General features: G+C 33.6%; 6 protein-coding genes across 9 annotated transcripts; 3 read left to right on the top strand and 3 right to left on the bottom strand.

The window, feature by feature from the left end:
- The first annotated feature begins 8,243 nt into the window (after positions 1-8,243).
- On the top strand, positions 8,244-9,376 carry LOC118046986 (thaumatin-like protein 1). Its single transcript, XM_035056107.2, has 2 exons — positions 8,244-8,358; positions 8,560-9,376. Exons 1-2 carry the CDS (start codon positions 8,301-8,303, stop codon positions 9,252-9,254), a joined length of 753 nt encoding a protein of 250 aa, XP_034911998.1. The 5' UTR covers positions 8,244-8,300; the 3' UTR covers positions 9,255-9,376.
- Positions 9,377-28,067: 18,691 nt separating this feature from the next.
- LOC118046979 (protein CIA1) lies at positions 28,068-31,525 on the top strand. The gene is made up of 9 exons (XM_035056096.2): positions 28,068-28,499; positions 28,598-28,816; positions 28,956-29,017; positions 29,174-29,239; positions 29,386-29,457; positions 30,083-30,145; positions 30,370-30,439; positions 30,557-30,640; positions 31,155-31,525. Exons 1-9 carry the CDS (start codon positions 28,155-28,157, stop codon positions 31,224-31,226), a joined length of 1,053 nt encoding a protein of 350 aa, XP_034911987.1. The 5' UTR covers positions 28,068-28,154; the 3' UTR covers positions 31,227-31,525.
- A 1,184-nt stretch (positions 31,526-32,709) lies between these two features.
- On the top strand, positions 32,710-33,843 carry LOC118046983 (thaumatin-like protein 1b). The gene is made up of 2 exons (XM_035056104.2): positions 32,710-32,895; positions 32,992-33,843. The coding sequence occupies exons 1-2, from the start codon at positions 32,847-32,849 to the stop codon at positions 33,684-33,686; spliced, it is 744 nt and encodes a 247-aa protein (XP_034911995.1). The 5' UTR covers positions 32,710-32,846; the 3' UTR covers positions 33,687-33,843.
- A 964-nt stretch (positions 33,844-34,807) lies between these two features.
- LOC118046980 (SNF1-related protein kinase regulatory subunit beta-1) lies at positions 34,808-37,422 on the bottom strand. The gene is made up of 4 exons (XM_035056097.2): positions 36,934-37,422; positions 35,891-36,075; positions 35,626-35,788; positions 34,808-35,216 (listed from the first exon to the last, which is right to left on the bottom strand). Exons 1-4 carry the CDS (start codon positions 37,153-37,155, stop codon positions 34,914-34,916), a joined length of 873 nt encoding a protein of 290 aa, XP_034911988.1. The 5' UTR covers positions 37,156-37,422; the 3' UTR covers positions 34,808-34,913.
- An 8,377-nt stretch (positions 37,423-45,799) lies between these two features.
- On the bottom strand, positions 45,800-49,413 carry LOC118046982 (ABSCISIC ACID-INSENSITIVE 5-like protein 2). Of its 4 annotated transcripts, none has more exons than XM_035056103.2 (4): positions 49,313-49,413; positions 48,113-48,795; positions 47,940-48,011; positions 45,800-45,996 (listed from the first exon to the last, which is right to left on the bottom strand). In XM_035056103.2, the coding sequence occupies exons 2-4, from the start codon at positions 48,767-48,769 to the stop codon at positions 45,931-45,933; spliced, it is 795 nt and encodes a 264-aa protein (XP_034911994.1). In that variant the 5' UTR covers positions 48,770-48,795; positions 49,313-49,413; the 3' UTR covers positions 45,800-45,930. The 4 variants fall into 4 exon arrangements, with proteins under 4 accessions (XP_034911994.1, XP_034911990.1, XP_034911992.1 ...); XM_035056099.2 differs by lacking the exon at positions 45,800-45,996 and adding an exon at positions 46,092-46,500; XM_035056101.2 differs by lacking the exon at positions 45,800-45,996 and adding an exon at positions 46,092-46,500 and having other exon boundaries at positions 49,291-49,407.
- Positions 49,414-53,725: 4,312 nt separating this feature from the next.
- On the bottom strand, positions 53,726-56,872 carry LOC118046978 (uncharacterized). Its single transcript, XM_035056095.2, has 2 exons — positions 55,381-56,872; positions 53,726-54,101 (listed from the first exon to the last, which is right to left on the bottom strand). The coding sequence occupies exon 1, from the start codon at positions 56,788-56,790 to the stop codon at positions 55,381-55,383; it is 1,410 nt and encodes a 469-aa protein (XP_034911986.1). The 5' UTR covers positions 56,791-56,872; the 3' UTR covers positions 53,726-54,101.
- Positions 56,873-71,893: the final 15,021 nt, after the last annotated feature.

Genomic DNA, 71,893 nt, shown 5'->3' with positions numbered 1-71,893 from the left:
GAGGAAAAATTATACATGATGGTGCACTTGTTCTTGTTGGATTCATATGATCTCTAAGTGTTCTAACATGATTATTCTCATTATGAATTGACTGGTTATCTTCTTCGGCCAAGTTATTTGAACAAGCCAAAAATTTGAGAAAATCTTTTTCGGCCATAAAGCAAGAATCAAAGAGTTTCAAGACAAGAAAATATTGAGTAAAACATTCAATGTTGGTCAAAAAGTCTTGCTTTATAATTCTTGATTCAATTTATTTCCTAGAAAACTAAGATCAAGATGGAGCGGTCCTTTTATTGTGAAACATGTGTATCCATATGGGGCCTGTGATATCGAGAATCCAAAGAATGGTAATGTTTTAAAGGTAAATGGACATTGTTTGAAAGTTTACTTTGACAATCTTTCAATTGAAAATGACTCTATTGAATTGGGTGATTCTGTATATAAAGATTGATTCTTTTTCTCACATTATTTTTGTGTTTCTTTTCATGTGACTTCTATTTTGCTAGTTTCTCTCACCCCGGTCAAATGGCAGATAACGATAATCTGTGACTCTTAAGCCGGTTCTTTCAGTTTCTCATGATATATATATATATATATATATATATGTGTGTGTGTGTGTGTGTGCGTGTGTGTGTGTGTGTGTGTGTAATTATGCAATTCTTTGCTCTTTCTCCTATCTTTGCATCTCATCTCCAATTCTCATTTAAAATGGACACCACTCTTGAAAAATTGAAAAAATGTTTTCCCGTTTTACCTCCAAATGCAATTGAAAAAAATTACCGTGCTAGGTGTAAAAGATTGAGGTTGTAAATGAATCATGGAATTCCTGAAGATATTCACTGGTTGATTGAAACAAAGGTCCGATTATCAGGTGAGTCCTCCAATTCTTTCATTCCATACATGCTTGGAATAGGTAAAAGCACTTTTGCAAAGAAACATCATGCAAAATGACTAAAAGTCTGTCATAGATGTGCCAGATGGACTTGTAATGCAACATGTCATTCTTTAGGAATAGTATTTGTAAACCATGAAGATAAAATACAATTCATTAAGGATGGCCTGAGTAAGGGGTCTTTAGATAATCTTCTATTGACTCTTAAGACGCACCCTAGTGGAGATGTGCATCGTGCAATTCATGATTTATGGCCACAATTCCATAAAGAACATGCTCAACATAGTCTTGGGAATTGACTAAAAAAGACCTTGTTTGCCAGTTTTTAAGAAAACTAGATGGGAAGCTTATCTCTGACCCATAGAGGGCATTTAAGTTGTTCTTGGATGTAAAACTAAGGGAAGATGTAAGCCACAATCACAACTACTTGTACATACACATGCTTTTTCAAAATAAAAATAAAAATCAATAGAGAGAGAGAGAGAGTGAGAGAATGAGACTCCAACTGGTCTACATATAAGTGGTATGATTGCATTTTTAATTTCTCATCTATAAAATCTTCTCTTCCTTCCCTTTATTTCTACTCAACCCATACATTGAACAGATATAGGTGTGTAGAAATGGCAGGTTCCTCAAGTTATCATATAAGAAATATCTATGTTTTCAGTGGATCTAATCCTAGGAAAGAAAATGAGTTTTTAAAATCAGCAAATCATCTTGGTCAGGTACTAGCTGAGAGAAAGATTCATTTAGTGAATGGGGGTATGTCAATAGCTGTATTTTTAGGAGATAATCAAGTTTTGGGGTCATCCCCAAAGCTTTGGCAAAATGGGACATCATTGAAAAAATAATTGGAGAGGAACTACAGGTCTCCACAATGTCTGATCGAATGAATACAATGTGTAACCATGTTGATGCCTTCATTACCTTACTAGGAGGTCTTGGAACATTGAAAGAGATCTTTCATATTTCCTCTTGGGCCCAACTGTACATTCACCATAAACCCATAGGTCTATTAAATGTTAATGGTTTTTATGATAATTTGTTGTCTTTTCTTCATCATGCTATGGAACAAAAATTCCTAACATCTTCGACACAACAAATCATAATCTCTACTGCTACTGCTAAACAATTGATTAACCAATTACAATCTTTAATCCCTATAATTGATCCCTCCATGAGTTGCATAAATTGGTCAACTATGGAAAGCCGTAAAAAGCTTAGATTGGATTTGAGCCTTCGTTTGTGAAACCTTATTTCTTCTGGTTTTATTAATAGCATATTATTTTGTTTTTTTATTTCTTATATTTATTTAAGTGTGTTTCAGGATTGTCAATGTTCGTTGTTTCAGGTAATGTCTTCTATACTCTATCTTTCTACCTTAAGACATTGAGGACAATATCTTGTTTTGGTTCGGGGGGAAGGTTAGTGGTTGATATTAAAAAAAAAAAACTAATTTTGTTTTCTATTTCATAAAACATTTGCAAAACTATTGTTACTAAGATGGTAGAGCAAATGAGTTCTTTTGTTAAAGTGACTCTTGAAACGCATCTTAGTTAACATTCTTAACAACGTATATTAGAATACTTCTAGAAATATTCAGGTTTATAAACTCTCCATTATCATCAATTGATTCTACTCATACACTTATTTAACAAGCATTCTTAAACCTTCATTTTCACACACACACTTTAACATATGATTGTGAGTTGCACATTGGATTATTACACTATTTATGTTCTTTTGTTAAAGGTAGCAACTAAGGGAAAGGGATAGTATATAATTTTCAAAAAAAACAAAAACAAATTGATTATATTGATGATAATAAAAGTAGATAAGTTTGGTTTTGTAGCCTCCCTAACCTAAGCAATTAAGCCTAAAGGGGTTTTAACACATAATACCCTAAAGTCAACTGACTTGGGAGCTTTTGGCCTAATGCTTGTTACATGGGTTAAGAAGAAAAGCTTAAGGGAATCAAACATTACACTATCTACGTATCAGTATCTGCAACCCGAGTTACTAAGCTTATAGGGGTGTCTTAACACCTAATGCCTTAAGACCAACTAGTCCGGGAGTCATTAGTCGAAAGCTCATAACATGGGTTAAAGATGCATTGTGTTTTAAGTTATATGTATATGTATTAAAAAAATAAAAAAAAAAAGATAATAATCCCAACCCAAGGAAGTCAACCTTAAATATTAGAATAGAATATTATTTTCTTCCAATAAGAGCCCCATCATCTATGTTTTCATACATTAAGCACATAAAAAGGAAGGTTTATTAATATTTTATTTAAGAGGTATTCAGTAGATATATATAAATTTAATGAGAATTTATTTATTTGGATAGATTAATGGAAGTTGAATGATGAATGCCTTGCTTTGTGGAACTTGCAAATTGTTTTTCTATTTTAACGCTTTGATTACTAGGAACTAGTAATAAGCTAGTTGGGGGCTGATTAGTACTTAAAAGTGCATTTTTATCAAGGTTTTATATCATCATTTTGCACTTGAAGTATCAATAACTCCTTAACAAAAGCATGTTTTATAATAACAAGTCTGATACTATAAGATATCTTTAATTTATGATAAATATTCATCTTAAATGCAGGCCTATCACATAAATCAAAGGATTGATTGATATGTTTAACTACTGGAGTTTAAAAGACAAATAGAGGGCCAAAGTTAGAAAAGAAATGTGGTTCAGTCCAAACTAGAATACTGTTCGGTCATTTGGTCATATCTGGAGCTATAGTTCTTGGATTTATGCCTGCTTTATATGGATGAAAAGCTAAGACATATGCCTAAAACTTTCATGGGGAGTGCAAGATTCAAAAAGGTCGTTTTCAAGTTCAAATTGTAGCAACAACAGAGAAGTCTGAATCTGTCCTGCAATCAAAACACTATTCCATTTTCAGTCCATATCTCGAGTTCTAGAAGTCCAAATGACCTTAATTGTTTTTTTCTGGAAAGTTGAGACAATTTCCTAGAACTTTCATGTGTTAAATCTGTTCAAATTCTGATGTTATCAATGATGTTTTGTTTAAACTATAAGATAAAGATTGTCACCAAGTCAAGATGTGGCCACCCATTCAATAATTAATCATCAAATCAATAGTTTCAATTTTTGGCCTATAAAAGGAGGCATTTGCCATACATTTAGGCATCTTGGTTGTTCAAATCAAGATCTTGCTCTTGCTCTCTCTCTTTATATTTTTGTAATGCTTAAGTTTTGCTTTCATTAATATCTTGTTTATGATTTTCATTTCCTTTCCTTTACTTAGTTAACTTGTATCTTATTTATATTCTTATCTTTTTTATTTATGTTTCTCTTCTTCATTATGTTTAGCTAAGTTTATTATGTCAAGGTGAAAAGGTTACACTAATGGTGTGAGAATAAGTATAATATAAACTCAATATGAACTTCAATGCTTATATCCTAAACAACTTGTTATTAACATGTCTTATTATTTTTATCTTATTAATTCTTAATACCTTGTTTGTTAAATGGTTAATCTAGATTTATGTTCTAGAACTTGAGATATGAGCTAAACACTGAATAGTGTCTGGGCTGCAGGACAGATTCAGACATCTCTTTTGATGCTAAGAGTTGGACTTAAAAATAAAATATTTGAATCTTGGACTCTTCATGAACGTTTTAGGCCTATGTCTTAGCTTTCCATCAAGATAAACCAAACCTAAATCCAAGTTCTACAACTCTAGGTATGATCCAATAACCGAATGGTATTCCAGTTTGAATTGAACTAGCGTCTCTTCTCTAGGCTTAGTCCTCTCTTTGTGTCTTCACTTTCAATAGTTAATCACATCAATCAATCTTTTGAGTTGTGGGATAAACCTGCATTTAAAATGAGTATTTACCATAAACTAAAGTTATCTTATATTATAAGACTTGTTACTATAAAACATACTTAAGTTACGGAATTTAATAATACTTTAGGTGTAATATGATGATATAAAGCCTTAATGAGAATGCACTAAAGTTTTAAGTACTAATCAACGCGTCATTGCCACTAGCGGCGCATGGATTCATGCGCCACCACGAGGAAGAACAGGAAAACAATGGGATCTAGAACAGCTTACTCCCTTCTTCCTTTCCTCGCCAGCGGTGACCTGCAAAACAAGAAAAACATAAGCAAACTTTCCGATTCTTTCTTCTTTTTTCAGATCTATTATCTTCCTCTTTTTTTTAGATATGCTTCACTACAGATCTGTCCATGGGGCTCTCGTTGTTGTTGTTTGTTAGGCTTGCTTTGTTGTGAAGAATAAAGTGTTGCCCGGGCGCTACCGTGTATAGGCTGTTGGATCTCCAATGAGAACGGCGTTGATGTGGCTGATAATGAAGGGGGTCGTTTGAGACAGGGGAACGACTCTATGGTTCACTAGGAGGATGAGAGAGGTGTAGATCTGTTGACTGAGGGGTGGCAAACTTTAGCTGATGAGAGTTCAGACTAAGAGGCGTTAGTTTTGTTTTCAAATGGAAGGGGTCTGGCTTTGTTTCTCTGGTTTTGTCCAAAAGAGAGGGGGCACCGACTGGTTTTGATAGAGATGGGTTTAGGGTTTTTTATCTTTAGGGTTTTTTGTGTTTGGCTCCCCTTTTTTGAAAATTGCCCCCCTTCTTATGTGTGCTGTGACCTTTATTTATAGGCAAAGTGGCTTGGTCTCCATAACACATTGGTCCCTCAACTTCTTTATTTTTTATAAATTTTTTTTTTCTTTTTTTTTTGTATTTTTTTGATAACGAGCAATATCAATATCGACTCAACAAGGAAAATAAATGATTTTAAAAATGACACGTGGAAACTCGAACGTGTTCGAAAGACCTTTGAAAATCTAAATTATGTTGAGACGAGGCTGAAAATGCTAAAAACGATGCAAATATATTAAAAATATAGTTTTTTTGGATTTTTGTTGTTTTCGCTATTTTTTGGATTTTTTTTCAACATTTTATCAAAAATATGGGTCCAAGATTGGGCAACAACAAAGTGCTCAATTTAAATTTTGATTTTAAAAATTAATTCAATTCCATCTTGATCAAATTCAAATGCCAACCCTGAAGTTGGTTGCCTTTTCACTTTAATCCTTGGTTTTGAATTTGTGCATTATGACCTTCAATTTATCAACAAACTTCCAATTTCTTCAATTTGGTCCCTAACTTGATCAATTTCAACCCCTATATTTATGCGCCTTTTCCAGTTTGATCCTTGGTTTTGGATTTCTTCAATCAAGTCCCTAATTACCTTTTTTTTAAAATGATCCTTGGTTGAAAATTTTGTTAATGCAATCTTTAATTGACCAAAAAACTTTAATTTTTCTATATTCAAAATCCTTCCTCAACCAGCTTTTTCCACGTCGCTTGTCTCCTTGCTATTATTTTTTATTATTTTATTTTTATTTTGAAAAGGAATAAGGTAAAACATTTTGGGGAATAGCCCAAAAATAAGTTTTGACATCAACAAGCATGAAGGATGTCATGAAAAAATCAATGAAGATGTCCAAAATGCAAAACGAGTGAAGACTAAGAATTAATTGTTCATTTTAGTGACTATGTAAATCTTTATATCTTAGATTAACAGTACAATTAAAATGAACTCAAACACGTCACTCTACATGTATATAGGAATAGTATCGATTCTAGATTCGGCAGGTTCAAATTATCAAAATCTAGTATTTAAGTTGATCCGATCGACCATTTGGTAAGACCAAGTGAACTAGTTGTTTGGTTTTGAGCAGACAACCGTTTCTTGCTCTTCTTCTTTCCTCTCCCATTGATTTTCACGTGTGCCCCTTCAAAATTTCAAAGCACACCTTCAATTTGTTATTCCTTTGGATTTGGTGATGTTTTTTTTATCATTGTTTGTTTTGTTTGGAATAATTTATTAAATTGGATTTCTTTGACAATTTCATCCCCTTTCAGTTTTTTAATCTTTCAAATTTTGTCCCTATTATTTTGATTGCTATTTTTTTGTTTGAGATAGTTTTTTAATTTTATTTTTTTGACAATATCATCCTTCATAAGGTTTTTTTTTCCTATCAAATTTAATCCTTATTCTTTTAATTTCTATGTTTTTTTACTTTTACAATTTTTTTAAATTGATTTTTTTCCTATTTTCATTATTTAACATTAGATTAGTTGAGAATTGTGCTTCTTAATCAAGCTTAAGTCTAGGATTTCATGAGTTGTAAGTTTTAGAGACTAACTCAGGTTTAGGAGGTTTTCCCGAGTTTGCTTGGTTTTTTCCCTTTTTTTAAGCTCATGTTTATCTCAGTTTATCCTTTAACATTTATTTAATTGGATATTAGGCTCCATTGATTTTTATTTTTTTTTATTTCTATAGGATTTTTCACTAATTTTGAAAATGACTCAGGATATCTGGAGTGTATTTATTTGTTTTTTTTTAATTTCTTTTTTTATAGACATTTTTTTTCATTTAATTTAATTTAATTAATTAATTTATTATAAGCAAAGGGTGCTCATTTCATAATATTTTAAAATACAAAATAAAAATAAAAATAAATTATATAGGGTAGACATCGTTTTTTTAGCACAGATAATCTTTTGGTTAAATACAAATTTATTCAAATAAAAAAATTATTAAATAGGTATATATTCTATATATTAAATATTTTCATATTTATTAACAATATATTTTCATAAAAAAATCTACCGATATTTATAGACACAGAAATATAGCTTTTACACTTACAAAGTACTATGTCGTATGTCGGGTGTCAATCAATTTTCTTGTGAGTATGGCCCTATTCCTGCATCCAATTGCTTTCATTATACGTGTGAAGCAGGGCGTTCCTCTAATTGGCTGTTTACTAGTCTGCTTTCTCATTAATTGAGATATCTAGTTAGTCACTTATAGTTCAAACCAAGGGCATTTGTATATTTCATTGGGTATTTTTTTGTCGTGGATTTATTTCTGTTAAAAATAATATAAATTATATTTAGAATCTAACTTAATAAATTAAGTTTTTAAGTTGAATTAGTTCTTTAATATAATATTAAAACTTTAATGACCAAACAATTACGAATTTGAATCTCATCAATATAATAATATTAATATGTAGTTTAAAGCTTAAATAATTTTTATTTATAAAAATAAATAAATTATATTACCAACCTCATCTAGCAGTCACCTAACAGCTTTAATTGAATGAGACAGTGCGTGTGGCTGGCAGATGGTTGTTTGGTTTGGCAGTGACAGACTTTTCTTTTTCTTATTCTTGATTTTCACGTGTTACTCTATTTGACTGTTTACTAGACTGTAAATTTAACACTATTTATCAAGTGGCAAACACAGTCTTTTTAAAATATAGTGTTCTTGCTTACCTCAAATCTCTTAAAAGATACTGAAAAAGTGTTAATTCGACGCATCTCGGCAATGGAGAGTCGTATGCCCATTGCTATAATTACCTTCACCCTCATCATCTTCCTCTATGGCAAGTAGTTTTACAATATTACATATATTAGATTCTTGCTTGGAAAACTCTATTATGCATATTATTCACTTTGATTATTCTCCTTGCTCTTACATATATATTTTCTGTTTGCATATGCAATATTGCGCAGCTTGCATATATATTTTCTTTGAATCGACCAAGATTTAATTATTGATATCAACAAAAATAAACCTTGCGCAGCTTGCACGCATGCAGGAGCTCAATCTGTGACTTTCGTCGTCAAAAACAAGTGTCCATACATAGTCTGGCCAGGAACTCTAACGGCTGCTGGCCGTCCGCCTATATCTTCAACTGGCTTCACATTGGCAACAGGTGCTTCATATTCGCTAAGTGTCCCTGCAACATGGTCTGGTCGCTTGTGGGCCAGAACACGATGCTCTACGGATTCCTCAGGAAAGTTTGTTTGTGCTACTGCTGACTGTGCCTCTGGCGTCATAGAATGCAAAGGAGCCGGTGCGATCCCACCAGCATCCTTGGCAGAATTTACTCTAAGAGGTGATGGTGGGAAAGATTTTTACGATATAAGCCTTGTTGATGGCTTTAACATCCCAATCTCGGTAACCCCGCAAGGAGGTTCTACTGGCTGCAGTTCTACAAGCTGTGCAGCTAACGTGAATGCTGTTTGTGATCCTAAGTTAGCAGTGAAAGGTTCAGATGGGACTGTGATTGCCTGCAAGAGCGCGTGTTTGGCATTTAAACAACCGCAGTTCTGCTGCACAGGAGAGTATAATTCAACTGAAAAATGTCCTCCTAGCCAATATTCGAGGACTTTCAAGCAGCAGTGTCCTCAAGCTTACAGTTATGCTTATGATGATAAATCGAGCACGTTTACTTGTCCTAGTGGAGGCAACTATTTGATTACCTTTTGTCCATGATCAAATGTGGTGGTTCACAACCTCTTCTTTTCATAGAAAGAGTTGGAGGACAACACATTTAATAAACGTTCTTATGATAATTAATAATAAAGAAATGGAATAATAGATTTGGGATTGACATATCCCTAAAGGATCGATTATCTCATTATAAATTAATGATATTTTCAGTTCATTGATCAAGGTAGCAATCCTTTAACTTATATGTACTAAGTAGATGTAGTGAAACATTGTTATCACCTTTCTTTCCCGAGTTAACTTGTTATCAGGTGCTAATCTTTCCATGGGATTTTTTACTGGTTTTAAATGCATGCTATGCTTATTTTATAAATAAATTTAGCTTGTTTTTTTTAGTTTGTTTACTTTAGAGTTATCACCATCATATAATCTATAATAACTTAAAATATTTACAAATTTAAAATCCATTGAGAAACTAAAAAATGACTAAGTGATAAAAAAAAAATGCTTGTTTTAGATTGTTAGAATTGAGAGATAGCATTTTGTATAATTATTATAAATGATTGATAAAGCAACTATTTCTTTATATTTATACCTTTAGGGTTGTATATAATAGAGCCCCAAATATCACAATAAATTAATTTAAAAAGTCTAATAAACGAAATTCAACTAATAAAGAATGAAAGTTGAGTTTGCTTTTCAAGTGAACAAACATCACAAGCATTTTTGAACAGGTTAAATAATACCATAAAGCCTAATCTAGAGGAGGACAAATACGTTAGACAATATACCATAAAAGTTGTAGAAAAAGGAGACTTGAGAGTTGGATGGACAGTAAGAAGTGGTTGTTACTACTGCATGTCATTGTTTGTTTGATATCAAAGAAACCAAGTAATAATAAATATCATCTTGTTGTTTATCCAAACCAATCATCATTAAGTTCTGGAAAATACACTAATAGAAATTAAAAAAAATATTGAATAATTCAAATCTTTGGTAAATCTGCCAACAGATATTAAGTCTACCTTAAAAAAAGATGGTACTTCAAATATTTTTTAAAACAATTGCAAAATTCAAAGATAAAGAGTCAATGGAAGTAACAGAGGCTTGTTTTCCACTTGGTATGTGACTGATGGTAAAGCTCCATTGTTGCTGTTGTTGATAAGCAAATTTGGAGAGGAAATAATATGGTGTGTCGCTTCACTATCAATAATCAGCTGGTGGAGCATGGACGTTGTTGGTAACAAACCTGCAGAGGTGTTGGCAGCGTTAGCTTTTGGAGTGGTCATTGTTAAAAAATAATATAAATCATTTATTGAAAATTTACCTAACAGTTAAAACTATTAGGTTGAGATGGTTCTTTAACATGGTATCAGAGCTTTAATGACCAAGCGGTTACAAGTACAAATCTTACCATCCCCATTTATTTGATAAAAATTAAGCACAAGGTAATATGGGCTTGTCCAAGTTTTAAGTCTAAAGAGCTTTCACTTAAGGGGGTGTGTTAGAGAATAATATAAATCATTTCTTGAAAACTTACCTAACAACTTAAGCTATTGGGTTGAGATGATTCTTTGACAGTCATATCATTGTTAGGTTGTATTGTGCCCTTCCCCTGTATGATGGATAGTATTTGCTGAATATGCAAATCTGGAAATCCAGTCATAACTGAAGATGCCCCAATGTATGAACTAACCCTTTTTAACATTGTTAGTAGAAAACTGAGTGCCATTATTGCGCTTGAGCTGAGCCTGCCTGGAGCAAACTTGTTGGATGGATTTTTAGGATATTATGGTGAATATCCATTCAGTTTCCAACAGGTTTGTCGCATATGATGATCACAACCATAGAAAGAGCAATGCAAGGGTTAGCAGATAAAGAACGAGAATGAGCACATTGTCCACGTCTAGCAGCCAGGGCCACTGGTTCTGCCTTCCGCACAGCCATGGCAGAATTATCTATTATTTCACGAAGACTCCTCAGGCTACGCTGCTTCTCTTCCTGCATAACAGAAGCATAGGCCCTAGCAGCGGTGTCACTACTAAACAAGGGACTATTAGCATCTGAGTTTAGCAACGGATAATTCCGTTGCTAAATTTAGTAACGAATTTGCAACGGATTACATATTTATTAATTTTTTAATATTAGCAACGGAAAATCTGTTGCAAAAGAAAACATAACATTTGCAACAGACTCTCCGTTACTGATTAAAAAAATATATATTTAAATCTTAATCTAAAATTAAAATTATACAGACCGTTGATGGAGTATTTAGCTTTGACAATCTCAACCGTTAATTAGCAATCCTAAACTAACACTTATCTCTCCCCTTCAGAAACGTAAACAGAGCAAATAAACAAACAACCGGCCAGAAAATGCTAATTTAATTAACTTGCACTAATCTCTTCATCCCCTTCGTCCCCTGATAACATCCATAACAGTAGAAAAACAATTAACTTAGCACTCTCTCTTCATCGATCTCATTTTCCTCTGTCCCTAACATTTCTCTTCATCTTCTTCTCATTCGTCTCCAACATCAATAACAAATTCGATCTTTCTTTGTAAACCACCAAAAACACAGACCCACGGCGACATCCCACTTTACCCATCAGTATCACCATCAAGCATCCTGATTTACCCACACTCTTTGTATATGGGTTGGGTGTTGCATACTTTTCCTCAATAATTTAGGTAATTAATTTTACGATTTATTTGTTGCTCTGTTGCAATTAAACTTAGGTTAAAAAGTTTTAACCTAACTTTCTCAATATTATAGAATAAGATTCTAATATAGGATGTTGTAATCATTACAGTTACTCATGTATCTATCAGAATAGAATTCTAATATAGGATGTTGTAATCATTACAGTTACTGCAGTGTTCTACTACCTCTATATAAATAGGAAGGTTGGCTAAGGCACAACCCACACATTCTATTATTCTCAACTTGGTATCAGAGCCACAAAACCCTAAAATAAATTAAACCTACTTTTCTCACAACCTCCCAGCCTCCCTTCTTCAATGGAACAGCCGCCACATACATCTTCAAATTCTGCAGCACCAGCAGTCCAGCTTTCTTCTTCTCCGACAGTGCAGCCATCTTCTCTTGCAGCGCCTTCTCTGCTTTCCTCTACTACATCACCGCCTGGATTCTCCTCTGTCATGGCTGGTGAACGCCTCCTCTTGCAGCCCACGTCTGCTGCCTCTACTGTCGCAAACATTATCTCCCTTTCTCACATTCATCAAGTCATCTCCCTCAAATTAACAAACACCAATTATTTATATTGGCGTATGCAAATGCTGTCTTATCTCCTAGGCCAAGGAGTTTTTGGTTTTGTTGATGGCTCCAACATATGTCTATCAACACATGTTCTTGCCCATGATGGTATCTCTCTTCAGGTAAATCTACTTTTTCAAACATGGAAACAACAGGACCAACTCATTCTAAGTGTTCTTCTTTCCTCCCTATCTATGGAAGTTTTGCATCTTGTTGTTGGCTGTCAAAGTTCTTGTTCAGCTTGGGGAACTCTTGAGCGAGCTCTCGCTTCCACCTCCAACTCTCATATTATGCAACTTCATGGCTCTCTTCAGGATCTTCGACAGGGTGATGAATCAGTAACTCAATTTATGCAAAAAGCAAAGGCCTTATTTGATGAATTAACCGCTGCTGGTTGGCCAGTTTCGCTTGAAGATTTCAATTTATATGTGTTTCGTGGTCTTCGGGGAGAGTTTAAAGACTTAGTTACCAGTCTTATTACCAAGGCTGAACCTTTATCATATGCAGATCTTCACAGCCATCTCCTCACACATGAATTTCTTCACAAATCTTCTGTTGCCATACATGCGCCTCTGCTGCCCACACCCAGCATTTCATCTTCTGCTCTTGTTGCGCAGCGCCAGACTTTTGGCAATTATGGTCGCAGCAGGGGCCGCTTCAACGGTGGCTGGCGTTCCAACCAGTCCAACAGCAGAGGCAACCGATTTGCTGGCTCCAGACCTGATCACCATAGCTTCCAAAACTCCTCCTTCGGTGACAATAGGCAGGGCTCTTAGCAGCGCAATAGGGGGCAAAATCCACGCTGCCAACTATGTCAGAATTTCAGCCATACAGCTCCCCATTGCCCTCAATTCTAGGAACAAGGTTTTGGCCAACAACCTACTGCCAACCTGGTGCAGCGCAATCTCTCCTCAACCGGTTCTGTTGATTGGTTTCCAGATACCGGTGACAATCAACACGTCACACCTGATCTTGCCACCTTGACCGCTTCAGAACCGTATTTTGGTAATGATAATTTGCATGTTGATGATGGTAAGGGCCTTCCTATATCTCATCTTGGTCATACAAAAATATATCACCACATTGTTCTTTCACCTTATCTAATGTTCTTCATGTTCCTGCAATCACAAAACCTCTGCTCTCTGTTCAGAAATTTTATCTTCATAATAATGTTTATTTTGAATTTCACCCTCATGTGTTTTATGTCAAGGATTTCAACACCCATGAAGTCCTTCTCTCAGGTCAGAGTAAAGATGGTCTCTATGCCCTGACCAAGTCTTCCGTCACGTCAGTTCCTCAAGCCTATTGGTCTCCCTGCACTTCTGCCTCTGCCGATTTATGGCATTGTCGACTAGGTCATCCTACTTCACGTATCTTTCAATTGTTAATTTTGAAAAATAAGATCATTTGTAACAACAAACATCTTAATTTTCAATGTCAAAGTTGTCCTTTAGAAAAATCATCGCATTTGTCTTTAGGACCTACGGGTCACAAAACTTCTGCTCCACTTGAATTAATTTTTAGTGATGTATGGGGCCCTGCTCCTCTTTTTTCTTCAGATGGCTATCGTTATTTTGTTATCTTTGTTGATGTTTATACTAAATATGTATGGTATTATCCTCTCGTTGCCAAGCCTGATGTTTACTCTGTATTATCCTCTCAGGTGTTCTTATGCCGTGTAGATTTCATCTTGCTCGCCCAGAACTCAAGAACACAGGTAACAAAGTTTTTTTGATCGGTGCTTTGAATAATTGTTTTAGGCCATTCATTCGATAAAATTAGGATTTAGGAACTGTAGTCAGTGCAAATGTATGTGTGAACACAAGTTTCTCTCCCTCTTTTGCACAGAAATACATCATCAAGCATAAATTTAAGGTATAACTAAATTAGGAACCCCCACCCACCGCACTGCCAAAAACATAATAAAGAAAAAATGCACATGGTTAACAGAAAATTGTATCATAAGATTATTCTCACTGGGTGCTTCGTTGTGTATTTAGAACAGTTAATCAATAGGTTTCTTGAATCTTTAACAGAATGAGGAAAAGTTAATTACTGAATTGAGAGCTAAATATGAACCATGAATTCTATTTTTTTCCAGTTCAAATTGTGTTGCTGGTTCATCCATTATGTATATAATCTGAAATGAGGCTTGAAAGATTATGCTTGACTAATATATTTTTAATTTTGTTTGGATTTCTTGTGTTATCATAGATTTTATGTTATTTTTCTTTTATGTTGTAGGCATTTTAATTATGTTTTAGAGTTATTATTGACCAAACATATTGATCTTGCAAGAGAATTAACTTTGTTAGGGAGATTTTTTTTATAATAACTACAAATAAGAAAAATCATGGTTAAACCTATTTCTTCCTAAACGAAGAGCAGAAACAAAGGAAGAAGTATACATGACTATTAAAGGGTTACTTTTACATTTATGTTTTGGCAGAGGCAAGAAAGAATGAATTGAAATGTGGATATTGTTGATCCTGTTTATTCACTCATGAGCAGGTTTCATGTTAAAATAAAAACGTGTATAATTAATTAATTTGTTATGAAAATATATAATAAACGTCATTAAAAGCTGCCCTTTTTCGAGGAATCCTGCGCAACCTTTTTGGTTCCACTGTTCCTTAAGAGACATTATCGGTATTATTCTTTGCGTCCTTTACTTTTGATTTGTCTTTGTTCTTCTTAATCTGACTTCCCATCTCTTGGTTCGGCCCTATTCTCTGCTTCATCATCAGGATGGATAGACATCCATAATTTATATCAACAGTCAATTAGAATGATATTAGGCATCCACGAAAGTAGAAACTACTATAATGGCTAATATAGTAAAATGAGTTTACTATAATGAAAATGAGTTTATTACCTGCAATGCATTCTGTGATGGTAAGAAGCAAAGTGTAGATGCACATGTGAATATTTGATATTATTATATGAATAAATATTTAAATTTTTTATTTAATTGTGTAGTAATAAAAATAGATATTTGTAAGAAAATAAATGATTTAAAATCCAAAAAACAATTATTCTTTATTCAGCTCTAGCATGGCTTAGTGGATGCTTGCATTGTCACATGCAAAGATGCTTCAACAAAGTTAATTGCATGTACTTTATTAAGAGTAAAGGACAGAAATAAAGAGAGAGTGGGGTCAATGAATAGAAACCTGTCTGATTCCATGCCAGTGAATGACAACTCCCTCGGTGTGGAGTTTGTTTGTGAGATGCACATGAACTGTATCTCCAGCTCTAGCCCGGATCGTTGGTCCAGGAAACTTGCCATTGATGCTCATAACAACATTCTCTAACCCATCTGGAGACGAGTACATGTACTCCACTTCCCATTTGTAAAAATGGAGTGATCCAGTCTTATTAGAAGTAGCAGTAGCCAATGAACATTGGGTCAATGAAAGCAGAAAGCACCAAACAATGAGACCCTTGAAACTTCTGGAGAATGGTTCACCCAAGGAGTTACAAGGTGCCACCATCTTCTTATTTTTTCAATTCATTATAAATTATGGATTTTATTGTTAATTTTTTTTTAAAATTACTGATTAGATTTATTAAAATCAAAATTTGAATGACATAGCAAGAAATGCTAATTGAAACACTTTTATTAAATCAAAATTTAGAACCACTAACTAATTCATATTGTTTTTATTTTTATGCTTAGCTTCTATCTATGTATGTTTCTTCAATGATATATATATATATATATATATATATATGTACCTGTATGAAAAACAAAGGAAACAATTTTGCATTCCTTCTTTATCTTGTTGTTGATATTTCGGTACTGATCACTAATGCATTTCTAAGAAAGTGATTTTTTTACTTCAGCTTTGCTTAGTAAAAGTACAGAACAGCAATGAGAAATAGAAAAAAAAGTTTTAATCTATTAATAGTGTGATATTTTGTTGATCCTTGTAGAATTTTAACAATGAAACTGTCCTTGAATTCTATTGAGACAAAATGTAACTCCTGAGATTCATGATGCTAACATCTCTATGTAGGACTGGATATGTTGAACAAACCTACTAAGAAGCTATTGACTTCTTGATTCCATAACATGTAACTTCTGACTTCTTGGTCTGTTTTAGGTGTTTTGATTAAACGGTTCTACTCTAAGAATTTGAAGGGATAAGTTTCTGCCATAACAGAATTACTGCTGTTATTTTCACTTCCATGTGCTTACTGGCTCTCTGTAATCAATGTTTTCCCACAAACATAGTTTAGTAGAAATCAGGGGACTAGGGTGGAAGGGGATTATACCTTGATGCCTTCAATTATATATTATGCCTTTTACACTAAACACTTCTTTGGTATTTAGCAATTATTTTTACGAGATTTTGTGGTTTGTAAGAGTACATACTGTATATGGTGTCTAATTTTACCCTCTCAATTGAAGGATTGTGCTACTTATACTGGGAGTTCCCGGAGTGTTAGGTCTAGGAGTCCTGGGAGTGAGAGAGATGACCGAGGTAAGGATAGAAAAAGCCATAAAGATGATGTTAGGGATGAAAGCAGGAGGGGGAGAGATAGGCACATCAATGATCGTGAAGAACGGTATCGTGGAACGGCAAATGGATTCTTTTTATTATATCTTTTGTTGTTTCTTTTTATTGTATTTCGATTTATTTGTATTAATGCAAGTTTAACTAAATTTTTATAATTATGAATATTATTTTTATTCCATTTTTTATTAGTGATACAATTATTTTTAATATTAATTTATGTTGGTTATATTCTACAACTTTTAAACTATCCATAAATAATTAATTAAAAAATTAAAATTCATTTTAATAAATAAAAAAAAAATAATTTAATAAAAATAATATAGCCAACAACGGATTTTCCGTTGCTGATTGTAAATAATTATTCAATCAGCAACAAAAAATCCGTTGCTGATTTTGTCAATCAACAACAGATTTTCCGTTGCTAATTTATGCAACGAAAAATCCATTGCTGGCTTGTCAGCATCGGATTATCCGTTGCTGATTGTTAGCATCAGAATTTCCGTTGTTGTGAAATCAGCAATGGACAAATTTATTGCTAAAAAATCAGCAACAACAAATCTGCATCTGATATTTTCCGTTGCTAAATTATTTTAGCAAAGGATTTTAGTTTTATTTGCAACGAAATGGTTAGTTACTAATTACTATATTTTTTAGTAGTGTGTAGGTGTATGGGTTCATCAACATAATCTGACCCTGAATGGCACTGTATTGATTCCCATGAGGAACTGCATCAATCGGTGTCTTCTATGGTCTGCCCCATAAGAACAAATGGTATTATTATAAGATCCCAATTCATCCTATAATTTTTTTAAGTCTTGTGTAGCAAACCACAACAGTCAGCCATCTGATCTTAAGTAATTAAGATGAAATATCTCATTCAATCTGAAAAATGATAAAGAGCATTGCTTAGTGAAAAATGATCCCGAGAGTCTTCCCATACCACTTGTGATGTGGCTGAAAAAATTACATTGTCTGCAATGTCTTATGTGAGTGAATTAAGAATCCAAGAGAGAATCATATCATTGCACTTTTTCCATGAATCATACTCATCTTGCGTGTTTGTTTTAAACAGCATGGTAGTGGTTCCATCTGAATAGGAAATTAATATAGGATTATTCCAATTTTGCAATCCCTACGGTTATTGCCATGTTCTGCCATGTATATATAAATAGGAAGGTTAGCTAAGGCACAACCTAATACATTCTATTATTCTCAACTTGGTATCAGAGCCCTAAAATAATTAAAACACTTTCCTCACAACCTCCTCTGCAATGGAACAGTCAATCAATACCTCTTCCTCTTCTACAGCACTAGCAGTCCAGTATTCTTCTCCGGCAGTGCAGACTTCTTCTCCTGAAGTGGCTCCTGTGCCCTCCTCTGCTGCCTTACCACCTGTTTTCTCATCTGCCATGGCTGGTGAACAACTTCTCTTCAACCCTCACAATACCACCAACCTGCAGCCTACGTCTGATATAGTTAATGTCTCTGTTGCCGCAAGCATCATCTCCCTCTCTACTACCGCAAGCATCATCTCCATATCTCACACTCATCAAGTCATCTCCCTCAAATTAACAAACACTAATTATTTATATTGGAGTATGAAGATGCTGTCGTATCTCCTAGGTCAAGGAGTTTTGGTTTTGTTGATGGCTCCAACACATGTCCATCTCCACTTGTTCTTGCCAGAAATGGTACCTCTCTTCAGATAAATCCGCTTTTTCTTCACTGGAAACAACAGGACCAACTTATTCTAAGTGCCCTTCTTTCCTCCCTATCCATGGAAGTCCTACATCTTGTTATTGGCTACCAAAGCTCTTATTCTGCTTGGCGCACTCTTGAGCAAGCTTTCCCTTCCACCTTAAACTCTCGTATTATACAACTTCATGGCTCTCTTCAGGATCTTCTACAGGGTGATGAATCTGAAACTCAATTTATGCAAAAAGCTAAGGCCTTGTTTGATGAATTGGTCGCTGCTAGCCGGCCAGTTTCGCTTGAAGATTTCAATTTATATGTGTTTCATGGTCTCCGGGGAGAGTTTAAAGACTTAGTTACAAGTTTATTACCAAGGATGAACCTTTATCGCATGCAGATCTTCATAGTCATCTCTTCATGCATGAATTTCTTCACAAATCTTCAACTACCATACATGCTCCTCTACTGCCCACACCCAGCACTCCACCGTCTACCCTTGTTGTGAAATGCCAAACCTTTGGCAATTCTAGCCGCAGCAGGGGCCGTTTCAATGGTGGTTGGCGTCCCAACCAGTCCAACAGCAAAGGCAACCATTTTGCTGGCTCCAGACCTAATCACCGCAGCTTCCAAAGCTCCTCCTTCGGTGACAATTGACAAGGCTCATGGCAAGGCAATTAGCAGCACAATAGGGGGCAGAATCAACGTTGCAAACTATGTCAAAATTTTGGTCATACCGCTCTCCACTGTCCTCAATTCCAACAGCGAGGTTATGGCCAATAGCCTACAGCCAATCTTGTGCAGCGCAATCTCTCCTCCACTAGTTTTGCTGATTGGTTTCTGGATACCGATGTCAATCAACACGTCACACCTGATATTGCCACCTTGACTACTTCAGAACTATATCTTGGTAATGATAATTTACATGTTGGTGATGGTAAGGGCCTTCCTATATCTCATCTCGGTTATACAAAAATATATACACCACATCGTTCTTTCACCTTATCTAATGTTCTTTATGTTCCTGCAATCATGAAACCTCTGCTCTTTATTCAGAAATTTTGTCTTGATAATAATGTTTATTTTGAATTTCACCCTCATGTGTTTTATGTTAAGGATCTCAACACCCATGAAGTCCTTCTCTCATGTCAAAGTAAAGATGGTCTCTATGTCCTGACCAAGTCTTCTGTCATGTCAATTCCTCAAGCCTATTGGTCTCCCTGCACTTCTGCCTCTACCGATTTATGGCATCATCGACTAGGGCATCCTACTTCATATATTTTCCAATTGTTAGTCTCAAAAAATAAGATCATTTATAACAACAAACATCTTAATTTTCAATGTCAAAGTTGTCCTTTAGGAAAATCCCCACATTTGTCTTTAGGACCTACTAGTCACAAAACTTCTGCTCCACTTGAATTAATTTTTAGTGATGTATGAGGCCCTACTCCCCTCTTTTATTTAGATGGCTATCATTATTTTGTTAACTTTTTTGATGCTTATACTAAATATTTATGGTATTATCCTCTCGTTGTCAAGTCTGATGTGTACTCTGTTTTTCATCAATTTCAGACTCTCATTGAACGTCAATTTTCATTAAAAATAAAATATGTTCAAACTGATTGGGGCGGTGAATACCGCAAACTGTCCACCTTTTTTTCAGATTGGTGGTATCCATCATCGTCTAATTTGTCTTCACACTCATGAAAAAAATGGCACAGAAGAGTGTCGTCATAGGCATATTGTGAAAACAGGTCTTACTCTTTTAGGGCAATGTAAAGCACCTTTTTGATTTTGGAATTATGCTTTTGAAACCTCTGTTTATCTTATAAATCGCATGCCTACTCTTATTCTTGCCCATCGATCTATGTTTGATTGTTTATTTCAACGGTCTCTTGATTATCATTTTTTGTGTTCTTTTGGGTGTCTCTGCTTTCCTTTTCTGCATCCAAATAATAATCATAAATTGGATTTTCGTTCCTCTCCATGTGTGTTCTTTGGTTATAGTTCCTCGCATCTTGATTATCGATGTTTTGACATTGCATCTCATTGTATTTATATTTCCCGTCATGTCCCCTTCCATGAACATGTGTTTATGTTTGATAATTCTAAACAGATTACAAAGGTCTCAAACACAACCCCCACCTAACCCACTACTGTCACCCTCCCAACTCTTCTCCACCACCCACCACTACCCACTTCCAACAACCACCCAAACAGCCACTAGCATTCAGCTTTACCACTCCAAACAGCCACCCAACCACAACCTCCGCCCATCCCTTGGCCATCATCCCATACTTGTTTATCTAACCATTATGATGCAGGTTCAGCTCATCAATTGGTCTCATCTCCTCCTGGTCTAGGGGCACTCTCTAGTCTCTCCTCTACTTCGCCCTCCTTAGCTAGTATTCCAGTAGATTCGGTCTCTGCTTACAGCCCCTCCTCTACTGACAATCCTGTGCTTGCGGTTGCTTCTTCATCATCCTCTCCAGTTGGTCTGCAACTTATGGTTGATCTATCTTCTTATCAACTACCATAGGTCTCCTCACTACCACCATCTTCCCCTGCATCTCCACCAGCAAGCAAATGACTTCCTATGATTCTTATACCGCAGCAGTCGATAATAGCAAATCTGGTTGCTTCAACTACCGCCACCTCTGCCTCCACATGGGTACTGCATTCTCCCTCTTCTGAGCCTTTTGCATTTTCTGATGCTAACCGGTATGCAGTTTGGCATAATGTTATGTGTGATGAGATCATCGCTTTGCACTCTAATCACACTTGGTCTTTAGTTCTCTTTCATCCTTCGATGAACATTGTTGGTAATAGATGGGTGTATCGAATCAAACATCATGTTGATGATAGTATTGAGCGCTATAAAGCGCGCCTTGTTGCTAAAGGTTTTACCCAGTAGGAAGGCATTGATTATTTTGAAACCTTCAGTCCAATTATTAAGCAGGCCACAGTCCGATTGGTTTTCTTTATCACAATTTCGTGAAATTAGAAGATTCATCAGCTTGATATTCATAATGCATTCTTCAATTGTGTTCTTACTGAAGAGGTCTACATGAAACAACCTCCAGGTTTTGTTGACTCTTCTCTTTCATCTCATGTGTGTAGATTGCACAAATCATTGCATGGTTTGAAACAGGCACTAAGAGCATGATACACTCATCTAAGTGATTGTTTTGCGCTCCATTGGTTTCCAGGCTTCTAAGGTTGACACCTCCTTGTTTATCTTATATGATGGTACTAATATCTTATATCTCTTGGTATATGTTGATGATATTCTGCTTATAGGTAGCAACTCTGCTATGCTTTATCACCTAATACAGTTACTAAGCTCTAAGTTCAAGCTTCGTGACTTAGGTGTTGTTCACTACTTTCTGGGTATTGAAGTTCAATCTACCGGTATGGGTTTAATGTTACGTCAACATAAATATATTCTTGACATCCTCACCCGAGCTGGTATGACTTCCTGCAAACTCGTTGATACTCCAGTTTCCCCTTCAAAAGTCATTATATTACCATATCACTTATTCTCTAATCCTACACGATTTCGTCAAATTATGGGTGCTCTTCAATTTCTTAACTTCACCCGTCCAGATATATGTTTTGTTGTTAACAGAGTCTGTCAATTTATGAATGCTCCTACAGATTCTCATTGGGCCGCAGTTAAGCATATTATATGCTATCTTAAAGGTACAGCATCTTATGGTTTTCATGTTACTCAAGGCTCCTCTTTTGTTCTCCATGGATTTATAAATGCAGATTAGGTTGATAGTATTGATGATCGCAAGTCTACGGGTGGCTATCTTGTCTTTTTTGGTTAGACGCCGATTTCTTGGAAATCTGGCAAGCAATGCATAGTTGCTCGCTCCTCTACTGAGACTAAGTATAAAGCCCTTGCTGATGGCACCGCTAAAGTCATTTGGCTTCAATATTTGTTAACAGATCTGCATGTTCCCTCAGTTTCTGCTCCTACCATTTGGTGTGATAATCTTGGCGCGAACTATCTCTCAGCAAATCCTATATTCCATGCTCGTACTAAGAATGTTGAAGTGGATTATCACTTTGTTCATGACCGCATTGCCAAGAAAGAGATTCAGATTCATTTTGTTTCTTCTTGGGATCAACTTGTCAATGTCTTCACTAAACCGCTTCCTGTTGCATCCTTTACTGCTTTTTGGTTCAAGCTTCGGGTCGATTCCCCATCCTCAGCTTGAGGGGGCATATTATAGAATATATAGCATGTATTTATCATAATAGGAAATTAATATAGGATTATTGCAATGTTGTAATCCCTACAATTACTGTCGTGTTATGCCGCGTATATATAAATAGGAAAGTTGGCTAAAGCACAACCTAATACATTTTATTATTCTCAACTCATGTATATATCAGAATACATCTTAAAACGTAGCTTGGATTTGGCATTCAAAGAAATCATCATGGCCCTACTTCATGTCAGGTAATTATGTCGTTAAGAGGCTTTGAAACGAGCATCATACCTGGATGATGTTAATGGTGCAGGGAATATGAATTGTTGTTCAAAGGTTGTTGTTCCTCTATGATGATGATGAGCAGCAGTAGCAGCAAAAAGAAAAGGAATATAAATGCTAGGGTATTGTTCCTGATAACATGTAAAGAAAATAGAATAGAAATCTTTTCTTTATTGAGTTGTATTGCAACAGGAGACATTTACTTTATACAAAGGAGTTGTTATAATTACACTATTCTATTTCAAGTAGTTGAAGTGTAAAAGAAAACTAAATACAATAACATTAAATAAGATATATATATTCTCTTTGAATGGCCATATATTTCTTAACAAAGTTGACAACAAATAATTAAGCAGCACAACTTGGAGTTCTTTAAAAGAGAACGTTCCAAAACAAGAGTTTTAAAGACTAGCATATCCTTAAAATGTCTCAAAGAAATAACAAAATTTGATGGGTAGCGTTGTTCCGCAATGCAACCAATAAGATTATGCAGATGATAACAACACAATCTCTAGCTTTCACTAGTTAGGTGTAATGCTTTTCATTGCAGGTCAATTTTTTATTTTCATAAAATATATTAAAAAAAATATAAGATTCAAGAGTGCTAAGTCTAGTTGCAATGCTAGACCTAACAATAATATTTATAACATAAATAATAATATGTCACTTGTCTATCCAAATTCTTATATTTTTTAATCTTTTAAAAACAATTATGGTTTTTCTTCAATAATAATAATTGTATTTTTTTTAAATTTACTAATGATAATAATAACAATAATAATTTTTAATTTTACCCTTCAAATCAAATCTATGATAGTTTTTTAAATCTTGATAATAATTTTCAAATTTATTAATTATTTTATTAATAATATTAATTGTAATAAAAATAATAATATTTGTAACACAAATAATACTATTGTTAATATTAATAGTTTTAATTATAATGAAAATAATAATATTTTTTTATATTAATACTTTTAATTATAATAAAAATAACGGTATTTATAATACAAATAATAATATTTAGAAACCTAAAAACCCTAAAACATTGGGTCCTGACACCAGACCCAAGAAAATTGGGTCTTGACGCAGGACTTATAAGAATTGGGTCCTCTACAGGACCCATTAGCCTTGGGTCTTGACGCTAGACCCATTATCTTTAGGTCCGCTAGACCTAAGAGAATTGGGACTCGATGCAAGACCCAAGAGAATTAGGTCCTCTGCAAGACCCATTAGCCTTGGATCCTGACGCGAGACCCAAGAGAATTTGATATTGATGTCGAACCCAAGAGCATTATCTTGATGTCGAACCCAAGAGCAATTCGTGTTGATGCAAGACCCATTAGCCTTGGGTCCTAACATAGGACCCGTGAGAATTGGGTTTTGATGCAGGACCCAAGAGAATTGGGTCCTGAAGTTTTTTTTTTAAATTTATTAATGGTAAAAATAACAATAACATTAATTTCATTTTTAATTTTACCCTTCAAATCAAATCTATAGTTTGTTTTTCAATATTTATAATAATTTTTTTCAAATTTATTAATTATAATAAAAATAACAATATTTGTAACACAAATAATACTATTTTTAATATTAATAGTTTTAATTATAATAAAAATAACAATATTTATAATACAAATAATAATATTTAGAAACCTAAGACCTTAGAACCTTGGGTCCTGACACCGGACACATGAGAATTGGGTCCTAACGCAGGACCCATGAGAAATGGGTCTTCTGTAAGACTCATTAACCTTGGGTCCTAATGCGAGACCCAAAAGAATTAGGACTTGACACGGGACCCATGAGAATCTAGCCCTAACGCCAAACCCATTACCCTGGGTCCAGACACGAATACATTACCAATGAGTCCAGACCCAGGGGAGCATGTCTACAAACCCTAGGCTGCCATGCCCTCAATGCTAGGGCCAGACCCGTGCGCTTGGGGTCTGCAGACCCAGGTGCTAGTTTGCACCCAGCCAGGCGTACAGTTCTGCAGATCCAGTGCACAGGTCTGGCCCTAGCACCTAGGGCATTGCAACTCTAACGCCAAGTGTCTTCACCTTGGGCCATAACCCCACCCACGCCCCTACAGCCTTTGAAACGCTATGTGGCAAGGCATGGCAGCCCCAGTGCCAGTTATCTACATTCTGGGACCTGCAGCCCCTCTTGCTTGAGTCTACCACCAAGCGAGCGGGTCTGGCCCTAGCACCTAGGGCATGGCAACCCCCGCGCCAAGTGTCTGCAGCCTAGGGCACAACCCCACCCCTGCAAGAACTCTCTACGGCAAGGCATGGCAGCCCCAGCACCAGGTGTCTGCAGCATGGGACTTGCAGCCCCACCATGCCCCACTAAAATTTTCATTGACCATTTTCTCCAAAACTATTCGTTCAATGCCAAATACATCCCAATGAAAAGACAACCCCACCCTCCTTATGCAATTTTTGCAACTCTCTGTGGCAAAGACAGCTCTGTCATTACACTGCTTCAATCCACAGTGCCATGAATCTTGATGAACAGGACTTTTACTAATATTGCTCTAATCTACAATGCAATGAATCTTGATGAACAGAATTTTTCCTATATAATTTAGCTTTATGTATAATAATTGTTCCCAACAATACAACCAAACAAAATTAAATATGACCCCTTGGGACTAGTTGAGGTGCACGTAAGTTGGCCCAAACACCCACATTAATAAAATAAAATAAAAAGTTAAATATGCAAGTTTTGTTGTTGGAAACAATGCAGTCTCAAGAAATTACATAGGTTATGTTGTGCGCAACCTAAACATTTTAATAAAAAAAAATTGAGTTATGTTAGTGGAAATAACATAACTTATGGATTACGCAGTTCTCAACTGCACATCTCCATAAGATGTGCTATTTCCTCAGCAAAATTGAAGATTAAATTATTTTTTCGAAACTTTTTTTTGAAAAAGTTCTAATTTAAAAAACAAATTCAATATGAGGTATGTAAAAGCTCTGGACATGCATATTATATACATTGTGTAATACCATCCAAAACATTCATAGTTATCGAACTGGCTAAGGTTCATGATTTTTCGTGGTAATCTAAATTAACTTTAAAATAATATCATTTTAATATTTTTAAAATAAAATAACTTTATTATAAATAAAAAATAAATATTGTAGTTGACCTGATAAGGTCTAACTCATCCCAACTAGCCCAGTCAAGTATTTTGCTTGATTCCAACAAAAAAAAAAAAAAACAAGAAGAAGAAGAAGAAGAACACCTGAATATGGATTTCAATAGAAATGCCTTATAAATCCTGCACAAATTCGATCGTGGATATATAGCATGTAGTTTCAATATAGACGAAAGCGAGCCAAAAAAAAATTGCCTTAAAGGGTAAAATTGAGAAATATAGAACCAGAAAGTATTTGACTTTCTTCTTCAATATTTTCCCAATTTTGTTCTATATATATCTTTGATTTATTTGATATTTTTCCATAGACTATGAAAGGCCACCATGACATTCATGGATACTCCTTCAAGATTTTCGTAATAATTAAGAGAAATTCGAAATTAGACGATGAATGTAGAGAAATTTATTTTAGGGATAGTAAATTAATGACATATACAAGTTATATTGCTTAAGAAAGTCTTCCCAATTAATTATGGAAAATGGATTTTCAAAATATTTATATATATATATATATATATATAAAGAGAGAGTTTCGAAACACAATTGTACCTGTATTTTTAAAAAATATATTTTTTATTAAAAATTAATTTTTTTATATGTTTTAAATTATTTTGATGTGTTGATTTTAAAATTAATTTTAAAATAAATTAATAAATATTATTTTAATATATTTTAATATAAATAATATTTTAAAAAATTACTATAATTATATTTCCAAACAAATTTACTTGGTACTTGCTCACCTCAAGTCTCTTAAGAAAATACTGAAAAAAATCTTCTTTCAACCGATCGACTTTCAAGAAGCAGTGTCCTCTAGCTTATAGTTATGATTATGATGATAAAACGAGCACGTTTAATTGTCCTAGTGGAGGTAGCTATTTGATTACCTTTTGTCCATGGTCAAATGTGGTGGGTCACAACTCTTTCTTTTTATGGAAAGAGTTGGAGGACAACACATTTAATAAATTGAGTATCTTCATTATGATAAATTCAAAAGAAACGGAGAGCTAGATTTGGGATTCACATACCAATGCGATTAGAAAAAAGTTAGGGTTTAGATGGACCCCCTTTTTTTTCTTTTTCTTTCTTTTTTTTTTTTAATTTCACTTTTTTTATATCTTTTTAATTTCATTTTCAAAAATTTATTGTTTCTGAAATAGTTTGGTTATAATTTATTTTTTTAATATAATATTATCATAATCTCAAACAAATATTTTAACATTTAATTGGGAAGTTAAGTCGTGAAACATATATTAATTCAATATATTATTATTTAATATTAAAAAAATATCATCTTTAATTTTTTTAAAATTAAATTATATTTTTACCACTCAACCATTGCCCTCACTCAATTCTAATCTTGAAATCTTTACATGATTTTGTTGTCTTTGAATTAATAAAATCTATTAAATCATATAGAGACAACTTTCATGTTAGTTAATTTAAAATTTAAGTTCGATAAAAAATCGAGTTGGAAGATTTCAAAGATACTCGCTAGATTAGGTTTAATAAGAATATCAAATAGTTTTTTGTTTTTAAATTATATTAAATAAAAAATTATTAAAATAATTATTAAATTCAATAGAAACTTAATGGGGATTACAAATTTGGTGAGTTATACTAGAATGTCGTCCTTTTTATTAAAAAAAAAATGTAATAAAAATTAAAAGGAAGAGTTAGCCGTCAAGCTGGTCATTCTTGTAATAAACTAAAATTACACAAGGTAATTAAGAGAGAGAGAGCCCTATACAAGCTTAACATCGGGAAGCCGAATTGATTTTGACCATGGAGGAGTTGTACGATGGCAACATGGAATTGAAGGAGATTCAAACCCTGGCAGGACACTCCGATAGGGTTTGGAGCTTGGCTTGGAATCCGGCCACCGGAACTTCTAATAATCCTCCTGTATTGGCTTCTTGTAGTGGCGATAAGACTGTTCGAATCTGGGAGCAGACTCCTTCCAATCGCCTTTGGCATTGCAAGGCAGTTCTGGAAGAAACCCACACTCGAACTGTTCGGTCTTGTGCCTGGTCTCCTTGTGGGAAATTATTGGCCACCGCCAGCTTTGATGCCACCACCGCCATTTGGGAGAATATTGGCGGTGATTTCGAATGCGTTTCTACTTTAGAGGTATTTTATTTAAAAATCTCAACTGTTGGTATATGTTCCTGCAGAATGGTGTAAAAAGATGCTAATTTTTTTTTTTTTGTATGGGTTTTGGACAATAGGGTCATGAAAATGAAGTGAAGTGTGTGAGTTGGAATGCATCAGGTTCGCTCCTGGCGACTTGTAGTAGGGATAAGACTGTTTGGATATGGGAAGTGATGCCTGGGAATGAATTTGAGTGTGTTTCAGTTTTGCAAGGGCATACACAAGATGTTAAAATGGTTAAATGGCATCCAACTATGGATGTTTTGTTTTCTTGTAGCTATGATAACACTGTTAAGGTACTCTTTGTGGGTAAATTTGCTTATCCCATCTTTTATTTTCTCTTCAACGACTAAGATTGTGTAAATGTTTCGTTGCTGCTTTCGAAATCAGTTTAAGAAAATGTAGAACAATGTTGAATTTTTGGTAGAATTACAGGTTTGGGCTGAGGATGGTACTGGTGATTGGCATTGTGTTCAATCCTTAGGTGAATCTAACAAGTACTACCTCTCTCTTCTTTTGTAGCTGATATATATAGGTTTTACATAGATTGATATTTTTGTTACTCAGTTCATGTTATATGTTGGTATATTAGCAACTCTTGTTTTATGATATGACGAGTTTATCTAATTGGAAAAGGGTTGATTTCTACTCAGTGGTCACTCTTCTACTGTCTGGGCACTTGCTTTTAATGCTGAAGGAAACAGAATGGTTACTTGTAGGTATGTAAATCTTTTTTTCTTTGTTCTTTTTCATTTTGATGATCATTGATTGGGTTGATTTTTTTAAAAAAAAAGTAATTTAGGTGGAAAAAACAGAGCTGTTCATGGAAGGGAATTGAACAAGTGTTTTTGGATTGATTTTGCAGTGATGATCTTACACTAAAAATATGGGAAACAGATGTTGGAGGGATGCAATCAGGCAATGACCTTGTTTCTTGGTGAGAAACATGTTCTCTATGCATAATGGATCTTCTACTTTTCATTTTATTACAGCATATTGAAATGTTCCTGGATGAATTTTAATCAGTTATAGAATTTGATCTTGTTAATGTTAGAACTCAAGTAAAGAAAAGGCTTTGAATCAAGTGTGGATGAAACTCATGACAGAAATATTTGAAATTCGTGGTGGAAATTATGGTGGTGCTAAGTAGTAGGCTGCATGATAACAGTTATTAGTATTTTGGCACCTGATGATAGATTATTGGTTATGGTGCTCTTAGAATCCATTTACCATGTGAAATGATGTGAGATTTATGCAATGTGAGAGAATTGTACCATATGATCCCCATCCCAAATTAGAGTTACACCTTATTTTAGGATGTCCAGAATGTCTTTCCATGTTCATCAACATATCATATTTATTGGTTTTGTTAAAGTTTATTTAGTTATGTTGGTTACAAAAAAGAATGGAGTAATAGATTTGGGATTAAATTCCCTGAGGGATCGATAATTCATTTTCATGCTCTGTTTGTTATGGTGAAACTATAGGCCTTTCTTTTTGGATTGTGCAGCATACATGCCCAAACACAAAGCAACTTATTGATAACTTGGTTTGTTTTTCAGGAATCACCTTTGCACTCTCTCAGGTTATCATGATAGAACAATCTTTTCAGTTCATTGGTCAAGGTAGCAGCCCTGCAAATTAAGTTTACTAATTATCATGTCCAACTCTTTTACTTGGTTTTTGGCTGCTGTTGTGCTCTTCAATTTCAAACCACTGTTACCTTCCTTTCTTGTGTTTTGTTGTCATTGGGTGCTCTTCTAGACTTTTTCTGGGCTATCCTTTTGTCTTTTTGCACAGTTTTTTTCCCCTAAATTCTCAGTTTTTACACCTCTTCACACTTGAATAGGGAAGGTATTATAGCAAGTGGAGCAGCTGATGATGCACTGCGGTTTTTCGTGGAGAGCAAAGATGGTTTGGTATTCAAGATTTATATCCTCATATTTATTATATCTACTGATTCAATTTAACATAGAAAGTGCAACGATCCTTCATGTAATGAAAAATCAAATGAGACAATTGTGTGTTTGTTACAGGTTGATGGTCCTTCATATAAACTGTTGTTGAAAAGGGAAAAGGCTCATGAAATGGACATAAACTCAGTGCAATGGGGCCCTGGGGTAAGATTTGTTCTGGATATGTGAGATTAAATTTATGCATATAGCTATCTTTGTATAATGGATATGATGAGAGGAATGAGAAGCAGGGTTGTTTGTAGATTCTTGGATTCTGTGGCAATCTAGTAATGCTTTCCATTCAAGTGTCTTGGTAAACTGAATAGATATTTCCCTGCTCACCCTGACGTTATATATTACTTGAAGCATACTACACTACTGTCCCCTGCACAGAAAAAATAATGAAAAAGAAAAACAATCCTGGCACTTGATCATGGGCTGCTGGTGACCCTGCTGGTTCCAACAAGCAACCCACTGGATCAGCACAAGCTTCCAGCACTCCTAACATTTGAAACCGCGTCTTGATTTTTGTTCTTCTCTTGTGTGCATGTGGGTGGGGGGGCGAGGGCGGGTTGGCATGGTGTTGGGCTGGTTATGTATTCATGTGCGTTTAATGGTTAGTGTTCAAGTTACGACTGTATTCTTAATGTGTTCTGTATATGATTGTCATTTTTGCTAGGAAACCGGGCTGCTTGCTTCCACAAGTGATGATGGGACAATAAAGATATGGGAGCTGGCAGCTCTGACCTGATTTTTTATACTTGGCACAGCTTGTGAGATCAAGAGATTGATGTTATTATATATCCCATGTTAATCTCTTCTTATTAGGTGATCAGTGTGATAGATGGCCTTAGTTGGACTACAAATCGCTCTCTGCTGGTTTCCATACTAAATAAAGCATTCGTGTTTGTAATCTTCTTTTGGAGTGATGTATGACTGGAATGTTCAAACTGAATCCACCCATGCTCTAGGTTTATCGAACTAGACCGTATAGTCTACCAGAACTAAATTCAATAGAAAACATCCGGACCTCGGTATTTCCCATATTTATATTTTGTGTTCTCTTGATTTTCCTTCTGCTTACAAGGCTTGCTGTTTGTATATTAATGGCTAATTGATTCTCTCTCTCTCTCTCTCTGCTTGAATTGTAATGACGAGATGTTCTGTGTTTGCCTTTTTCTGCTTTATATCTGTCCATAAAAAATCTTGAATTGCTTCAAAATGAAGTCGGCAATAGCATTCAGACTAATGTCCAAAAAAAATAATAATAATAATAATTCGAGGATAGAATAAATCAAATTGATAATTGATAACTGATGATGAGACTGCAGCATCTCTAGCTGGAAACATGTATTCATGCATACAAAATTAATATTCTTAAAGCAATTAGTGAACAAGATACAGACAAGTTGTGCCCAAGTCCAAGCATGCTCCAGTTTGTTTAACACTTTAGTCATAAAAGCTAGGGCCTTTCAGAACATGACGTCCAATCTCGTACTTGTGTTCATACTTGTGTTCAAATTGTGATCGTGATTTGTGATTTAGATGTTAGTGTTAAAAAAAAATTTAAAATTTAAAAATATTTTAAAAAATAATTACTACTATATTTTCAAATATCACTGTACAAAAACACAACAACTAGCAGTCAAAATTCAACTGCAAATCTTTCTCTCTTTTTACCCCACAAGAGCAAGCTATCAGTTCTTACAGCATTTTCCCAAGTATCTTACAGCATTTTCCAAAAACAAATTCCAAAAATATTCTTGTAAATTGAGAAAATGGTTTATCATTTTATTCACAATTCCTTTTTTAAAAAAACATTTACAGAAATGGAATATTTTTGTAGCTTTTTAACTGTTCTAACTGATTTTTTTTATGACTTGAGATTTGATTATTCACCGCTCCTATTAAACACAGTCCAGCCTATCAGTTCAGCAAATAATTTTACAGTTTTCTTAAATCAAAACATTTTGCAAGTTTGAACAAAAAAGAAGATAAAAAAAAAAAATAGTAGGAAATGTTCCGTACAGATAATAACCCATCACAAGGACATTTCCACATTCTAAGCTTTTCCTATCCTAACAATCAGTACAGATAACCAATTTGTCATCAAAACCTTGTGATTTAAACGTTTTTATTTTTCTTATGAAATGAAGATCTGGGATTGACGTGCATGATTTATTCATGTGAAGACAAGAAGCCTAAATCTTGTGAATAAACAGCTCCCTCTTTCTCATGACTCCACAGGTCTAACGCTAAAGAATCCAAATATCCTCCACAGCTCCCTCTAATCGGTTATATAAACATATTCCTGCTTGCTTGCCCTTCAATTGCTTAAAGACAGAAATATCTTCAGCCTGAGCTTCCAGCAATGGCCAATCAAATTCCCTCGGCACTTACCTTCACCTTACTCCTCATCTGTAAGTACCTCGTCTCCGAGTTCTGGTTGCATGTAAGATGTCAACACACTCATTATATAAACCTATTCTAACATGAATGAAGAAATTCTTGTGCAGGTTTCAAACATGCAGGAGCTCTACCGGTCACCTTTTCCTTTAAGAACAACTGCCCATTCACTGTTTGGCCAGCAAGCCTAAGTAATGCTGACAGTCCACAGCTGTCTTTGACAGGCTTTGCTCTGACAACAGGTGCTTCATCTTCCCTGAGCACCCCTGCGCCATGGTCTGGTCGGTTCTGGGGTCGAACGCGATGCAATACAGATTCCTCAGGCAAGTTTACTTGTGCAACCGGCGATTGTGCCTCTGGTAGAATAGAATGCCGTGGTGCTGGTGGTATACCACCGGCATCCTTGGCAGAGTTCGCTGTAAGAGCTAATGACGGACACGACTACTATGATATCAGCCTGGTGGATGGTTTTAACATCCCACTTTCAGTAATTCCACAAGGAGGTTCTAGTGAGTGCCGTTCCACGAGCTGTGCGGCTAATGTGAACGCTGTTTGTGATTCTAAATTAGCTGTTAAAGGGTCTGATGGGACTGTGATTGCCTGCAAGAGTGCATGTTTGGCATTCAACCAGCCACAGTTCTGCTGCACCGGTGAGTTCAGTACACCAGACAAGTGCCTTGCTTCCAACTACTCGAGCATTTTCAAGCAACAGTGCCCTGAGGTTTATAGTTATGCTTATGATGATAAAAGTAGCCTACTTAATTGTCCTAGTGGATCCAACTATGTGATCAACTTCTGTCCATGATGAAATAACTAATCATCTCCTTCGAAAATAAGGAGCAGCACAGCTTTAATTTGTTCAAGGACAGAATAACCTTGGATAATAGAGGATGTCAGGATCAAACATGAGATTCTGACACTCAGGATGTGTTCATATTGAAAATAAAAGGAGATTATTATCAGTAGGTTGTTACAAGCGTGCAAACAAAGCACCTAAAAAAATCCAGACGCAAATGCACTCAAGAACAAAAAACACAGAAGCACAAGAATGCTTTGTTCTTTTCAAAGTCAACTGGCCTGCTGAGTTGTAGTAATTTGCAAGACAAACACGATCAGTAATTTGCTGAACTATGCAAATCTTAATATGAATTGATTATCAGAACGCATTCCTAATATTGTTTGATATCCTGAATCTGCAGTTATTTTCGTAATTATGGCATTTCACTGCAATAAGCAGGTATGCTGGGTTTCCTTGATGCATTTTCTCAGGAGCCTGAGATACGAGTTTGTGAAAAGCAAAACCATAACGAATTGAGAGACGATATGAATTTTTGGCTTAGATGCATAGAAGCAAGTTGAACTGGCGGTGAAACAATCCTAGCTCAGTCAAGAACTTTTGCGGAGCTGGCAGGGCAATTTATTACTGGACGATAGGACAAATTTCAATCTGGTGAGATGAGTACTTCCCCCATTTCCTCAACTATAAACGAGTTAGATTTGAATGACCTGTTATTTTGGCTAGAAGTGAACCCATCGAGCTGCTGTAAGGGTACTCTTAACGTTGCTGAATGCGCACAAGCACATCATTTACAATTAAGTAGCAGAACTTGCACAACAGACCAATAATGTCTACGCCCGAAAACGAGGTAGTTCATGTCTTTACCGAGCCGATATTGTCAGCTAGAAGAGTCAGTAGCCAGAGGGTAAGAGTTAGTTTTTTAGCTTCGCCTACAAGTAGCTTAGGTTGAATTTCAAGTTTGAACCTGAGAGCTACCCTCCCCTAAAGGACTACATCTAGCAGTTCCAACAAAAGAATCTGTTGACCAATATATGTTACTCATTTTCAAAGCATGTGTGGACCTTCCTGATAATAATATTGAAGCAGGCGTGCTTCAAAAGAATGAAAGTTAACTACAAGAAACAACATGTAGAAGTAGAGAAAATCTATAAACAGAGAAATCTCAGAACAAACCATATTACAAAAGCGATCATCTTTCCTTCAGAGTCATGAATGGAAAGTGGGAGGGTGCTGCTACCTTCTGAGTGGCTTATAAAGACAAACAGTTACATACTTGGATTGGAATCTATGGGTTAGTCCAAGAGCAACTAGAGACTGAGATGCCCATCCTTTCTCAATGTAAAGGTGGTTAAGCACAACATGTTGAGGTTTGGAAGAAGAAGCTTCATCAAGGACTGTTAGACTTAGCTGCGGTGGAACTGCTAAAGGATCCTTCGCAAAATCATCCTCAGCTGGAAATGCTTGACTGTAAGTGGAGTCTGGAGATGGTGGGGCCTCAAACTCAACTGCACTATCAATATTTTCTGGCACAAAATCCTGCAAGAAATAGCAAGAGGAACTTACAAATCTAATCATTAACAAATAAATGTATTCTTTTTGCAATTTTTCCAGACACTAAAAAATGTTTCTTTGCACCAAGAAGTCTTGTATTTCTTCCTCATACATGAATATTAGTAGGCAAAATATTTATCTAGCAAAATCTTGGTTATATATGAATGTAGAGGAAGCAGAATTCGTGTTGCTAGCTCACATATGACAAATAAAAAGCATGTTTCACATCGCTGGTTTGCATGAAATCCCAGTTTTTCAAGTGCATCCTGAACATATCCCTTGAAAACCCATGATTCTGGGCTTATTTAGTTTCCAAAACCATTGGCACTAGTGACTCTTAAACAATCAAATGCCTCTGGATTTGTAAGACCAAGAGCCATGTCAAGATACTTACATGAACATCAAGAAGATTACAAACACGGCCCATTTCATCATTTACAGAAGGAAGATCTGGAATATATCTCCACTCTTCATCCACAATGAACTTATAGTGGTATATACCTGATGGAAGGACCAAAAGAATAGAATGATCCTTCCCAGATCTTTGTAACTTTTTCCTGCAACAGAACAATAAATGATATCATATCATATAAGTTTCCTCCGAAGCAACACCTGCTCCTTTTGGATCTTTCATGTTTAAGATGGTGGCTAAACCTTACCTTGAAGAAAAGTTGTCCCATGATCCTTCGACAGCCACATCGTTTCCACCATGGCTCCATGTGATAACTGTAGGGATTCCTTGCTCAGGGGGTTGGTCTTCATCAACAACTTCATGGGAATCATTCTGCCAAACTTGATCAAAAACAGGAGGGGCATCAGGCCTTCGCAAGGGGGCAACAGGAGCCTGCAAACATGCACATTACAGAAGCAGTTACATCAGCTAAAGTTCTATCACATACAGAGATAAATCCACTGTTCCGTCCATAGAGCAAGTTTAACCTTTAGATTCCCCCAACAAGTACGAAAATAGAAATCAGCAATAAACGTAAAATGCAACTATCCACCAGAGAAATCACACCTTTTCCCACACATAAAACAGCAATTGAGCTGCTGAAATCAAACCATCCCAACTCTAACCCACAATATGTCAGCATCACACACGGGTTGCAGATGCCTTACATAAGCAAATATAACGAAGCAAGTACAACAGACTAGTGGATCAACCACATACATGTTAAGAGCCCCATAGTCATTATTGATTCTCAAAAAGTTAACAAGGACATCTAAGGAACTGAAAGAAACCAAACTCTCAAATCATATAACATTCTTAAGAACTACAGTCATGATTGAATCTTCAATTCAGCCATCATGGCATCGTAATAACTTTCTTTCTTAGTTATTTGATCACAATAATATTTCTTGCATAAAAGGCTTCAACTATTGACAAATACATTCACAAAAACCATGCAGTTTAAAAGACATGCATCAGATTTAAATAAAACCCACTTCATAAAACAACTAAACCACCTAAATGGAGATCTTGATTATTAAAAACAAATCAAAACAAACTGAGAAAATAAAAGAAAACCCATTTCTCAAAATGCTTAAAATCCAACCATGAATGCAATTAGTCACCACTAATCTTCCTCTTCCTTCCTTTTCACAGATCTTAATTGAACCTATCTTTCACCCAATAAAAGACACAACCTTTGAATTAAGAATCCAAAATTTTACAATCAAATCATCACAATTAACATTATACCTGAGGAGGGAACAAGAAAGGAGACGTGGATCGAGCAGGGGCATGATCTGGAGGACTATTATTATTTTGAGTATGAACATCATTACTATCCAATATTGAAACCGACTGGCTTGTGGTCGACGCCCCTCTTCCGATCACAGACGACGGCGACGGCAACTCACCGTTTTCTAACCCTTCTCCATCGTCTCTTTCTCCTTCCTCCCTACCGTTTGCATTCCCCATTAATATAACCCTCTATCCTTTATCCCACGGACGGTACAGAACTAGCGTTAGCCCAAAATCAACAAAAGAAAGGTGGTTCTCGTCCGAAGATGGTGAAAATATATTACAACACAATATCGTATTTAATAATTTTTTTTTCTTTTTTTGGTAATGAATATGATAAAAATAAGAAGAGACGTGTGAGGAGTGGAGGAGGAGTTGTGGAGGAGATCGGTGGTGGTGGAAGTCTAGTGATATGGTTAATGGGATAGTTTAGCTTTGTTGCAGAGGAGAGAGAGCGGATATATGGATAACGATTGAAGGAAGAGAGTTATAGGGTAAGGTCGATCTTAGTTTTAGTTCTTGGGACAATAGGAGGATAATATGGGCCCACTACGCATCCGATGTGGAACATTATACTTATACGTTTGAGGGATACTTGCGGGGGTGTTTGGGAGCATAATTTTACTTGTTTTTTTAAATAATTTTTATTTATAAATATATTAAAATAATATTTTTATTTTTGAAAAATTATTTTTTTATTATCATCTCATAAAATAATCTAAAAATATTTAAAAATAATTTTAAATAAAAAAAATATTTTCTCTAGATTTTTTAATCAAAATTTAGATTGATAATAAGATTTCTTTGTGTTTTTATGTTTTGAACTTCTAGTTTTTAATATTCCCTGAACTTAACAAATTATACCTCAATCCAAACATAGAAAGATAAAATAAAATAAAAAAAGTGCTACAGTAAATATTTTACTTAGTTTAAATTTAAAATTAAATTATTTAAAAGTTACTTGAACATGATTCAATCCACAAGATGTGTCCAAAGACAACCCGGGCACCGAATAAAAAACGTTGTTTGATTTTAAAAAAAATATTAAGATGATTGTTTTTTTGATATTGAGACATCAATATATTAAATTATCATGGGCTTCATGACTTACCCTACTAAATTACCTCAATCCAAACACAGAAAGATGGAATAAAAGAAAAAAAAAATGCTACAGTAAATATCTTACTTAGCTTAAATTTAAAATTAAATCATTTAAAAATTACTTTAACATGATCCAAACCACAAGATGTGTCTAAAGATAATCTGGACACCGAATAAAAAACGTTGTTTGATTTAAAAAAAAAAAAAACATTAAGATGATTGTTTTTTAATATTGAGACATCAATATATTAAATTATCATGGGCTTCATGACTTACCCCACTAAATTCTTCACTCGGGTGATAGACTCAACTGTATTTGAGAACTTTATTTTTTTTTTTAATTATTTTTTTATTTAATTATATGATAATAAAAATAAATATTTATAAAATTGAATACAAATTAAATATTAGGATATTATTTAAAAATTATAATAATTTTATATAAAGTAGACCAAAATAATTTATAAAAAATAAAAAATATATTTAATAATAAAAAAACACCTTTATTTCATTCACTATTTATATGAATAGTAAAAGATGAGCTGACATCCATATATTGTTTTTAGATGTACTAGGTAATTATGAGAAATAAAATTCTTACAAATATTTATTTCTATCGAATGCTGGGCTTTGAGAATATTATAAAAAAAGGTTTTATATTTATTATAGAAGAAGAGTGATTAATATCAAAAGGAAGTAAAGAGAAAGAAAGAAGCAAAGAGTGCACTCTTTAGAAAATCAACATGACAATATCACACATTACACATACAAGGGGAAAGGAGAATTTTTTTTAGTTCTATGAAATAAATAAGGTATCATTTGGGAACCGCAATTTTTAAAAAATTTATTTGATTTTTTTATTAAAAAATAATTTTTTGTGTGTTTTGAATCGTTTTAATACATTGATCTTAAAAATAATTTTTTAAAAATAAAAAAAAATATCATTTTAATACATTTCGGCATGATAAACGCTTTGAAAAACAACCACATTTTCAAAATGCTCTTTAAGTTGTTTAATCCTTCATGTCAATATCACTCATTTAATTAAAGAATTAATATTCAAAGTTAATATTTATTTTTTACTTTTTAGCTCCATGAAATAAATAAGTTTGTTTAATACTTCATTTTCATTTTCATTTTCATTTTCATTTTCACGTTTATTGTGATCTTCATTACCCTTTTAAAAACCCTTCACATACATTCACTAATTTAATTTAACTACGAAATTAATCACCCAAAACAAATGATAAATACTCCAAATTAATCCTACATGGAGAAAAATTAAACCATCATAGTTGTTTGCCATTCATTTCCATCGTATAAGAATATATACAATTAATATTCCAATTTTAGTCATTATTTTTTTTTTTCATGAAAACGACTAAGCTTTCATTTATTATAATATTATTTAGGAACCCTTTTAAGAACCTTCCACATACATTACTCATTTAATTTAATTACAAAAGTAATCATAAAAAACAAATGATAAATACTCTAAATCGTACAAAAGATAAACCACTTTCTTGCAAAGATGGTGATCAAATGTTTTTTTTTAAAAAAATTGATGCTTTTATTCAAAAATTAATTATTAAGAGGTGATTTACTCTAATTAGAGTGTGTTTGTGAATATATATATATATATATATATATATATATATTATATATATATATAATCACGAATAATAAATTATTTGGTTATTAAATAATTTTTTTTTATCTTGGATGTCATATATAATTGCGTTTTAAATCTTGATTTTATAAAAACTAAAATAATATATTTTTATTTATTTTACTTGTAAAAATTTATATCACAGTAATTTTAACCAAGAATATAATTTTTTAAAATATAATTAAAAATATTTTTTTTTAAAACCTGATTTTTTAAAATACAACAGCAAATCCTTAGCCAAAAACACCCAAAAATAAATGATCAAAAGAAAGAGAAAGAATGGACAAAAGAGATTTCACGACAGCTAGCCTAAGAGATGTCTTATGTTAAAGAAACCCACATGCAAGAGATGATTCCAATCGATGATGTTGTGTCGGGCCCACGCTTTATTCACTTGGACCCACTGTTGTTTATCTTCGGCTGTCCCGGTTAGAAACCTAACCATGATGGCTTAACGTCTAATAATTCGCAACAATTTTATTTTTTAAACATAATTATAAATTTGGTATTGAAATTTTAATTAAATTTCTATTTGAGTATCCTCATGTTTAATTTTTTTCAATATGATCCTATGATACCTCCATTAATTAAGTGTTGATTAGATTTCATTTTGAGAAATTATAACATTCTATTAGTTATACCCTAATTTCATTTATTAATATGTCATATCATCAAAACCCATGTTGGTAATATAAAAAATTTTAGAAAAAAAATTATCTGTTTTCTTTCATTAACAAATTATATTTATTATTTTAATTTTTCATAGTCACCCATCTTTTTATATAGTAATTTTTCATACATGTTTGGAAGTGTGGTTTTTAGTTTCTTTTTAAAGTGTTTTTCACTTTAAAATATATCAAAATAATATTTTTTTTACTTTTTAAAAATTATTTTTGAAATCAGCATATTAAAATAATCTAAAAAACACCAAAAAATATATTAATATGAAGTAATTAAAAAAATAAAAAAATTAATTTTTTTTAAAAATATTTTTGAAACACAAAAACAAATAGGTTGGGTTCACTCAACTATCCAAAAAGTATTGCATATATGGTTTCCATAGAGCCGATACTTTGGGGGCTAAATTAAAATATTTGTATTAATTAAGGGCTATAATCACATAATTGTGAACTTTATATACGAATAAAAATAATCTGAAAAAATTAAGAGTGATTAGTACTAAACCATGTTTTTAACCACTGATTGATGTGGATCTGACGTGGCGAACGAAAAACCACGTGCGTGATTGAGGGGGGGGCCACTGTAAAGCTTCCGTTTCCTGTCCACTCCTCTTGACGTTAACATCACGTGACGTGGGCCGTATTTTGGATAAGATTTGATTAGCATGTGGCAACGGTGATCTTACTGTCATTTTAATATTAAAAAATAAAAGTAAAAGTTTTTGATAATTCCAATGATGAAACGCCAGCTAAGCCAGACCATTGGTAATTATCCTTACGTTTACTCCATGAAAAGTGATTTTTTAGATTTCACTCTTTAGGTTTTTTTTATATATATATATATTTATTTATCATTACTGAAGTTAATTAATTGAAATAATATTTATAACATTTTTTTCTAAAGCCGCAAAATAAAATTATATCTTGTTATTTTTTAATTATATTAAATTTAATTTTTAATTTTTTTATTTCTATATATTTTTTTTAAAATATTTTTTAATTTTTTTAAAAAAATTAATTTGATTTGATTTTTATATTAATTTTTCTCTTTATTTTATTATTATTATTATTTATTTCTCTCTTATTATTTTTTAAAATTTTTTTATCTATTGGATTTAGTCTTTATTGTTATATATTTTATTTAAAATAATTTATGAAATTAGACCCTTTTTTTTCAATTTCATTCTCTTTTAATTTTTTTATCTATCAGATCCTATCTCTATTACTTTTTTTCATTTGTTTTATTTAAAATAATTTATGAAATTAAGATTATTTTTTTTTTTAATTTCCTTATCCTTCAACTTTTTTATCCGTCAAATTTAACCTATATTCTTTTAATAAACTTGAAAAAAAATAAAGGATTAATAAATTATTTTTCAACTTATTTTTCACAGCATGACTAAATATTAAAAATATTTGTCAACTTATTTTTAATGACACAATTAAATATTTAAAATATTTGTCAATTTATTTTTCATAACACTACCAAATATCAGAAAATAAATCACTTTTCAGGAATCTACTTTTCATCCATACTACTTTTTAAAAAGAAACTATTTTCTTTCAAACAAATAGGATCTTGGAATTTGCTACAGTAACTATTAACAAGAAAGGAAGGTTGGTTCATTGTTATTAAACTTGATATGGCAGATCAACCTAGTTATCCATCAACTCAGGATCTAGATTGAGACGAGTTTTAAATTAAGTCAGGTGGAAGTTGACCTGGTCAAACTCAATGGGGTTAACTTGCGATCGGGTTAAAACTCGATTTGGTTTCTAATTTTTTTAAACAAAGTGTTTTTTTTTTAATCTTGAAATGCCATCATTTTGAATTGACTCGGGTCAAACTCAAGTTAATTAGCTCAATTCATGATCTGAGCCTTAAATCAAGTCGGATTTGGTAATTTTGTGCTGGTTTGATAATTTAAGTCATTGTAAGCAATAATATTTTTAATAATCGATAATCATGACATTATAAAGAAAGCTAAATGGCATGGAGATTTTACTATAACTCTAGACACATATTATTGCAGATTGCGACAATGAAATTATTTGAGTATGTTGTGTAATTAAGAGGATCATGGGGGTATTTTAGTATTTTCATGTTGTATTTTTTAGTCAAAAAGATGTTATCACATGTTTCACACGTCTCAGGAAGTGGGCGGCGCCCACTCCATTAAAAAGACGAGTAAGACGCTTCCTGGTTACCAAATTTGATCATACATCATATAACTAGATGTGCAGTTGTGCTCTCTTTCACATGGTGCGACACATGTAGATATACCATGGTTGAATTGTTATTGGTGATCGATTGTTTGTGTTTTTTTATTTTATTTTCTCTTTCCTAACAACTAAAGTGCATAATTATCCTCTCTTTGTTTATTGTTTGCTTGGGTCTGGCTTCATTGCTAGATCTTATCCTTTCACCCTTTAGTGACTTATATTTAAGCCTTCGATTAAGGGTATTTGGATCTTTTCATCTGGTTAAGTGGTTATTAGAAGATTGTTTAGGGGTGTATGTGTCTTTTCTAATTTCTAACATAGTTAAAGTACTCTTTTACCCCTATAGTTAACATATATTAGAACTATTGATCAAGAGCTTTCTTGACTTTTCACAATATTCATAACAGTAAAAATATTTCTTTGCCCCCCAAGATCAAAGAAGGATGGGCTGCCGGAAAAGAATATTTCAAGTTTTTTCAATTTTCATGTACAGTAAAATAACACTTGTAATCTTAGAAAAGAAAAAAACATAGCTTATGTTCAGCAAACACACCAAACTTAAGGTATTGGAATCTAACAACCATACCATGCCCAAACACGTTGTTATAAATATCTATAATGATACTTAGGGCCTGTTTGGGAGTGCTTTTTAAAAGCACTTTCAAAAGAATTTGAAATTTTTTTTTTATTTTTTATTTTACTTTAAATTAATATATTTTTGATATTTTCAAATTATTTTAATGTGTTGATCTCAAAAATAATTTTTAAGAAAATAAAAAAATAATATTGACATACTTTTTTGAGTGAAAAACACTTTAAAAAAACAACAGCAACCACATTCTCAAACACCCTCTTAACCAATAATGAAATGAAAGCAATTGAAATGTTAATTGAAGTGGAGCTATATTATAAGTTGATAGGGTGCACAAAACCTAATAAATAAAAAATAAATATATAATCGAATGAGCAATAAATAAAATATAAATATACTTAAAACTCAACCTGCGAATAACCATTACCATCCCCAACAATCCTACATGGATTCACTTTTACTGAGATCAAGGAATATCAACGACGTGAACCAATCCTCTTGTCTCGTACGATATGTACAGTGTACCGTATTGCCGTGCACCCAGGCATGAGAAGTGTGTTGAATTGTAGCCATTGCTACTTTATATGAGACTTGCAGATTAAAAAAAAAAGTTGAAATCTGGCACTAAAAAAAGTTTAAGTTGACAGGGACATGTTTAGATGATGTTGAGCTTATCCCCAGCAAATTCTTATCTTCTTCTTCTTCCTTTTCTAGCTTTTCATGTCTTCTGAAGTAATTATTTGTCTCTTCTTACTTTTTATCCATTTTTTGGCATGAGGGTGTTCATACGTTTTCCCACATTGATGAGTTCGGATAAGGCTGTCAATCGCTGAATGGATTGCTATCCGTCACTCTGTTAGGTGAAGAAATGAGGAGTGCTATGAATACGAATGTTCTTAGGATTCTTATCAAACCTTGCTCATTCTTCGAGGTCGATTCAGTGACTTGTTGACTCGTAGCTCGGCTGTGGTCAGATTTACTCCTGACTTGCTTAGAAAATTTAGGTCCAGGTTGATTCAATGATCTATGAATTGACCATCTAACCTACGATTCGAGCCTTAGTCTGAGTACTGTATTATGATTCCTTGGATGCTAAACACCAGACCAGAGTATCCGAAGCATTCAACATTCATCAGGTGAAAGTGTCGGCCAGCAGTTCGAGCGCCTTGTTCATTGCTGGTGCTATATCTAGGGTTTGTTCAGAAAAAGCAAAGTATAGATTAAAATACAAAATGTACTTTCTGCGTCCCTCCTCAAATTGAATCCAAATTCACGTGGCGCTTGGGCAACATGATGTTGAAAGCATTCCCTTTAGCAATAGTATTTTCCAGAGGAGTTCACGATCCGGTTCGGTCCGGTTTTAATATAAAAACTCAACCGAGCTTGAATATATTATTCCTTGTTAATATAACCCGAATCAAATCGAGAATCGGTTCAAATCAAACCGGTTTTGTTCGGTTCGGGTTGATTTTTTAGCCTTAGAAACCAGAAAAACCGAAATCAATTAAATAAAAGAAAACTTGGTCAAATCACAATCATTGAAAAACTTGGCCGAATCACATTAAAAAAAATTCTTGTTGAAAATTTTGAATCCAAGCCCTTTAGTTGAGATCTAAAAAATCTCTCTTTAATTGAATCATAATAACTGGATCTATTTAAGTTAGTACAACTACATGTTAACAAAAATTTCAATAGCATCCCGTAAAGTAGAGAGTAGAAAAGTAACAATATGAGAGAATGAGTTGTTTTAAGCCTTCCTTGCGTAGAGGAGAGGTAGATGGGAAGAGGGAGAGAGGGAGGGGTAGGGGCTTTGGAAAAGGGAAAGGGGGGAGAGAGAGCGGGGAGGGAGGGATGGGTGGGGTTGCTGGAAAGGAAAGGGGGAAGGGGGAAAAGGAAAAGGGAAGGGGAGGGGGGAGCGGCTAGAAACGTTAGGGGGGGCGACTGGAAATGGGGTATTTATTATTTAGGTTTAGAATGTTTCATTTTATATTTTTTTCTAGATTCAATTAAATTGGTTTGGTTTAGTCCGGTTTAATCGGTTTAAGCCTTTTTAAACCGGAACCAAACCGGACTAGGTGGTTTTTTTATTTTTTAATCGGTTTATTTGGTTTTTACTATCAGTTCAGTTTTTTCGGTTAATTTTTTTTTGGTTTTTTCGGTTTAATCGGTTGGTCGGTTTTTTTGAACACCCACGTAAAAGATGGCTGCTCTTAGAGTGTACAGGATGTTATGTGAACCTTCAGAATCATTACTTTTTTCTGGGCTTGAACTCTCCCAGATTTGCGGTATTGTATAGCCTAAGAAGACGATGTTTTACAAGGAAGATGGATAGAACTGGGATTTCGAGAACGATGCCACTGTGAACAGTTTTATAGCCAGACTCAAAGTTTAGTTTTACTTCCTCCGCTGACTGAAGGGCTTGGAAATTGGCTTCTGACGATTTATCTTGCGGGTGCGGAAAGGCTTCTATTAGATGCAAAGATTTAATGATGCCTGCCAAAGGTTAAAGAGGCCTTTCGGCAACAAAAATGTAAACAATTAATATTACAAAATTGAGGAGTGATGTTCCACCAACCATCCACCATCAAAAAATCTTATCCGACGATTGCTTTAACAAATACAAAATCCCTCTTCCAGAAGAGACTTGCAGACCAAAAAAAACAATGGCTGGACTCCAGAATCTGCCATCAGCTTTTGACGTTGTAAACCAGGAAATCCTGACGAGATCGACCAACCCCATAAAGCTCCAAGCACTGTGAGAATGACATGAATATCAATGCATTACACATTCAGCAATATCGAAGTTGAAGTCTGATCCGAGCAGAGAAGGAGGGCAGAGACAAAGAAATTTCGAGAAATTGGTTTCAATTAAGTTAATGATGTCCATGTCTTAAAATTCTCACAACCTAATACACGGGTGAGACACAATTCTTTCTCAAAGGCGGAGCCTAGACATATAAAGTTATAAACATTGCACATATGGTGCTGTATAAAATAATAAGATCATCTTGAATGTACATATGATGAAAGCTAATGGCGGGCTAGGTGGAATCACAACAGTAGCAGCAGCGGTGAAGCAACCTTGTGATGAATTTCCACAGCATTTTCCACACAAACCCAGGAGGCTAGCAATAACGCTTGATCAACTACAAATCTTTCACATAGAGAGATGCATGTCAGAAAGCGGCGGAACTTGTTCTTCTAAGCTGATATTTCTGTTCAGGTGAAGGTTCAATTGGGAACTTCTTCTCAAATTCCTAGAAACAAAGAAATTCAAATAGAAAGAGAGAGAAATCAGGATGCAAAACTCCTTGTAGGACAAAACCGTTTTCTTCAATGTAAAGTACTCATATATCTAAGATAGAGCTACCATCGACTTGATAGCCTAATGCTTATGGTGCCAAATTTCATCAATGCAGAAAAGAGAATTTGACTATTTTAATCCAGTTCCAGGGTTCTTGCAGCAAGAAGGCACTAAAAAACAAATATAGAAAGAAAACTTTACAATTAAATGAAATTTGCATAAGCTTTATCAAAGAAAATGTTTAGTAAAAGAATCAAAAGATACTTTTGAGTGATATTAGACTTGTGGAATAAGGTTTGTATACGCTACTCAAACACAAATACTTTAATGTACTCTGGTTGGCATTATAAATTACAGCATCTTATAAAGCTAAAACTTGCCACCTTCTATCCAGTATTCAGGTCCGACAGCAACAGTCAACAAGATTCTGCAACAAAAAGCGAACATTTTTCTACACAAATGTAACAAGTCCCAAGGTATGTATTATTTAATTACTGCCCTGCTTGGCTGATTAAATTATTCAGCCAAATGAAAAAATATTTAGCAAAGTCTAACCATGTCCCTCAACCAGTTAAGTGACCTCTTCAAAATACCAGTCAAACTCCAAATCCCACAAAACCAGCACAGCTTGTTAGGGTTGAGTTCAGGGCCTTTGAACACTGGCTTAACTAGAGGGAATTGATGGGAAAGCTGGCTGAAATCAGATCTACTTCTAGGTTTAATTGTGGAAGATTAATGGAGTATAATGAATGAATGGAAGTACAGTCTAACTATCTACCAAAACCTACGGTTTTTAGGAGTCACACCAGAGATATGATTGATCAACATCTCAAGGAGCAATGTTAGCCGGAATTTTTTAAAAAAAATTGTCATATTGTTTAACTACCAACAACTGACGTGACCGTCTCTCTTTCTCTCAACGCGTGTGTGTGCCATGCAATTTTTTCCTCAAATTGACCATGATGTGAAAAAACAAGATTTTTGTCATAATTAACACGACAAGGAGCTCCAAAACAATAGCACAGCATTAGAATGACTAGCACCCGACAACATGCAGCTTCTCAGGTTACATCTAGAGATGGATAAAATATGGCTTTTCCAACAACTGTCAACTTACTTAAGCCTTACTCCTAACACTTATGATCAAGACCAAATATCCTTACTAGCTAGTCCTCTCTACCGAGTGCATCATCTCTATTAAAATAGTTCAGAATATATATCAATCCGAACTGGGCCGAAATACAACTTAAAAATTTGGAACACTAGTTCCAATTCAGTGGGGGCATTTAATCATTTGGCCATTTATTTTATCTTTCCTCTTGGAGTGGTTGACAAGTGTTCACGGAAAAAGAAATAGATAACAGCTTGATTAAAATGAAATATCCTTCCTACCTTCTCTTTCTTGAGCTTTATATTCTCCTCCTCTAAACGTGAAACCTTGCTAATCAGCTCATTATGATAGGCCTGCATGTTTGCAAATTCAGTTTTAAGGGCATGGGTAAGCAAATAGATGTCCACGGTACAGTAAAACCCTGAAGACAAATGGAAGCTGTTTAAAAGCCAACCTGTTTTCTAGCTCGAGAACGGGCAGCAGATTCCCTGTTCTTGATCTTTCTCTTGAGCCTCCTCTCAATACTCTTCTCAAGTGCATCTGGAACATCCCTGTTCCATCCCGATGTCGTGGAGTCAGATAACGTGCCAGTTGAAGGGGATGAGGAGAGGACCATATTCTGTGGAAAACATTGCGGAGTCACTGCAGCAACAGTAACCAAATCCAAAGAAGGGCTTATAGTTGCTTCGGCAAAAAGTCCTGCTTGTACCAGAAAATCCTCCAAAGTTGTTTCGCCAAGTGTCTGCTCTCTTTCCTGAACGTTCATTTCCTGACCAAACCTCTTCTTCTGCCCTTCTTGAATCTCTTTCCAGACTTGATCCACTGTCTTCCCACTCAATGCCCTAGCCAATGTGAAACTAGCCTGACGTTGAAGAGAAGATGTTGCGGTACTTTCACTATCCATTCCCATCGATTGATTTGCTTCGGTGCTCCATACATTTTTAAGAAGCTCATCAAGGTTCATGCTACATAAGGGCTTCTCTAAATTTCCCATTTGGTTTTCAACTTCGTTGAGAGTGAGGTTGTACCACGAGGTTTGCCTCGTCAATTGACACGGCTGCATATGAGATTGTTGGCCATTGCTTTGCGATGCCATCGTTTGAACCCCCATTCACCATCAAACTCTTAACCCCAAACCTATCTCCACATTAAAAAATAAAAGAAAAAAACGAGGCAAAACCCAAAGTCACTAAACAACTCCCAAAAACCCTAAAACGCTCATGAATCTGCTAAGCTAACCCATAAAACCTACCAATTCAAAAACCCATTTTTTTTTCGTTAAGCCTCAATACTTTAACTTTCAAAAGCATGAAAAGCAGCACTTACTAATGCCATCCCATAAATGAATAACTAAAAGAAAAACTCATTAAAAACAATAACAAAAACCCGCGTTTTAAATCCCAAATGCTCCTCTCCAGTTCCAAGAAGGGAAACCCAGAATTTAAATATTCAAAGAAATCCCCAAAACACAAACTTTCCAGTAGATTTTTCATTTTCATATTTTTTTCCCTCCTTTTTCTCGCAAACCAAACAAGGGTTTAACTTTCCTCAACAAGAGAATAAATCACTCACATCAATCATACAATCAATCAACCGCATAGAAACTAAAACTAAAAATAATTATAATAATACCTGGAGGAAAAGGATTTATTACCTCAGAGGATCTGGGTGGCACTCTGAATCAGAGAAACAGAGGACCTAAACGAGGGGAAAAAATGTTTATTTTTTTTTTTTGTTGAGTTGTTGTCAGGACAGAATTCCACGTATCACTTTTGCGTTTTATAGGAACAGACAAAAAAGACAAGACCCTAACCTGTGGGCTTTTGCCACTTGGGCTCGTTAAAAAAATTTCGACATTCGACTAGCCTGGCCGAGTCCGACTGGGTTTTATTATTGTGGACAAAATTATATTATACAGTACACTCATCTCCCATTAATTGTTACAACTCCCCGGCCAGGATCAACTTGCCACTTAAAATTTATTTCGAGTCGAGTTTTATATTAAATTAAATTGAGAATTAATTTAATTAAATTTAATTGACTGGATGGATCAACTTGTAATCATTTTAAAACCTAATTTAAAATTTTAATTTTTTTTTAAACCTTGTTAAAACTTCATTGGATATTTAATTTTTTAACATGATTTTTTTTATTTTTTTTTTTAAATATTTGAACGATATTATTTTAAATTAATTCACCTAACTTCTAACTCAAAACCTGAACATAGTCTTATAACTTTGCTCACATACTCCTTACACAAAGATAAGAATCCATTTTAGTTCTAAGAGTTTATAATAATGTAAAAGGTCCTAGATTGGACAAGAAATGTTGCTACTATATTGTCATGGTTAATAAGTATCCTTTGATTTAGAAAAAAAAACTAGTCGTATATCCACATTATGCTATAAGACTTTTTTTTATGTTAAAAATAATGTTTAGATAGCACAAACACAATTTATAAAAGAAAAAATTTAACTTGATTTATAGACTAAACTAGGTTAAATAAGTTAATTTTATTTTAATCAAATGATCAAAAAAAAAAATAATGATAGCAAATGGACTAAATTTTAAAAAATAATTATAACAATAACCTAGGGGAAAAGATTGTAAAAAATGACAAATAATGTAACTCAATTCTTAAATCATTAAATATAGAATGATGAAATTTGATAATATATATATATATATATATATATATATATATATATATATATATATAACAAAAAAACTAGCTAAATTCAATCCAAGTTAGCATAATAAATCTGCAACTCGAGGAATAAAGGGCGAGTTAACTCAGAATAACCCACCAAAACGCAATTAAAGTCATGAGATGGGGATAAACTAGTAGAAAAGAGAACATAAAAATCACAAATATGAAAAAGAATAAGTAAAAGAAAATGATATCAATATACGTTAACTTTTTTAAACCTGTGACCTAGGACATTAGATCGAAAGTCTTCTATCTAGAAAAATCATGAAGTTCAATTCTTAATCAATTCAGTTTTGAAATATTAACTTGGAAAAATAATATTAATTTCACAAGAAAATTCAAAAAAAAAATAAGGATAAAAAATGAAATAGAAAATAAATTTTATTTTTAATTGAATGGTGAAATTTTAAATAAATCAATTTTAAAAAAAGGCCTAAAGTAATCAAAAGAATGAATACTAAATTAAAATAAAAAATTTGGCAAATTGGGATTGAATGGTGAAATTGAAAACAAATAAAATATCTATAAAAGAACCAAGAATAAAAAAAAATAAAAAAAGGATTCAAATTGAAATACCAACAACAAATAGAGCCAAGCTATAATTTTCAGGAGAGATGAGAGAAAAAAAGAAGAAGAAAAAAAGTCAACCAACAACAAACCGGACCACCATCTCTTACATGTGCCGCACCACCAAGAAGAGAACACAATGACGCTTCCAACGACATGGCAAGAGGACATTTTTGAATATCATGAGGCGTCACACATACCCCAACTCTTCTATTTTTGTATTTAGTATTTTTATTTTTTAATATTTAATTAAATACCAAACTGTTCCTAAGCTTACATGATAATAACAAAAAATTCATTGAAAAAAAATTAAAAACCCCTTGACATTGGTTTTAAATTTTTTGCTTTTAAGAACATTTTGGTTGTTTCACTTTGTTTTTTATATATATTTGGCCAAATATGAAATTGACCTCAATTAAATTAATAATAAAAAAAATATTATAAAAATATTAAATTGCTCTTTGATGCTAGTTTTTATTTTTTTACTTCTAATAATATTTTTTTTTTTACAATATATTTTAAAAAGAAAAAAAAATATTTACCCCCAACTAATTTGGTAATGAATATTATAATTTGTATGAATATTATAATCTGTGTAAGCACCTAAATGCCCTAAATAGCTACAGGTTGGAAATTAGAATCAAGTCTTTGACGGAAAGGATGTAACTAGACATGACTAATCATTTGGCACCTGTTTGGTTTTTGGGTAGTTTTTTCTTTTAAAAGCATTTTTTAAAATTGTTTTTTCTTGAAAATATTAAATTAATGATTTTTAATTGATTTTTGATATATTGATGTTAAAAATTAAAAAAATATATAAAAAAATATTTTAATATATTTTTAATTGAAAAATATTTTTTTTAAAAATAATACACTACATTACCAAACATACATGATGTTCTTACTTAGTAGTACAAGGATTCTATATATGGTGGCACAACATCTCATTAATGTGTATTTGGTATTGGAGTTTTGTAAATTTTTTAATTTTTTTTAATTTTTGTATCATTTTAATGTGTTAATATTAAAAACATAAAAAATATATTATTTTAATATATTTCTAAATAAAATATATTTTTAAAAATCACTCTCTATCACTATAACACCTGAAATTCTAACTTTATATGAAACATGCACTGTTTGGCATTGTATTTCTAAAATATTTTTGAAATAATTTGAATTTGTTTTACTTTAAATTAATATGTTTTTGATGTTTTCGGATCATTTTGATGTGCTAATGTAAAAAATATTTTTAAAAAAATAAAAAAAATATATTTTAATATATTTTAAAATGAAAAACACTTTAAAAAATAATTATAACCACACTCCCAAATCAATTTAAAATCATCAAAAGTAATTCCATAGTTAAATATGCTTGAATTGAAGCAGTTTAATGATGAGTACCATATAGCAGGTAATGAAAAAAAAATCAATTCTATGGGATATATATGACGGACGGTTTTAAATTTGATATAAGAGATTAGGACTAAATTATTAAGGATTATAGTGGAACTTGAATAAGAAAAATATACTAATAAACAAATCCTTATCATCATTTCAACACAAAAGCATCATATATATTTTTTTTTTTAACAAAACATAAAGGATATGGTTAAATTACTATAATCACATCTATAAAATATTATTCATTGAATAGTACTTTGTGTATTTTTATTTTAATTTTTTATGTTAGGTCTTATTTTTATTACATGAATTTATTTATTTGATTTCATTGTTTAATATTTAGATTTTTTGGAAGTTAGACTTTGTATTTGTTTTCCAATTTTCTTTTTATGGAATTATCCTAATATTATAATTTGGGTCATAGGTTAAGTAGGTTGCCTGAATTGACTTTAATTATTTCCTTTTTTTTTTTAATTTATTTTCTATGGGATTATCTCTATCTACTGACTCGAGTCGTGAGTTTATCAAGTTACTCGAGATGACTCTGATTATGTTTTTTTCTTTTTTAATTGGATATTTTTTAATTTGGCTTTATAAATTCTTTTATTTGCTTTCAATGAGGTTATCCTGATCACATTACTGGAATTGCAAGTTACGCATGTTAATCCCAGTTGACTTAATTTAATTTTTGGGTGATTTTTAATTGATTTTTTTTTTAATTTTACCCTTCAATAACTCAATCTTCTTTCTTTTTTTTTTTTTCAATTTCATTTTTTTAATATTAAGTTATTTGAGAACCGAGTTTCATATTTTTATATCATGACCTCAATCGTAAGTTTAATAAGTTAGCTTAGGTTAACTCTGTTTTTTTTTTTTTTTATCCTTCAACATTGAGTTGGTTGAAAATTGAGCTTTGTAATTTCTCTTGATTTACTTTTCATGAGATTATCTCGATCTCATGACTCGGGAAGCTAGTTTTCAAGCATATTTGACACTATGTTTTAAAAATATTTTTAAAAAAAATTAATTTTTTTTTTTGCTTTGAATTAATATTTTTAATGTGCTGATCTTAAAAATAATTTAAAAAAAAAAATATTATTGACATACTTTTCTGAATGAAAAACACTTTAAAAAAACAACCACTACCACACTCGAACTAATCAACATAACTCCCTTTTATGTTTTGCATTTATAAAGTAGTGCTGTGCAGCCTGTAACATTATTACCAATATCTGGGATTTTTTATATCTAAAATGTTTTAGAGAGGCACACATTGACTCAATTCTTATAATTTAAAATATTTTTATAACAAAATTGATATATATACCTTTGATATAATCCTAAGAAGTTGATATAACGACTAAGAAAGTTGTTTCCTCCCATTAGTTTACAATATACAAATTTAAACTCTTATATATCTCATGTCAATATAAAAATATGTTTTTAAAATTATTTTAAAATAACAACTTATTTATAACATGAATCTCAAACAGGGTACTTGAAAAGGAATAAAAATATCAAAGTGCGCATGTTAGGGCTTTCAAGACAAAGTGCTTTGTGTTGATACTGTTTATCTGTGTTCAATAGCCATTACTTGTTTGATAAACAAATTGCTAGGAGCACAAAGGCTGCGGTGCCTATCTTCACTCTACCTCCCTTCTTAACTCTACTATCCATGGTGACACTATGGCTCAGCTCTTGAACGTCTTATTCAGCTCCTCAAATTCTCTCATGGTGCTACCTGCATCTGTGTCCGGCGAGGCTGCAACATAAAAGCAGTAGAAGAGATTATTATTTAATGGAACCAAATTGCATGCGATGACAGACTTGTTTCATTGATTCCAGCTTATTAGAAAATGCAATGCAACAACAGATATCAAGCAGCTGCTTATGAGATGTAGCGTAGAATTCCAAAGGAGGAAAAAGCAAATCCATTAAAGACAGAACATCCATAAGCCAATATATTACAAGTGTAAACAAAGAATTGAAATGTGGTGCAGAAGTTAACGAACTGATAGGATCTAAAGTCCTGTTCCTGTTACGATAACATTCGCAGCTAAAGTCAAATTCTAAACCTGCAGCATCAATAAATTGAAAGAACGGTTCCAAAATTAAGCCTCAGTGGATAAAGAAACCCACAAAAAGAATCTTTGCAAAGAGCAAGAAATTCAAGAGGATAAAGACGAATCCCTGATAGTAAGATGAGATTTCAAGTTACGAATCTTTTCTGGTAAATATTGGACTAGTCCATCTATATGGGCACCAATTAGCTAAGGCTTCATGCATTGCTTGTAGTAATTGAAATACAGCAGCACACCATGGTCCATACATTGTGCCAAAAGAGAATCCTGCTTCCACATCACAGATCACATTCATAATTAAACTAGCCCATCTATCATAGCTCTCCCACAAGCTAATCTCCACATATTCTCCTAACTCTCTCATGATCAATCTACCCCTTTTTGCCATTTTTACCAAAAATCAGTCTCCTCCATGAATTATCACCTTCATTTTATCTCAAATACCATTTGCCATTTTACACAATGATCAATACAAAAATTCCTCCTCCAACTCCAGCCATGTACTGTCAAAATGCTGACAAAAAAAAACTGCTGACAAGAAAATCCAGCAAACAACTTTTACATTACAAAACTTATTCTCCTTGGATTAAGTAAAAAATCCATCTCCTCTTATACTTCTTCAGTCCATAACATTACAGATTTCATAGCATAAACAAAGTTGAGTACAAAAGGCACGATTCTCATTGTGTTTATTAGTTCAACTAGGACCCTAAATTCATACTCTCATTGTCAAAATATATATAAAAACAAGTGAATGTGTCCAGACATGCACTTTACAGTCACATCAGTGACAAGTGTCTCATGCACTAACAATGGGGACAACAAATTTACGAAGACTGTCAAAACCTCGAACACTATAGGAGCCAGGTTACACGGAAAGCTGAAAGTAAAATTCATATTGTTATTCAAACTGCACTAAGAAGAGGTAGAAATATCACAAGGATCCACCAGATGTCTCACCTAGCGCCCAAAATAACTTGGCACAGATCCAATGCCAGCCTGAGACCTTGCTGCTGATGCAGAAGGCTGACTCAATTGAGAACTCTGATAAGCACCCAATCCCTGCAAAGCAGCCTGAGAATTATAACTACCAATCATACTGTTGCTTATAGTATTAATCCCCTGCTGTGCGGTAAATCCTGCACCCAATCCAATAGAAGGACCAACATTCCCAACTCTGTTCAAAGGCTGCGAAACCCCACCAGGAAACAATGGACTCAACCCTGTCTGGTTCAGCATCCCACCTGCACCAACACCTAGACCCAGCACCGGATTCAAAACCCCCAAAGCAGGATTCTGCCCCAAGAAAACAGAACCTGTTGGATTCACACTCTGCCCCACCATTCCCTGGTTCAATAAACCCTGAATTCCCAAATTTCCCTGCACAACTCCTGCATTGTTACCAGCACTAGCACTCGACGCCTCCGCAACATTAGCATTACCACCACCACCACTGCTATTCTTAGTAGATAGTGAACACTGCAACTTTAAACCTTCAAAAACCTTAACAGGCTCTTCTAATGCCTTCCTAATCCCCTCTAAACTCTTATAAACAATAAAGGCAAAACCCCTAAACTTCCTAGTACTCTTATCAAAACCTGACGGCCCGTCTTCAATTTCTCCAAACTGAGCGAAAAACTCTCTAAGATTCTCCACACTAATCTGCGGACCCACATTCCCTATGTACAATTTCCTCAAACTGACATCAGAGCTATTGTCCTGTTTCTGATTCTGCCCCTTTCCTAAAGACGCCAATTGACACGAAACCGTTCGATTCCCCACCTTTTTTTGTGGCTCTTTAAGCGCTTTCCGCGCAGCAATTCGCGTTTTAAAGAGAAGAAAACCATACCCTTTTGAGCGACCTGTAGCCTTATCAGTTACAATCTTGCATTCCTCAATTTCACCGTATTTTTTGAAAACTGAGATAAGGGTTTCGTTGTGGGCATCCCAACCGAGTCCGTGAACGAAGATTTTGCGGTGGACTGGGTCAGAATCGACGGAGTTGAAGATTTCTGTGGCGATACATGGGTCAGTGGAGGCTGCTTCTTTGAGGATTTTGATAAGTAGTTCTTTAGTGAAGGGTTGTAAGATTTTGCTTATGGTTTCTCGTTTAGAATCTTCGCTTTCTTCTTCTTCTTCGGATTCAGATTCAGATTCCTCCTCCTCTTCGGATCCTGAATCCCCTGACTCTGTTTCTGATGAGGAGCCGTCTTCTTCTTCCTCCTCCTCCTCCTCCTCCTCCTCTACCACTGCTGCTACTTCTTCGGCTTCTGAGGAAGGTGGTGGAGGCTGCGGGGGCTTTTCAATTTTGGGTTGTTTAGAAGAGGATGATTGTTGGGGTTTGGAAGTGGGCTTTCGTTTCTTGACCATTTTTGTTACTGTGTTTTCTGAGAGAGTTGTTGAAAAGGAAAGAAGGACGGTGCGTTGCTGTGCAGGCAAAGGCAATAGAGGGTTTTGGTTTATATCGAGATAAAGTTGAATTTGGGGTTTTGTAAATGTTGATTTCTTTAACATTATATTAAAAATATTTTTTTATATTTTATTAAATTTATTTTAGATATTATTATATTAAAATAATTTAAAAATATTTTAAAAAATAATTTTAAACTATTTTTTTTAAAATACAGTTCAGTTAAATCATAAAGCAAAATAAATTAGTTTATTTGAAAGTGTGATTGTGATTGTTTTTTAAAATATGTTGTATTTAGAAAAGTATCAAAATAATATTTTTATTTTTTTAAAAAAATTATTTTTGAAATTAAAATATTAAAGTAATTTAAAAATATAAAAAAATATTAATTTAAAATAAAAAAATAAATTTAATTTTCTTAAAAAATATTTTTAAAATACAAAATTAAACATCATCTTAATATGATTTAAGTGAGTCGTCGTATCAAAGTGATGCACTTAGAAGAAACCATAAAAACTACATTAACCGGACCTATTTGTATGGGGAAATGAATATAAATATGCTTTAATTTATGTGAATTGATGTTTTTGTCTTTAAAAATTCACTCAAAGCTCTTTTTCAAGCGTAAAATAGTTTTTTCGCTAGGTTTATTTATCATTTTAAATTTGATAAGGCTATCTTAATTTTTTTCACAATTTTTCCTGCAATACAATTACTTGGTTACTCTTAAAACCAAAACAAAAATTAACTTTGGTTTAGGAGCTTTATCTAAACTTTCTTTAACCATGCACAATGTTACTATTTTAATGCCCTTGGAATAAAAAAAAAATCTTAAGTTTGGCTTTAGGATATAATCTTGATTTCATATTGGTTTCTTTAAAATGATTATGCGGTCTTAGGGTGTGTTTGGTATTGTGGTTGCTGTTGTGGTTGTGGTTTTAAAAAAATTGTTTTATAAAAAGTACTTTTAGTTGAAATTAATTTGAAAAAATATATGTTTGGTTAAAACTGTGGTTGAAATTGAGATTGAACAAAAAGTAGTTTAATGTGTTTGGTTAAAAAAATGCTTTTCAAATTGAGGTTATAAAATAATTAAAAAATACTTTTAATTTAAATATTGTAGATTTAACTACTATTATTACATCATGAAATAAATAATATTGATATCAAATATTTTTTATTATTCTATTAAACTATATGCAATGTCATCGCATACGAAATCTATCCAACAATAACTATATTTTTCATGGTTTCTTAAACACGCAACAACAAAAACTAAATTTTTTGTTACGTCATCAAGTGATCTCCTTCTAATTTTTTGAATAAAACATAATTAAAATACAAATAAAAATTAAATTTTTTTTAATTGGGTCGGACACAGCAAGAATATAATTGGAATTGTGATCAAATTTCACAAATGCTACGTCATCATGCTATATCCTTCTAATTTATGTAGTGTTATTAAATAATATTAAATACTATTTTTCAACTAAAACTCATTTTTAAAAAAAATAATTTACAATTTCATTACGTACAAAATTCATTCGACAAAAACTACAGTTTTCATGATTTAAAAAAAAAATATATTGTTCACGTTCACATGAATAATACGAGTGAAATCATGTAATTTTATTTGGTTTTTCAGAAAAAAAAAAAAACCGATGCACTCGCACTGTTCCAGCTTTCTAAAATCAGGAGAAGCAGCAAAATGTGCTTCTCCTGAACCACGGTTTTAATTCAACTTTTCGTGGGCCCTACCAATAAAAAACAGAATATTTTACTTACCAAACAGAATTAGGTGTGGCTGCGGGTGAACCTCACCCGCAGCCACGTTACCAAACGGCGCCTAGGGGTGGTTGTTTGATAATTTAATTAATAAATAAATAATAAAGAAAAGTAAAAGTTGTTTTCGTGTTCATGGAATGTGTTAGCAAATGAGTCACATTGTTGCCTTTAAGTGACACGTGTGGCGGCTCATAGAGATTTTCTTAGTGTTTTTTAATTCGCAACGAAGAAATATATCTTCTTAGACAATACATGTGGCTTAATTCCATATAGTTTGACATTGATTGACTTTTTTTTTTCCACTTTCTTTCTTGGTTTCCATGCTAACACTTGCAGCATTTCACGACAACCCTTCTATTTATTTTATTTTGGATAGTTTTTAGAATTGTTTTATATATATAATTTCATCTTTTTTCATTATATTTAAGTATCATATTTTTATTTTCATTCTTTTTATTGCTATTTTTTTTTTTAACTTTGGTAAGTTTTAAAATTGATTTTTTTTTTCATTTTCATCCTTCAACGTTAAATTAAGCTTCTTGATTGACATCTGATATAGGATTTAATGGGTTGTGAATTTGAGAGATTAACCTAAGTTTAGGAGATTTGTCTAGTTTTATTTTTATTTTCTTTTTTTGTTAAACTTATATTTTTCAATTTCATCTTTTGACATTTAATTTAATTATATATTGGGCTCCATAATTTTTTTTTCTTTGTACAAGATTTTTCCCTACTTTTAAAAATGATTTGCGTTATCTTGGATCTTTTTATATATTTTTTAAGCTCATATATTTTTAATTATATCCTTCAATATTTGATGTATTTGGAGAATGAGCTTCTTTTTTTGGTTTCTATATGATTTTTCACTCATTTTAAAAAATAACATAAATTATTTCAAGTCTTTTTTATTTATTGTTCACTATTATTTTGTAATCATATTTTAAATTAACTCGACTTAATGAATTTAGTCAGGTTAATTACTCGAGTCTCAAATTTCTATTTCTTCTTTAAAAATATTGGTCTGAATTGCTTTATAGCATGAGCTACTGTTCTAAGCTTGCTCAAGTTATTTTTTTTTATATTTTTTTTGTTGAATTTTTTTTTTCATTTTAGGCCTCTAATATTTGGTTAATTTGAATTGGGGTTCCTAATTTATTTCGATTTAGATTTTATGGTGTTGTCATGGGCTCATGTCCTAAATTGAAAGTTTCACAAGTTAAACATGGTTGCTTCTAGTTGATCTAATGTATTAATGCCTCTTTTTTTTTATATAAAAAAAGAAACAAATGTTCATGGGTTGTGGATTTTTAGTTGAAACAAGAGATTGGTGGATTCATTGTCCTGGATGATTAACCAGTCAGGGAAAAGGAACCGCTAATTAGGAGTTACCAAGATGAGAAATTGCACCAGTTTCAATAATTTTTCAGCCACGCATTAATGTGCCAACGTTATCAATGTCTAGAACCTGGAATCGCCACCCTTCAGCAGATCATCTTTGGCATCACTATCTGAAGTATCAGTCGGTGAACGAGACTCGATCGGTGGATCAAGAGGAGCTGATTTCAAGGGGCCGGTGGTTGTGGGGTGGAACAATTAATGTGATAATGTTAACGTCAAAGCGCAGTGTTTTTTTTTTTTTGGCTTTCTTCACATGATTAGTGCCCTTACCAGTTACTAATGATGCTAGACTTGAAGAAGCTATCTCGGTCATCTTCTTCCCGGAGCTGAAGTGCGGCTGCCGCTCTTTATGAGATGTATATGTGTCATCTTCATCCGGATTATTCCACTCTATATTCAGATCAAAAGAATGACCACCATCAATTGAGGATCCCATCTCCTTGCCACACACAGTAGAATGTCTCTTTGCCTCATAAGATTCTAGGGTTTTATTGCTGTTAAAGAAACTAGGCGCTGCTTCTTGATTTGTCCAAGAATCTGTCCTCTGACGTTTTTGAGCACCTTGATCATTGCCGTTCTCCACTCCTGCATCTCCTCTTCCAGATTCTGTTGAATTACTCGCTACCATTTCCTTGCTAGAATTTCTCTTTGCCTCATCATAAGATTCTAGGGTTTTGTTGCTTTTAAAGAAACTAGGCCCTGCTTCTTGATTTGTCCAAGAAACTGTCCTCTGATGTTTTTGAGCACCCTCACCATTGCCATTCTCCAGTACTCCTGCAACACCTCTTCCAGATTTTATTGAATTTATCTCTTTCCTTTTCAACTGACACACTACATGATCGCTAGTACGTATTATCAGGAAGACTAATTAATCTCAAGCATATGCCAACATACTCTACCTCTATTATGGCTCTTGTTACTCTTGTAGACAAATCTTTTCTTTGACCCAATGTTCTTTTTTGTCTCACTACATGTAAATGCTACGAAGAGCACATTCTTCATGCCAGGTACCAATATTATTACCAACTGACCTATCAATTCTTGAGCTTCCATGATCAGTGCCACTGATCTTCTTATCTTCAATCTTGTAAAGAAAAGGAGACCAAGGTCTTGGTCTATTTTTCTCTTCAATCTGTCTCCGCCAAATTCCTTCCATTTCTCCTCAGGTTCTCTGCCATAAAGATCACATTCCCGTACTGCATACGGACATGGCAGTGGCTCGCTCTTGCCTTTCTTGGAGAGATAATGAATGACCAGTACTTCATCGGAGGGATCAAATCTGCACCCAGTTGGCATTTGGCGTTGAACAAGCTCGTATCTCCTGGCTGGATCATTTGAGTTTTGCATTGTAATCTTGATCTTTGATCACTGAAGATCAGGAAGAGAGATTTTCCAACTTCTTCAAAGAGAATGGAAGAGAAGAAAAAGAACTTGCTAGTTTTTCAAATGAGAAACAAGAGATTTAATGTTATGGTTTTTGAGAGAGAGAGAGAGAGATTTTTCAAGGGAATCTGCAGAGAGGAAGGAGTGATCTTTTTAGTAGTTAGCAAACAAGAGATAAAGAAAAGGTTTTTATTCTAGAAAATTTCAGACCTTCATCATCATGAGATTGAGAAAGTAATAAAGAGTCTGGACTTGGACTTCACTTGCTGATGACAATTAACCAACTCTCTAATCTTTCTTTATTTCAAAGTTTTAAATTTGAATAACAAAAGTTAGATCACAAGTTATATATATTTAACCAAATTAATCGAGTTGAGTAAATTTAAAATAATAATTGTTTTTCAAGATTTATTTTTAAAATAAAATAATATTATTTAAAAAAAATAATTAAATTAGATTATAATTAGATTGATGGAGTAAGATCGGATTAACTTTTATCATCTTGTTTAATTTTTAAAAAATACATACCAAATTAAATGTATCAAATTGAATTTAATAACAATAATTTGAATGAGTAATTGCTAAGCAATAAGAAAATAATAAGAAATCTTTTTAATTTATATATGTGTGTGTATGCTTATCATATTTTTTAACATTTAATATTACTCTTTTAGATATTCAAATCATGTGTAATAAAGTTTGGGCTTAACGATTGGAGGGAGTAGATCATGGTAGCCTTAGAGCTTTTTCCAGCGTCATGTCTAGGCTTTGGAAATCCTATTTAGGGCTTCACTCCTCGAGGGCAGCTAATTTGGTGTTCATTTTGACCCGTTTATTTTTAAGAATTCACTTTTCTAGAAACCATTTTTCTCACTTTCTCATGTTTGGCAAATACATGGAAAGTAAGTCAAAGGTAATACAATTCCGGTCAAAGGAAAATGTTAAGTTTAACATAAGGAAAGTGTTTTCCGCTTTTTATTCTTGGAAAACACTTTCCTTATGTGGGCCAATACTGCGTTTTCATGTTTTTTCTGTAACTGTTCTTGTTAATTGCACTGTTCATTGTATTGCATACACTGTTCACTCAAAAATAGTGAACAGTACAGTTCTATTGCACTGTTCACTTGTCTGCGGGAACCCTCTTTTTTTTTTTTTTTAAGTGTGCTATTTTTTTAACATTTTAAAAAAAATAGTTTAGAGTGAATTTTATACCTTAATATTTTATCCAATTTTATTACATGCTAAAAATATTATTAAAACTATAGTTTTTGTCGGATGTATTTCGTACGTAATGGAATTATAAATGGTTTCATAGAATAGTAAAAAATATTTCACAAGCTTATTTCTTTATAATATGATATGATATATATAGTTATATTTTATAAAATAAGCTATGTATGAATATAGAATATAATAAAAAAAAATTCATCATTATATATTTTAGATTTTTTTTTTATTGTAAGTGATTAAATATTTTATATATATTAGATAAATTTGAAAAAAAATTAATTTATTAATAAATTATTTTCCATTTCATTTTCCATAATACAAACAAATACTGGAAAGTGTTTTCCATAACACTAACAAACATCGAAAAATACTTTCCGGAATTCACTTTCCCTGGAATTCATTTTCCAAAAAGAATTCACTTTCCTACAAACAAACGGAGCCTTAAGCTCACATATAGAGACCAGTTGCTTGCACTTGAAGGCGAATATTTAGGTTTAGTCTCCTTCTAAGAAATTGACATTGCACGCCCTTCACGCGCCTTTTTTGTTCTTCAAAGTTTTCTTTATCCTCACTCTCATAGCTTTCATTTAGAGCCACTTTAGTATTATTGTTTATTATTATTTTAAAATATTTTTAATTTATAAATATATTAAAATAATATTTTTTTTATTTTTTAAAATTTATTTTTGATATCAACATATAAAAAAAATTTAAAATCACCAAAAAATTTAAAGTAAAGAAAAAAATAAAATAAAAATTTATTTTTTTTCAAAAATACTCTTGAAACGCAAAAAAAATAGGATTTTAGTACCTTATTATCTAGAGAGTAATAATGTAACATTTTAAATTGTACTTGACTTCAAAAAATATTATTATTATTATTATGTTTTTTCAAGTTAAACAATGTTATTAAACCATGTAAACAAACAAAATCTTATGTGCGGTTTGTTTTGCAGTGCAAAAATGCTTTTAGAAATTAATTTTTTTATGCTTCAAATTAATTTATATTTTTTTATTTTTAAAATTTTTTTGATTTGCTGATATCAAAAATAAATTTTAAAAATTAAAAAGATATATTATTTTGATATATTTCTAAAAAAAAAAATACTTTGAAAAACAACTATTACCATTGTTAGAGAATAATATAAATCATATCTCGGGACCTTACCTAACAGCTTAAATTATTGGGTTGAGATGGTTCTTTGACATAATATTAGAGTCATGCTTTTTTATTTGATAAAAATTAAATACAAGGTAATGTAGATCTGTGCAAGTTTCAAGTTCAAATGGCTTTAACTTGAGGGGATGTGTTAAAAAACAATATAAATAATATTTTAGAATATCACCTAACAGCTTAAATTATTAGGTTCAGATGGTTTTTTGACAGATATAAATCTAAATAAACATTTAATTCAAGTTATGACTGATTTGCCCTGACAAATATCTCACTCAACCAAATTGATTTTACAAAGAGAACATGGTAGTGTTAGCTCCTCCTCCTCCTCCTCCTCTTTTTCTTTAAATATTTTGGAACCAATTTATAAATTAATCAACTTTAAATCAAACCAAATTCCTTCTTTGTATAAATATAATCTTAAGAATGCAATGGATGTATTAGCTTTCATGCATTATACTTAAAATAAAATATCAAAGCTGGGACTGAAAGATTAATAAAAAAAATTATTTTTTGATATGAAATTTAAAAATGAATAACTAATTAAGAATAGAATACATATCCTTAATGTCGCACCCGACATCGCGGCGGCCCTAAAAATAAATCTTTCATAATGAATTATGGAAAAAGAACAGATTTCTGGCATCCTGTTCTTTTAGGAAAAAATGTCTTTGTTTAAGGAGTCGCCACCTAGTATTATGGTCACTAGGAACCCTAACTGGTCAACAGAGATTCTATGGTTCGGGACTGGTTACGTAAAAGGGAAGATATTATCACTCCTTAAACGTCCTGCCTAAGGCAGGCTGCATTGCTAGTTTCGTCTTAAATTTGCTAAATGTTTATTAGTTTATGCTATAAAAATTTGCTTATAATATTCCTGACTCTGGCGCCAGTGAATATTCAACTACGAATATTTCCAACTCTGGCGTTGGTAAATATTACGTAGCTATAAAATAAATTAAATCAATATTTTTATTTTATTCCCGACTCTGGCGCCAGTGAATAAATAAATAATAATAAATTTATTTTTTACGAATGCAAATATTTTCTATTTTTCTAGCCAAATAAAATAAAATACAATGAATAAAAATAATATAAATTTAAACCGGTATTTTTATTCCTGACTCTGGCGTCAGTGAATAAACCAATAAATTTACATTAATTTTACTCATGCATACACATTTTTTATTTTTTTTTATTTTTTTGTTTTTTATTATTTATTTATTTTTTTGGGCCTGGACGGGCCGGGCCCAGCCCCGCACATGTTTTTTTTGGGGGCTGGGCCCAGCTCAGCCCATATGGGCTGGGCTAAGCCCAGCCAGCCCGGCCCGGCCACTGGCCCAAGCCAGTGGCCCGACTGGGCAAAGCAACACGCGTGAGCTAATTCACGCATGTTGCTCACTGTTCAAGTGAATTAAACTTCACTTGAACAGTGCAATGTGCTCACTATTTGCCTGTTTGGAGAATGAAGCAAAGCGGGAGAAGAAAAATAACTTACCTGATCTGCAGACGTTGCTGGAGGCGATGAAGACGATGGAGATGTTAATGTTGGTCTCTGTGTCTCTTGCTTGCGTTTTCCTTTTTGCTTCCTTTGTCTTTCTGTTTTGAACTTCTTCCTTTGGTTTTCCCTGCTTCTCAGTCCTTGCGATAAAAAAATGAAGATGGTGCTGGATTCTCCCTTCAAATCTGCCTTTTGGTTTCGTGTTGTGTTTTTGCTCTGTGTATTTGTTTTCTGTTTTCTGGGTTTCTTTTCTTCTGCTTTTCTCGGTGGTTTTATTGTTTTCTTTTCAGTCCCAAGAAAATTCCTCCTCCTGTTGGCTGCGACTCCTTCTCCTTTTATAAGGCCAAAATCGGTGGTAACGGCCAGCCTCTTAAATGCCCTGTAACCGGCCCTTTAAGTGCCTTCAATGCTGGAACTTAAGCGTTGGCTGGAAACCGATGAAACGGAGGAAGAAGACAGTGAACAGTTTTGTCCAAGAAACGGCTCCGTTTTCCCATCAAATGCTATTTATGATCTGGTCCTTGAAGTTTTGAAATTTTTGTAAATAAGCCCCTGGATAAACTTTAATTGGATCCTTGCATTTCCGCGCCATTTTCAAGCTGGTCCTTGGATTTTAATGTTTGCAATTTAGACCACAATTAAACCCCAAACTTTGATATTTCTTCAATTAAGTCCCCGGGTTTCATTAATTAAATTAATTTCAAGCCAATTAAGTCCAAAAACTTATCAATTCTCCAATTAAACCCTTGATTGGATTAATTAAATTAATTTTCAAGCTTAATTAAGTCTCAAAACTTATCAATTCTCCAATTAAACCTTTAATTGGATTAATTAATTTAATTCCAAGCTCAATTAAGTCTCAAAACTTATCAATTCTTCCATTAAGCCCTTGATTGGATTAATTCTAAAGTTTGATTAAACCCCAAAACTTCTAACCATGATGCCCTTAACCCAAATATTAATTCATTCTTCATTTATTTTATTTTACTTGTTTTCTCATCATCATTATTATTTTTTCATCAATTTTTTATCCTTTTCAATAAATAAAATAATAAAAAATAAAATGGTCAAAAATTGGGTTATGACAGTTGCCCCCTCTTTATAATATTTACTATACAAAGATATTTAGAAAATTTTATTTTTCTTTTAGCTTTGTGTAGTAAATTTATAAAGAAAAGTAGATACAGAGAGAACTTTTGCTTTTTTTTTTCTTTTTCTTGAAAACTTCAAAAAACAGTAAATTGACACACGACCTTTACAGAGAGATGTCGAAATTAAGAAACAAGTCATTTGGAAGATGACCCACCCTTTTTTTTTTTTTTTTTTTTAAAAAAAATGGATCAAATTATTTTGGGCAACCTGCCCGATGATAAAAGAAACGCGAAGAATTTCGCGAATGGTCTAATTGTTCCAGGCAACCTGCCCGATGATTGAAAAAAAGAATACGAGGATGATTTTTTTTATTTTTTTATTTTTTAGGATGGTCACATTGTAATGGGTTACCTGCCCAGTTGGTCACATTGTAATGGATTACCTGCCAGTTGGTCACATTGTAATGGGTTACCTGCCCAGTTGGTATATTGTAATGGGTTACCAACCCAGATGGTCACATTGTAATGGGTTACCTGCCCAGTTGGTATATTGTAATGGGTTACCAACCCAGATGGTCACATTGTAATGAGTTACCTGCCCAGTTGGTATATTGTAATAGGTTACCTGCCCCCATTGTAATGGGTTACCAGCCCAGGTGGTCACATTGTAATGGGTTACCTGCCCAGTTGGTCACATTGTAATGGGTTACCTGCCCAGTTGGTATATTGTAATGGGTTACCAGCCCAGTGGTCACATTGTAATGGGTTACCTGCCCAGTTGGTATACTGTAATGGGTTACCAGCCCAGGTGGTCACATTGTAATGGGTTACCTGCCCAGTGAAAAAATATGAGGATTTTTCAAAGATGGTCGCATGATAGTCTCGAAGGCACACTATTCAAGAGATGGAAGTCGAAGGAGATGAGGGTTCGAAGGCGCACTCAAAAGGAGGTAAGATAGGAAATGCACTACCTTTGATGGTCGAGGGCTCGAAGGCGCGCTCGAAAATAACTGAGGTGAGGGCTCGAAGGCGCACTCAAAAGGAGGTAGGATAGGAAATGCACTACCTTTGATGGTCGAGGGCTCGAAGGCGCGCTCGAAAAGAAGCAAGGGCTCAAAGGCGCGCTTAAAGGGAAGCGAGGGCTCAAAAGCAACGAGGGCTCAAAAACGCGCTCGAAAAGGAAGCGAGGGCTCAAAGACGCGCTCGAAAAGGAAGGTAGGGTTAGGAAACACAATACCTTGGATGATCAAGGGCTCGAAGGCGCACTTGAAAGAGGTGGAAAAACACAGAGATTTTTCAGGTGGCCTAATTCTCATGGGCGGCCTGCCCAGGATGAAAAATTCTCAAAAGCGAAAAATTTTCAAAAGAAATTTCAATCTTGGCCATTTCAAGTTGGCCTTCCAGTTGATGGATTCCGTTGGAATTTTCTCATATGAAATTTGCAAAACTCATTGTTCAATGTCTTGAAGTTTAGATGATATGCATGCATCTTTACCTGTTTTGAAATATAGGCCCCCATTTCTTCTTAGTCTTTTTGTTGCTTGACTGATGAGGACTTGCTACCTCTGATTCGGGTCATCTTTGTCACTTGGCTTCTAGCCCACTCGAGTTAGCCCATGTAAATCTATTTCCAGATTTGTTTGCAAAACTTAGCCTTTGTGGTGCCCATTGTGACCCACTTGCTTGCTAAAGAATTTTTTGACTCGTCAAATAATTTGAGAGGATCATTCATTACTCCTCGTTTCACTACTAGAAACATTCGGTGTCACTTGCTGAAAGGATCAAACTGTATTTCATAAACCAAAATGCCCCCTTGTCTTGTTGTAGGAAATGTTCCATCTCTTTTTTCTAGAATTTTTCCTTCTAAGCACAATGTTGCCCCCTTGTATTGGTCATTGCCCCTAAGGGTGCTCTGTCAGCGACTTAGACAAATTATGGTTTTAAGAAGCCATTCTTTCATTTCTCTCCTTTTCAGTTTGGTGAAGGAATATGGGTTCAGAATGAATCTTGAAATCTTGATCTTGCATTTTGAAAACAAAAATTATTTTGATGTGAGTCTAAAACAATTTGCTTTTGAAATCTTGCAACTCCTTGGTTATTTTCTTTCTTGGAAAAGAGATTATTTGCTCTTGTGTTTGGCAATGATATCTTCGGTGAAAATACATCATGAGATGACCTTTTTTCAAAGTGAAGGGCTCGAGAAAAAAAAAAGCTCAAGGTTTTGTTTGAGAAAAATTTGTCTCTTTTTGAACACTCATTTTTATCAGCATGAATAATAATGAATAGCTTATTCTTGAGGTCATGAATCTTATGAAAAATATATTCTTTGCATTTTGAGAGCATTGTTTATTGTTCTAGGTTGCTTGCTTGCTTGATTAGAAAGGACTTCTACAGGTACGTAACGTAGGCTGTGGTTTTTGGCTATGAAAGAAATGGATTCATAAGGCTCAAATAGTGTTTCAGGGTTTCAAAGACTGAAGATCACGATCAATAGTTTGACTTTTGGCGTCATTCATATTTTCTTTTGCCGCTCTTCTTTGATTTGCCCCTCTTTTTTCTTTTTCATTGCTTTGCTAGAGCATACTCACTTTATCTTGGTTATCACTTTTTCTTGTGATTTGGGCATGCCCCCTAGCATTTGAGTTTCTTGGGCTCTTTCGCCTTTTGGCTTTCTCACGGCTTTATCATCTTTCTTGATCATTGAAATTTCACTTGCCCCCAATGTGGGGTGTGATCCTAGTCGGGATATATTTTATGAAAGAAAAATTATTCAGGCTCAAAAAGGGATCACAAGGGATATACTTATTTCAGAACGTGAAAGGAATAACAAAGATGGCCTTTCCTCATTTCAAGCACAAGCAACTATGATCAATAAACTTTGACCTCATCTAGTGTGATGGTTTAGTCTTTGCAAAGATGCATTTCATGAGTTATGAGCAACAAGTTCACTACATACCATTATTCATACACTAAAAAACACATGTTTCAAGAGTCATGGGGTAAAGGTGTTTATTCATTTCTTTTTTCTTTCTTCTTTTTAGAGTTTGGTCACTTTTATGAAGGAGTTGCTTGATTCAATTGTCATTCTACAAGTAGAATGTCAAAAATATCATTTTTGAATAAACATCAAATTATTTTTTGAAATCAAAATGCCAGATCAATTTTTTCAAAACTCCAATAGGGAAACTGATTTGTGTTAAAAGAGATGAATTGCGTCTATGAGATCGCACAAGGCTTCAAAGATGTGTTTGTGAATCTTTATAAGAAAACTCTCTCAGAAAAAAAAATGAATAATGATAATCGTAAACATGATTGAATGACAAACTCATTATTTCATTGAAACTTTGGAAAATAAGTTCAACAAGAAAGAACTTATGACAACATCTCGGGCTATGAATACTGGCATGATAACATATAAAGGGGCTAAACATTTAGCGATCATTGATTGGAATTTCTGGAATATTTCAATCATTCATTCTCCTCGACAAGGGCATCTTTTCAACAGTCAATTGAAATCAAATGTAGATCATTCTCAACCTAATATCACCATAGCTTTATCTTCAAAATAATTGGTTGCTGGGAGTTGGTGTGAAGCAATTAGCTATAGGAACGATAAGTGTCTTGGCAATCACCTCCAGTGAAATCGTTCTTCTTAGTCGGGTTAGCAATCTTACCTAACCTAATGGCTTGTTCAATCCTCTCAGTTATAATAACCAAGTCAGTGAAATGTCGTGTAGAGCTTCTAACCAAGTATTCAAAGTACGGAGCTTTAAATGTATTGGAAAATAAACTGATCATCTCTTTTTCCAACATGGGAGGATTAACTTGTGCAGCTACCTCGCTCCATCTCCGGGCATATTCTCTTATGGACTCCTTGTTGTTCTTCTCCATAGCTTGCAAGCTTAACCGATCAGGGCCCACGTCTATATTGAACTTATATTGCCTCATGAAGGCATCAACTAAGTCCTTCCATTTTTTAACCTTGGTATTATCCAACCACATATACCAAGTGAGGGCAGCGTCACTCAAGCTGTCTTGAAAAAAATGAATCAGTAGTTTCTCATCATCAACCACCTCAGCCATTTTGTTGCAATATGCTTTGAGATGAGTTATAGGGCATTGAGTTCCCGTATATTTGACAAATTCTGGCACTCTAAACTTTTTGGGAATGACAACGTTGGGCACCAAACACATATTGACAGCTTTCACCAGGTCACACAAATGGTTTCCCTCAACTGCCCTTATCCTCTTCTCTAGGGCAGTCCATTTTTCCAAATCCTCTTCTTTCACCATCTTGCCCTTTTGAGATTCTTTCTCGGTGGAATCAGTGGTAGATGAAATTCTTGAAGAATATGCTGGCTGGAAATGCATAGCTTGTTGAAATTCAGATGACTCCCTATTTGCCCCCAGATTATGTGGATCAAAATGAGTTACATGCATATCTCCAGGCTGAGCTATAAGTGTTGCTTTTCTGGATTTATCTCTCAAGGCCTGCTCGAGTAGACTAGTAAGCCTTGCGACTTCTTCCTTAAGATTGTCCACCTCTTTTTGATGTTGGGCTTCCAACTGGGCTCTTTCTTCGTTTTCCATTTGTCTTTTTCTCGAACGAGTGTTATAAATGAGCTTCAATGGGGGACCTATATTTCAGCTTGTTAAATGTAAATCATGCAATTATGCAAAAATGCTAAAGCAATAATAAAAAATAAAAAAAAATGCGTATGAAATGCGAACTTGCCCTTCACGGGATGACAACCTAATTGGAAGATCCTAATTATTGAGTGCATCAAGGGGTTGGTCATTATCTAGTCTCAAAGGGTCTTTCGCATGCTTAGTGATCGTCCATGAAAGGTCGATATGAGGCTTACAAGTAGTGTGAAGATAGAGGCCCTGAGTAATATCAGTTTGGCATATCAACCACTTCCAAGTAAACAATCAAGCGAGAGTTGGATGGTTTCACGAGTCTTACCCAGGCTAAAGCCATTGGGGTACCGTTACTTTCCCACTTATCCTAGGTTGTCAAGTGTGTGATCTCAAAGTGATGCATGACAACATAAATAAGGATGCATGCTAAAACAGTAAATACAGGAAAAATAAACAAATAAACACAACAAAAAACAAATAAAAAAAACAAATAGCAATAATAAGACAAAAGACAAAGCTTAATCCTAGGGTCCCCAGTGGAGTCGCCATTCTGTTGCATCCGACATCGCGGCGGCCCTAAAAATAAATCTTTCATAATGAATTATGGAAAAAGAACAGATTTCTGGCATCCTGTTCTTTTAGGAAAAAATGTCTTTGTTTAAGGAGTCGCCACCTAGTATTATGGTCACTAGGAACCCTAACTGGTCAACAGAGATTCTATGGTTCGGGACTGGTTACGTAAAAGGGAAGATATTATCACTCCTTAAACGTCCTGCCTAAGGCAGGCTGCATTGCTAGTTTCGTCTTAAATTTGCTAAATGTTTATTAGTTTATGCTATAAAAATTTGCTTATAATATTC

The sequence above is a fragment of the Populus alba genome, chromosome 1 (genome assembly GCF_005239225.2).
Source record: "Populus alba chromosome 1, ASM523922v2, whole genome shotgun sequence".
NCBI classification, from domain to species: Eukaryota; Viridiplantae; Streptophyta; class Magnoliopsida; order Malpighiales; family Salicaceae; genus Populus; species Populus alba.
This window is presented reverse-complemented; position numbering and strand designations above follow the sequence as displayed.

Bases quoted from the DNA above. Each gene is read 5' to 3' on its own strand.
- LOC118046986 (XM_035056107.2), top strand. From the start codon at position 8,301: ATGGAGAGTCGTATGCCCATTGCTATAATTACCTTCACCCTCATCATC. The intron at 8,359-8,559 runs GCAAGTAGTTTT...AACCTTGCGCAG, and splicing joins CCTCATCATCTTCCTCTATG to CTTGCACGCATGCAGGAGCT.
- LOC118046979 (XM_035056096.2), top strand. From the start codon at position 28,155: ATGGAGGAGTTGTACGATGGCAACATGGAATTGAAGGAGATTCAAACC. The intron at 28,817-28,955 runs GTACTCTTTGTG...GTAGAATTACAG, and splicing joins GCTATGATAACACTGTTAAG to GTTTGGGCTGAGGATGGTAC. The intron at 29,018-29,173 runs GTACTACCTCTC...ATTTCTACTCAG, and splicing joins TCCTTAGGTGAATCTAACAA to TGGTCACTCTTCTACTGTCT.
- LOC118046983 (XM_035056104.2), top strand. From the start codon at position 32,847: ATGGCCAATCAAATTCCCTCGGCACTTACCTTCACCTTACTCCTCATC. The intron at 32,896-32,991 runs GTAAGTACCTCG...ATTCTTGTGCAG, and splicing joins CTTCACCTTACTCCTCATCT to GTTTCAAACATGCAGGAGCT.
- LOC118046980 (XM_035056097.2), bottom strand. From the start codon at position 37,155: ATGGGGAATGCAAACGGTAGGGAGGAAGGAGAAAGAGACGATGGAGAA. The intron at 35,789-35,890 runs GTAAGGTTTAGC...GTTCTGTTGCAG, and splicing joins TGGGACAACTTTTCTTCAAG to GAAAAAGTTACAAAGATCTG. The intron at 35,217-35,625 runs GTAAGTATCTTG...TATTTCTTGCAG, and splicing joins GTAATCTTCTTGATGTTCAT to GATTTTGTGCCAGAAAATAT.
- LOC118046982 (XM_035056099.2), bottom strand. From the start codon at position 48,769: ATGGGGGTTCAAACGATGGCATCGCAAAGCAATGGCCAACAATCTCAT. The intron at 48,012-48,112 runs GTTGGCTTTTAA...GCAAACATGCAG, and splicing joins GTTCTCGAGCTAGAAAACAG to GCCTATCATAATGAGCTGAT. The intron at 46,501-47,939 runs GTAGGAAGGATA...CTTTGTTTCTAG, and splicing joins TAAAGCTCAAGAAAGAGAAG to GAATTTGAGAAGAAGTTCCC.
- LOC118046978 (XM_035056095.2), bottom strand. From the start codon at position 56,790: ATGGTCAAGAAACGAAAGCCCACTTCCAAACCCCAACAATCATCCTCT.